Source organism: Rutidosis leptorrhynchoides, chromosome 3 (genome assembly GCF_046630445.1).
Source record: "Rutidosis leptorrhynchoides isolate AG116_Rl617_1_P2 chromosome 3, CSIRO_AGI_Rlap_v1, whole genome shotgun sequence".
NCBI classification, from domain to species: domain Eukaryota; kingdom Viridiplantae; phylum Streptophyta; class Magnoliopsida; order Asterales; family Asteraceae; genus Rutidosis; species Rutidosis leptorrhynchoides.
In genome coordinates, this window is record NC_092335.1 from 614,918,595 (window position 1) to 614,990,683 (window position 72,089).

At 34.2% G+C, this 72,089-nt stretch overlaps 4 protein-coding genes and 1 non-coding gene across 5 annotated transcripts; 1 reads left to right on the plus strand and 4 right to left on the minus strand.

Annotated features, from left to right (window-relative positions):
- Window positions 1-10,323: 10,323 nt before the first annotated feature.
- Window positions 10,324-11,115, minus strand: LOC139902265 (uncharacterized). The gene has a single exon (XM_071884906.1). The coding sequence runs from the start codon at window positions 11,113-11,115 to the stop codon at window positions 10,324-10,326; it is 792 nt and encodes a 263-aa protein (XP_071741007.1).
- A 1,811-nt stretch (window positions 11,116-12,926) lies between these two features.
- Window positions 12,927-15,828, minus strand: LOC139902953 (ACT domain-containing protein ACR3-like). Its single transcript, XM_071885676.1, has 7 exons — window positions 15,505-15,828; window positions 15,225-15,270; window positions 14,940-15,054; window positions 14,744-14,811; window positions 13,926-14,543; window positions 13,691-13,795; window positions 12,927-13,439 (listed from the first exon to the last, which is right to left on the minus strand). The coding sequence occupies exons 1-7, from the start codon at window positions 15,573-15,575 to the stop codon at window positions 13,125-13,127; spliced, it is 1,338 nt and encodes a 445-aa protein (XP_071741777.1). The 5' UTR covers window positions 15,576-15,828; the 3' UTR covers window positions 12,927-13,124.
- Window positions 15,829-16,715: 887 nt separating this feature from the next.
- Window positions 16,716-27,483, minus strand: LOC139902954 (2-oxoisovalerate dehydrogenase subunit alpha 1, mitochondrial-like). The gene is made up of 6 exons (XM_071885677.1): window positions 27,137-27,483; window positions 18,000-18,137; window positions 17,623-17,805; window positions 17,381-17,538; window positions 17,153-17,252; window positions 16,716-17,031 (listed from the first exon to the last, which is right to left on the minus strand). Exons 1-6 carry the CDS (start codon window positions 27,332-27,334, stop codon window positions 16,807-16,809), a joined length of 1,002 nt encoding a protein of 333 aa, XP_071741778.1. The 5' UTR covers window positions 27,335-27,483; the 3' UTR covers window positions 16,716-16,806.
- A 4,450-nt stretch (window positions 27,484-31,933) lies between these two features.
- Window positions 31,934-33,134, plus strand: LOC139902266 (uncharacterized). Its single transcript, XM_071884907.1, has 3 exons — window positions 31,934-31,969; window positions 32,061-32,313; window positions 32,389-33,134. Exons 1-3 carry the CDS (start codon window positions 31,934-31,936, stop codon window positions 33,132-33,134), a joined length of 1,035 nt encoding a protein of 344 aa, XP_071741008.1.
- Window positions 33,135-39,407: 6,273 nt separating this feature from the next.
- Window positions 39,408-39,514, minus strand: LOC139903493 (small nucleolar RNA R71). Its single transcript, XR_011778309.1, has one exon. It is a non-coding gene; the product is annotated as a small nucleolar RNA R71 (small nucleolar RNA).
- Window positions 39,515-72,089: the final 32,575 nt, after the last annotated feature.

Here is a 72,089-nt window from a genome sequence, read left to right on the forward strand (position 1 = left end):
AGCCATTGTTAAACCGGCATCACAATCTTTTCCTAAATGAAGACTACCACAGTATTCACAACCTACTTTCATGCTATGAATTTCCTTGGTGATTTTATCCATGGTTCGAGCAACACCGTCTATTTTAACACTTAGGGAACTAAGGTCATCATAGGCGCCGGCGCTTTGGACTTGAGCATTACGAGTAATTGGGCGTTCTTGATGCCACTCATGAGAATAATCGGCTAGCTTCTCGATTATTTCATAAGCCTCTTGCTCGGTTTTGTCCATAAGAGAACCACCGGCCGCTTGGTCAATTGAAATTCGGGTTGCTACATCACAACCTTTGTAAAAGATTTGGACCTTTTGAAAGGTATCCAAACCATGGTTTGGACAACCTCTTAGCATTTTGGAAAATCGATTCCATGCTTCGTACAGGGTTTCCATCGGCTTTTGACAGAATTGGGTAATTTCGTGTTGGAGTCTCGCGGACTTGGATGCTGGAAAATATTTCTTAAGAAATTTTTCCAACATACCATCCCACGTTTCTATCTTAGCCTCGGCCAATGAATCTAACCAACTTCGTGCTTCCCCTTGGAGTGTCCAAGGGAAAAGTCTTAATAATATGGCCTGGTCAGTTTCTGGTTTAAGTTTAAAAAGAAGACATATCTCTTGAAAGAGACGAATATGTTCGTTTGCATCTTCATTCGGACCACCACCAAATTGACACCTGTTATTAATCATTTGAAGAATAGGTCCTTTTATTTCAAAAGTTACCTCACCAGTAGGTGGAGTAATAGCACTACCTTGTCCGGTCCGGGTTGCTTTCATCTTTGCTGCCATTGATTGTCGTGGTACCAACGGTCTTTCTCCTTCCATTTCAAAATTTGGGGGTTGAACGGGTTTACCAAAGTCTGAATATCGAGGCTTGGTCGTACTTGATTCTGAATCAAAGGTTTCTTGCTTTGATGAAGATTCAAAAATTTCAAGTACTTCTTTTGAAATCCTACCAAGCTTTCTATCAGGTTCTGTAAACGGTGTAAGTAATGGAGATTCTGAACTTCGGGTATGTGGCATATGCGACCTATAAACTGTCAATCACACAACTAACAAAAATTATTAAACATACCGATTCTATAAGTTTAAAAATCAAAGACTATTAAAAATTTAAAATAATTAAGAAACTACTTAATCACAAATCAGTTAATAATTCTATTTTGACACAAAACTGTCCCCGGCAGCGGCGCCAAAAACTTGATGTGCGAAAAGTGGTATATGAATTGTTGTATGGAAAATACCGGTTTTAAAGATTACACACACTAACGGGCAGTGTACCCGATCGTGTAGTAGTATAGATAATGGTAAAATTCGTGTATCGTTCCAAGGACAGTTGTATTAGTCAAACTAGAATTATAAACTATATTATGATTAACTAAGTAAATGAAGCTTAAAGGTACAAGTTTTATGTTTTGTGGCTTATTTAACGATTAGCCAAATCAGGGAAGAGTAAAAGTAAAAACAATATTTTTGGTCTTTTAAATTTATAAGTGCAAGGAAAGCAATTAAGATAGTTTTGATATCAAAGAGATGAAATATGCTCATCTAGACTTTTTACCCTTGATGTGAATGTTTATTTAGGATTAAGATCGGATTGATTGGTTATGCACGAGAACTAATTGATCGGTTTACCAAGAGTAGTCTTGAATAAACGCTCAAACGGGATTACACGACGCAAGTGATGTTCTTGTCATCTAAGACCTCCTATTTGTAATCAACTAATTCAACTAGTCTAAAGACTTGAAGAATGATCAAGTCAATGGTGTGTTGATCATGATCCACTCCTATGTCAACTAATGGTTTAGCTTAGTTCATTCCCTTGATCTGGTTAAATGTTCAATTCACCCAACCCAAGTAAACAATTAAGTGTGGTAATAAGATCCCTATAAACGTCACTAGATAAGGCAATTTACTAACACCTATTAGTTATATGGAATTGAGTAGTGAAAATATGTATAACAGATTCTAGGGAATTGATCATTCACCTAGACAACTACACATATCAATTAAGCTATCTGAGAGTATCTACAAGAGTCGTTCTTACATTCCTATATAGATTAACCGTTTGAACGCAACTTACCCCTTTTGGTAAAAGATGGGCAAACACTTGTCACTAGGTGTAAATCAATATACTAAATCAGCAAGATGGTGTTTCTTAGTTGAACAAGTATACTAACTAGTTGAATCGAAAAGATTAAACTTAACAAGAATGGTTCTTGTATTCAAACATCAAACTATCGTACATGGTAACTATCAATCAAAAGTAAACATTCAACATCTCGGTTATTTATCTAGATGAACATAAAAGAAACTAGCCAACAATCATGGTAACAGACAACATAACAATCAGATTAACAACTGAAATCATTGTTTTAGAACAAGGAATAACCTACAAGAACAAGGAGTTCTTGGATGATGAAGGTTTTGATCTTTGATGTCTTGATGTTGAGCCTCTTCCAAGAGCTTGGAGTTCTCCAATTTTGCTCCTCAAAATCGTCTATGTACTCTCTGGTTCGTAAGTTATGAAACAGTCCCTCAAAACAGTAGTTTTAAAGTGGAGAAAGTAGATAAAAAGCACAAAAGTCGGCTGAAACCTACTACGGGACGGCGTCCAATAAAGCTGGACGGCGTCCCGTCCTTAAGAGCTAGACGGCGTCCTGTAAAACCAGGACGGCGTCCTGTTTCAAGAAGCTGGACGGCGTCCTATAATCCTGGACGGCGTCCAGATATGCTGAAATCCACTGTTTCGCTTTCTTTTCAATCCTCTTTTATTTGGACGAAGCCTAACACCTTGGAAGCTTTGTTTTACCATTTTAGAGCACTAAATAGACCTTAAGTCGTATCGGGATCAACCAATGTCATAAATCATCAAAACTCTTTGTAAATCACTCTTCCGATACAAATTTGCGCATCTTGGATTATCACTTGTAGAAACGCCTTCATTATCCTCGATACTAGAGCATTTTACACGATATTGCGATAGATATATATGATGTTATTGAGCAATATCAGTTATCGTGCCAAACTTTGGTCTTTTCCTTATATATGAGTGAGTTTTCATAGGCGTTATGTCTCAACTCATCCAACTCATTAAGTTGGTTTAAACGAAGGTTTCCTGCTTCTTCAAGATTGAGATTACATGTTTTAAGAGCCCAATGTGATTTGTACTCTATCTCCAAAGAGAGATGACATGCCTTCCCATAGACAAGGCGGTAAGGTGTGGTTCCAATAGGAGTTTTGTAGGCGGTTCTAAATGCCCACAAAGCATCGTCAAACTTCATTGACCACACCTTAGGATTGGATCCAACCATTTTCTCAAGGATCCTTTTAAGTGCCAGATTCGTATTTTCAACTTGCCCACTTATTTGAGGGTGATAAGATGTAGAAATTTTATGGGTTATCCCATAGCGTTTCAACACCTTTTCTAATTGGGTGTTGCAAAAATGGGTACCACAATCACTAATTAAAGCCTTCGGGGTACCGAACTGGGCAAAAAGCTCTTTAAGAAAAGTTACAACAACTCATGCATCGTTTGTGGGGAGAGCCTTTGCCTCAGCCCATTTTGACACGTAGTCAACGGCAACAAGTATGTATTGGTTGGAATGAGACTTTGAGAATGGTCCCATGAAATCAATGCCCCAAATATCGAAAACCTCACAAACTTGGATTATGTTTTGAGGCATTTTGTCTCTTTGACTAATCTTTCCTGCCCTTTGGCAAGAATCGCATGATTTACATATTTGGTGGGCATCCTTGAAGATGGTAGGCCACTAAAAATCGGCCTCATAGACTTTTCTCCCCGTGATTTGGGGTCCAAAATGTCCACCAGTGGGACCAAGATGACATTGGAGAAGAATTTGATTGCATTCTTCCCCGGAGACACATCGACGGATTATCCCATTGGGACACCGTTTAAAGAGATACGGGTTTTCCCAAAAATAGTATGTCAAGTCACTGAAAAATTTCTTCCGTTTTTGATGTGACATACCGGTTTCTAGGAATCCGCCCGCAAGATAGTTGGCTATGTCTACAAACCAAGGATCATCAATTTTGTCAATTCTCATGAGATTTTCATCAGAAAAATTATCTTGAATAACGGTCTCATGGAGAACCTCAAGATTTGGGTTCTCCAGGCGAGAGAGGTGATCGACTGCTAGGTTTTCGGCCCCCTTTTTGTCTTTAATATCAATGTCAAATTCCTGCAAAAGCAAGACCCAACGTATTAATCGGGGTTTAGCATCTTGCTTAGTAAGCAAGTACTTTAACGCCGAGTGGTCCGTGTAGACAACGTCTTTGCTAGTACCAAGTAAGATCGGAATTTGTCAAATGAAAAGACAATTGCCAGGAGTTCCTTCTCGGTGGTAGTGTAATTAAGTTGGGCTCCTTGCAATGTTTTACTAGCATAATAAATGGGCTGGAAATGTTTTTCAATTCTTTGCCCCAAGACGGCACCAATAGCAAAGTCACTCGCCATCACACATAAGTTCGAATGGAAGTGACCAATTCGGTGATATGAGAATGGGTGATTGTGTGAGCTTTGCTTTAAGAAGATTAAAGGCGTTTAGACACTCATCCGTAAAGACAAATGGAGCGTCTTTCTATAGAAGTTTGTTCATAGGGGTTGCAATTTTAGAAAAATCTTTAATGAATCGACGGTAAAAACCGGCGTGCCCCAGAAAACTTCTTACACCTTTCACATTTGACGGTGGTGGTAATTTGGCTATAACTTCCACTTTAGCTCTATCCACCTCCAATCCCGCACAAGAAATTTTATGACCTAATACAATGCCCTCTCTTACCATAAAGTGGCATTTTTCCCAGTTAAGTACAAGATTAGATTCTTCACACCTAATCAACATACACTCAAGATTATTAAGACATGAGTCAAAAGAATCACCGAAGACTGAAAATTCATCCATGAATACTTCCATAAAGTCTTCACTCATATCATGAAAAATAGCTACCATACACCTTTGAAAGGTAGCAGGAGCATTGCATAAGCCAAAGGGCATATGTCGATAGGAGAAAGTACCATAAGGGCATGTAAAGGTGGTTTTCTCTTGGTCCTCGGGTGCTATAGGAATTTGGAAATATCCCGAGAAACCGTCAAGAAAACAATAAAAGTTCTTTCCTGCTAACCTTTCCAACATTTTATCAATGTAAGGAAGGGAAAAATGGTCTTTTCGGGTAGCATCATTTAATTTTCTATAATCAATACATACCCTCCAACCCGTGACAGTCCTAGTGGAAATTAATTGATAATTTTCGTTGGTGATAACGGTCATGCCACCCTTTTTGGGTACACATTGGACCGGACTCACCCAAGGACTATCCGAAATTGGGTAAATAAGACATGCATCAAGGAGTTTGACAATCTCCTTTTTAACGACTTTTTGCATATTAGGGTTCAGTCGCCTTTGTCTTTGTACACATGGCTTATAGTTATCTTCCATTAATATCTTATGTGTACAATAAGAGGGACTTATACCCTTGATGTCATGAATTTTCCATGCTAGAGCCGGTTTATGGGCTTTTAACATGGAAACAAGTTTAGACTTCTCACTTACAGAGAGTTCGGATGAAATGATAACCGGGAGAGTAGAATCCTCTTGAAGGTAAGCATATTCCAAGTGACTTGGAAGTGGCTTTAGTTCCAAAACTTGAGGTTCTTCAATCGATGTTTTACATCGGTACTCATTTTCTAAATCCAACTTTCTGTATTCTTCATCATTTGGCTCATAACCGTTAGCCATCAAGGTGGTCAACATCGCCACTTCTTCCACCATGTTCTCTTCATCACCTTCTGCCAAAATGCATTCTCCCGAACCTTGCAATTCTGGAAATTCCTGCAACAACTCTGAATATGTGTCTACGGTTTGCAAATAATAACATTTATCATCAGTAGACTCGGGGTATTGCAAAGCATGGTCAACGGAAAAGGTAACCTTAATGTCCTCAATGCTAAGGGTCAATTTCTGCCCATGAACATCTATCATAGCTCTAGCGGTATTAAGGAAAGGTCGACCCAATATAAGAGGCACATGTGTGTCCTCCTCCATATCCAAAATTACAAAATCGGCCGAAAATACTAGGGTACCCACTTTTACTAACATATTCTCTAAAATTCCACGAGGGAATTTAACAGAGCGGTCTGCTAGATGAATTGCCATTCGGGTTGGTTTTAGTACCCCGGGGTCTAGCTTAACATATAATGAATAAGGCATTAAATTTATGCTAGCCCCGAAATCCGCTAATGCTTTAATGCATTCCAAATCTCCTAGGAGACATGGTATGGTAAAACTCCCAGGATCTGCTAACTTCTTTGGTATTTTGTTCATCAAAATTGCAGAACAATTAGCATTCATGGTGACGGATGAAAGTTCCTCCATTTTCTTCCGATTAGTAAGTAAGTCTTTTAAGAACTTAGCATACTTGGGCATACCTGAAATCACATCAATGAAAGGCATATTTATGTTAATATGTTTAAACATATCTAGAAATTTTGACCTTTCGGCTTCGAGCCTTTATTGTTGTTGTTTCCTTGGGTATGGGAGCGGTGGTTAATATGGCTTCACTACGGGTTTCTCACGTTCTTCCTTCTCAACCACTTGTCCCGGCTCCTTAACCGGTTCATCATTTTTGTTCAACGAAACACTGAAATCAGAATCTTTGGGCATTATTGGAACTTCATATGTTAGACCACTCCGTGTGGTGATAACATTGGAGTGCTCATTTCGGGGGTTCTTATTGGTATCGCCCGGTAAACTCCCTGGTTTTCTCTCACTAAGTAAACTAGCTAAACCATTCATTTGTTTCTCCAAATTCTGAATTGAGGCTTGTTGGTTTCTAAACTGGTGTTCGTTTTTCTCGTTCGTTTGGTTTATGTTTGTAACAAGCTGAGTTTGTGATGCAATCAACTTTTCCAACATACTCTCCAAATTTGACTTTTTCTCCTCCTGTTGGGGTTTTTGATAAAAACCCGGAGTTTGTTGTTGGAACCCACTACTTGACCCTTGTTGGTAATTAGAATTTTGACCTTGAGGGTTGTATGGGTTGTTGAAGTTTCGGTTAAACTGGGCTCTTCCTTGAAATTGATTATTATTTCTTTGGCTTATGAAAGCCACTTCTTCTTTCTGAGCCATTGTTAAACCGGCATCACAATCTTTTCCTAAATGGAGACCACCACAATATTCACAACCTACCTTCATACTATGAATTTCCTTGGTGATCTTGTCCATATTTCGAACAACACCGTCTATTTTCACACTTAGGGAACTAAGGTCATCATAAGCACCGGCGCTTTGGACTTGAGCATTACGAGTAATTGGCCGTTCTTGATGCCACTCATGAGAATAATCGGCTTGCTTCTCGATTATCTCATAAGCTTCTTGCTCGGTTTTGTCCATGAGTGAACCTCCGGCCGCTTGATCAATGGAAATTCGGGTTGCAACATCACAACCCTTGTAAAAAAGATTTGAACTTGTTGGAAGGTATCCAGACCATGGTTTGGACAACCTCTTAGCATTTTGGAAAATCGATTCCATGCTTCATACAAGGTTTCCATCGGATTTTGACAGAATTGGGTAATTTCTTGTTGGAGTCTCGCGGACTTAGAAGCTGGAAAATATTTCTTAAGAAATTTTTCCAACATACCATCCCAAGTTTCTATCGTAGCCTCGGCCAATGAATCTGACCAACTTCGTACTTCCCCGTGGAGTGTCCATGGGAAAAGTTTTAAAAATATGGCCTGATCAGTGTCCGGTTTAAGTTTGAATAGAAGACATATCTCTTGAAAATGACGAATATGTTCGTTTGCATCTTCACTCGGACCACCACCAAATTGACATCTGTTGTTAATCATTTGGAGAATAGGTCCTTTTATTTCAAATTTTTCTTCACCTGTGGGCGGAGTAATTGCACTTCCTTGTCCGGTTCGGGTTGCCTTCATCTTGGCCGCCATTGATTGTCTTGGTACCACCTGTCTTGCCCCTCCTTCCATTTCAAAATTTGGAGGATGAACGGTTTCACCAAATTCAGAGTATCTTGGCTTAGTTGTACTTGATTCTGAATCAAAAGTTTCTTGCTTTGATGAAGATTCAAAAAGTTCAAGTACTTCTTTTGGGATCCTACCAAGCTTTCTATCAGGTTCCGTAAGCGGTGTAAGTAATGGAGAATCTGAACTTGGGGTATGTGGCATATGCAACCTAAAATCTATCAATCACACAACTAACAAAACTATTAAACGCACCGATTCTATAAGTCTAATAATCAAAGACTATTAATAATTTAAAAAGAATTAAGAAACTACTTAATCACAAATTAGTTAATAATTCTATTTTGACACAAAACTGTCCCCGGCAGCGGCGCCAAAAACTTGATGTACAAAACGTGGTATATGAATTATTGTATGAAATAGTATGGAAAAATACCGATTAAAGATTGCTACACACTAACGGGCAGTGTACCCGATCGTGTAGTAGTATAGTAAATGGTAAAATCCGTGTATCATTCTAAAGACAATATCTAAGTCAAATTAGGATTATAAACTAAATTGTGATTAACTAATAAAATTACAATTACAAGATATTTTGGTTTGCCCTTTTACGATGGGCGAATCAAGTGATGAATAAGATTAAAAGACAATATTTTTGGTATTTTAAGTTTATGAAAGTAAAAGATAGTTTTGATATCAAATTAAGGAAATATGCTCATCTAGACTTTTTACCCTTAATGTTGAATGTTATTTAGGATTAAGATCGGATTGATTGGTTATGCACGAGAACTAATTAATTGGTTCACCAAGAGTAGTCTTGCGCAAACACTCAAACGGGATTACACGACGCAAGTGATGTTCTTGCCATCTAAGACCTCCTATTTGTAATCAACTAATTCAACTAGTTTGAAGACTTGAATGATGATCAAGTCAATGGAATGTTGTACATGATCCACTCCTATATCAACTAAAGGTTTAACTTAGTTCATTCCCTTGGTCCGGTTAAATGCTCAATTCACCCAACCCAAATAATTAACTAAGTGTTATAATAAGATCCCTATAAACGTCACTAGATAAGGCAAATCACTAACACATGTTAATTAATGGAACTAGGTAGTTGAAAGTGTGTATAACAGATTCTAAGGAATTGGTCATTCTCCTAGACAATTACACATACTAATTAAGCTATTCCAAAGTATCTACAAGAGTCGTTCTTACATTCTTATGTAAATTAACCATTTGAACTCAACTTATCCCTTTTGGTAAAAGAATGATAAACACATGTCACTAGGTGTAAATCAATACATTAACTTAACAAGATGATGTTTCTTAATCAAATGAACATATCAACTAGTTGAATCGAAAGGATTAAACTTAACAAGAATGGTTCTTGTATTCAAACATCAAACTATCGTGAATAATAACAATCAATCAATAGTAAACATTCAACATTTCGGTTATTTATCTAGATGAACATAAAATGGACTAGCCAACAATCATGCTTGAAAACTTAAACAAAACAGTAACAAAGATAGAATTCATTGTAAATACAAGATTGACCTTTTAGGAGTAATCTTGGATGAAGCTCTTGAATGATCCTTGATTCTTCAATGATTTGAGTGCTTAGATGCACTTTGATAAGCCCAAGAATTACTATGATTCGTATGTTTTAGTCTCTGAACAGAAAGGAAACTGGTGCTCTTGAAATGAAGCTGGAAATGGAATTAAATTAGCTGAAAAGTGGTTGAAAAGTACTGTGCGCGGCGCGCACAGTAAGGGTGCGCTGAGCGCACTCTTCACCTACTCCACTTTTTCTTTACAGCTTGACATCGCACGTTCAAATCTGCTTTTCTGGTAAAAGTGCGCGTAGGGGTGCGCTGAGCGCACTACTGTGCGCGGCGCGCACTAGGCTTGGCGCACTTCGGTTTTGGCCAAGAATTCTTCTGATCAAAATTATGCATTGTGCGCTGAGCGCACCCTTCTGTCTTTGGATTTCTGGTCTTGGTTTCGATCTCTGAGCTGTATCATACATAATCTTCCATATTTCTTCAAGTTTACAATGATTCTAGACTATATTACAATAATATGAAATACAAACAGAATTACTATGTTTACATACGAAATAAACAACAATAGGATGTGATATTACGACTAAAGATATGACTAATTTGAGTAATATCAATGCAGAACATTCTTTAAGAGTATAAGTGTTTTAGAAAAAGGTAGTAAAGTGTTGCCAATTCCTCGTATGGGAAGTGTATTGCCATTACCAATGATAATTTGTTTCGGAGTGCTCAAATTAAAATAGGGAGAGAGAGAATACCTCGATTACTCGTCATGTGAGATGAAGCTCCACTATCCATGTACCAATTATCATCGGGCGGGTTAAGCGACATGGTGTATAGTGCCTGGTCAATGTCAGTAGGCGAATATGATGATGTTGAGCTGTTGGAGGAGTACTGGGCTTGTGGGCGTGGGCCTAATAGTCCAGCAGAAGGAGCAGGCAGATTGGGCCTAGTCCAAGGGGTAGTTGGATATAGGCATGGTGAGTTGGGATTGGCCCAAGGCGGATTAAAATAATTCTGAGCCCAAGGTGCTTGTGTGGCCCAATGTTGATTTTGGGAAGACCAGTTATTGGACGGGTACCAATTAGGGTTGTAGGACCGAGAGTGATTCTGGTTGCGACCCCGTCCTCGATTACCACCTCGGCCACCACGATTACCATTTCGACCACCACGACCCCGGTAGCTAGACGAAGACCCACTGTTGTTGCTGTTATAATCTCGCTCGGTCTGGTTCGGATTCTCTTGATTTTTAGCAGTGGAAATTAGGGCAGTGGTGTGAGTACCGTTGGCGTTGGTTATGGAAAGTTGGCGATTTCGAAGTGATTCTTCAAGAATAAGCTTGGACCTAGCATCGTAAAAGGTTGGTAATTTCTCCATTTGATTGATGTGAGTGCGAATTTGAGCATAGTTGTCGTTGAGCCCTGCAACTAATTGAAGAACCAATCGGTGAGGTTCGACATTGGAGTCGACATCGGCAAGTTGATCGGCATTCATCTTAAGTTCTTGACAATAGGCAGCCATGTTTGGAAAATCGTCCAATTTGGTGTTAACGAATTTGTTTTCCAATGCTAATGCTCGAGAGTGCTTGTTATCATGAAAGATATTCTTTATTCGTTCCTAAGTCTTCTTTGCGGAGGTGTCAGGTTCCATGACCATATTCATGAGATCAAGAGAAAGAGTGGCATACATCCATTGTAACACAATGGCATCATGTCGTTGCCATAATTCAGGGGTAATAACATCTGTGTCTTTGCCTTTGGAAGACGATGGAGGTGGTGTTTCAGAGGTAAGGTGATCCAACACATTATGTGCTTTGCAATGGATCTTAAACAATTCTGACCATGAGTTATATTTGCTAGTGTCAAGGTCAAGTTTAATGGGAACTGAATGTTGGATTTGGTGAATCGGTTGAGCAGCAAGCTTAATTGGATCGGTTGACATCACAATTGTGTAAAAGGGGGACAAGAAAAGAGGAGTAGTTGCAGAGTAGAAGAAGGGACAGAGATGGTTTTTGTCGAAAAAAAAAGGAGGAGAAAAGGTATGTTAGGCTGCTGATACCATATAAGGTTTATAATTCTGTGTATCTCTATTGAATTGATCGACCCCGTATATATACACGAGTTTGTACGTGATATGCCTAACTAGCTCCCTGATATTCAGGGATTACAAATCTCTTATAATTCTATCTAATATGTTGACATATTCTAAATATGGATAATATATCTCGCCTACTAATGTACAGCTAATATTGCCCGCCTTTTTCTTACGAATAATCGAAAATGTTTCTACATCACAAACACCCTTAAAAAAACAAAATATTAACCATCCTCGCTACAAGTAACCCGTTAACAACAAACCTTTGATACAGTTAAACAATTGCTCCTCGCTCGTCTTGAAACCAGAATCTCTAACATAAAATTAATCGCCGAAACAGATTTGAAAGAGATAACTTGGGATAATCTGATTAATTGAAATCCAGCCCTGAACTACAAGTAACCTAAATAACCTTAGTCACCTCCCCCACCAAATACTTGCACACAATAAAGGTTGAACACCCAGTGCATAAGACCTTGAGTCGACAGTCAATCAATACTTAAATAAGTGCGACAAAATAGAACCTGCAACGGGTTAGTCAACTTCGCACGAGATCTCAAAAGGATACGTGCTACTCCTACAGCTTCCCTTCCCCATGGTTTAAAGAGCTTGCCTTAGGCTAACACCCCAAAGAAAAAAGATCAGGGGATGTATTGATCCCCTGATAAAGAACACGAATCCAGCAGGTAAACTTTAGCATGCTAAAAGACCGCGTTCCGAGGAAACACCGAGTAAAGACCGCGTGCTAAGGAAACACCGAGGAAACTTTTGCATGAATTGGGTGGCGCTTCAGCTAGATATAGGACGGAAATCGTGAAGGAATTAGAGTAAAAGGCATATCACCAAGACGAGGCCAAACGCAGTTTTCAATTAAAACACCAATATCACCAAACACCACTCAAATTATCGACCAAACACCACGTAAACCCATAAATTTACCACACAAAAGCAAAAAAGTCACCATAGCCAACATACCACCTAAAAACAAATTAATTTACCCCGAAATTTCAAAAAACCGACAAACAACAATAGGAAATCAGGCCATCGGAAACAAAGTACCAACAACAATATCTTACTAGATAACAGGATGTTACACTAAGAGTGTAAGGGAGGAGGTGAGAGTAGATATAGCAAGTATTTACAATGCTACTGTATTACATGACTTGTGACTCGCTCTCTCGAACAGACCTATGGTAGAACAAAACATACAGATACAGATCACTATTAAAACAACCTTCGTAACATAAGCACAACTCAGTATTATTTACTAATTACTAACAAGTGGCTTATCAAGCATCAAACCGTTTACAAAGGGAAAAGGAGACACGATTACATGTGAAAGTAAACTGGCCTGCTCATAAGCTATCGTACACCAATAATTATTCTATTTATTTTCTGTACAATATATATATCAAACACATAATCCACACGAAGTTTCAAGGCAAAAACCTTTCGAATAAGCTTCCAAATGAAAAGCTGGTTTTAGTTCTTGCTTTGGGTGCCTTTAAGCTCAAAGGGGCTTTTTTGACACTTAGCATCATCGACTGTCCAATTTCCTTTCTAAGTCTTTCGATAGTTTTCATGTCTACTGGATTTCCAGAAGCATCTCTTACGTAAAAAATGTTGACGGCTTGTTCCCCGACTGTTGTCACGCCTGCTCTTGACACAGAAAGCCCGTTTTCACGTAGCACTCGGGTCACTTCTGAAAGTAGTCCTACACGGTCTTTTGCACACAATTCTAGGCTAAGACCCTTTGATCACAAAATAATAAAGAAACTTAGACATATAGTAATTGGTAGTAATCCGTTGTGTGTTTTCAAAATGGGTTAAAAAAATTTAGATACAAATTAAAATCCCAAATAGGTCAAAACTTGAAAGTTGCCCAAAATGTATTTTTTGATGCATATAACCCAAATCGACCTAATAGTAAAAGAATCAAATTTACCACCTCTACAAACAGGTTGCTGTCAACTAAAATACTGAATATGTTGTTATTACTTACCTCGCTTACTCTATGCAGTATTGCAGCCTCAATACACTTGGTGACCCTTTCTTCCTCACCGTCAGTATTAACAGGGGAACCATCAATATGACGTATATAATACTCCTGCACGTAAAAAAAAAAAAAAAAACCATCAACCCATTTCACTTAATATTTTGTTTCATTAATTAATACATTTTTATATCTTATCCAAATCCAAATGGTAACATATCATTGTAGTTCATATTAAGCATACCTGTGTTGCATATGGTCTATCAGATGATATCGTAGCATGAAAAACAACATATTTCATGTCTGTAAGTGTGCAGACAATATCAAACATAAGTTTTGGCCTATCTCTGCACCTCACAGTAACCACCGAATAACCCTTCTCTAAACACCGATCGATTGAAATTTTAAGCTCTAGAAATGCAACACAATCAGCCTCATTAGTCAACCCTTTGACATCGTAATCCATTTCAGCAAACAACATCTGGTGCAATCGACGATCAATGTGAGTCAACCCCATTGAGAAATTAGTATGACCCATTTTATCATCATCTCCACACACACGAAGGATATTCTTGAGTTGTTCTTCCATAACAGATAATCTGGTTGGATCGTTCATTGCATGAGAAGCAGAATCGTCATTTAAATAAACTACACATGCGATTTTCATGTTGTGGGTCCACACTTCGGCGGCAGAAAAGTTAAATTTGAGGTTTGCAATTACAGCAGAGATTTCTGATAATAGACCAGGGCGGTCCCTACCAACAAGCTCTATGGCTGTGTAGTCCCCCATTGAGTGGATTCCGACCCGTTTTGCAGGCCATGTTTTACTTTCATCCGCCGTGCGGCCTTTTGGACCCAGAGCCTAATAAGACAAATCACATTAGTTACATATACATTATGGATGACTTTCAACCCATTTGACTCGTTTAATTCTACATGGGTCAGTTTTGGTTGCCTTTTATCTCAAACGGGTCAAATATGTTTTTAAAGCATAGAATCTAATATATCATTTCATTTCAAAGATTTGTAAATGTTACTGAAATAACATAAGCAAAAACTTACCTTTTCTATGTATTCGATTGTAAGGTTGTCTGTTATTTTATTTCCTTGTTGGTCCGTTACATGAAACACTGCAGAAGAATATAAGGAAACAATAACTAGCCATATTATAGGATATATATATAGCATTTATATACATAGAAAAACATCTATCAATAAAAAAACACAGTTGGACAAGAAAAACATGGCAGAAACATACCGTCCATGAACCATCCACCATCAGAGGAAATATATGCTTTAGTAATAATGAGATCGAGGTCTGCTAGAATTTGGACGACTTCGAGCAGTATTCCAGGCTTATTTACACTGTCAACCTAACAAAAATTAAAAAAAAAAATTGATAAACAAAAATTAGAAGGTATTCTATTGACACACAATTGTGACTAAAGATTGGTGTTCTTTTAATATGACTACTTATTAGAAAATATGGTATCCGCGTTATAATATATACTCCGTAATAGATGTAGATATGTCACGTGATTACCTTAACTAAAGTACACTCACCACAACTATCGTTATCCACGTTAACCCTGCAAATGTAGAGCAAGTATAGGCGGTATTAGAAGAAACACAATTCTTTGAAATGTTTTAGAATTATCGAATTCATAATTCATAATATCAAATATAATATGTTAATACATGCAGAACAATACTAATTGAATAATATTATGATCACAGCATCACTAATATTGAATGTCCATGGAAATATAAACATATAATCATGGGTTGATATTGAGTTTCAAGGGTATTTTAGTCATTCTTACCTTGGAGGATTTATTCTGATGCTTAAGCTTTCGTACTCAGGGTCAAAGTATGGCAATCCCCCAGGAGCCATGACGATGCAGGTGTAATTTACAGCAATGTAGCCCACTGTATAATTACATAGTTTTCAGTTTCTATCCAAGTTAAATTAAGTATGTACCAACGTCAAATCACATATTGCTACTCGATAACTAGTGCACCCTGAGACTAATCAACAACAGCATTAGTTAATCACACAACGATGAAGTAGTTGAACAAACATACACCATACCTAAAATCATGCATATATCAGCGATAACTTTTTATCAAATCTCAAAGTTAAACATAACTACATAAGTAGTATGTTTAGTATCAACAAATATTCATAATTATAACTCAAATCGGTTTGATTTGAGTTATAATTATTGTTGAGTGCAAACCCGCATCCCACTAAAAATAGTAACAAAAATAATGTCCGGATATATGTTACTTCCTGTAGCACCAATTTGTTTTAAAATACTAAGAACTGAGTGGGCTTTTGTGTTGGACTTTATGTTGGGCTAAAGCGGTCCAAACAAATGGTATCAGAGAGCTACAGTTGTAGTCTAGATGTGGATGTGGATGATGCAATATCGACATTACATCGAAGTAACCCTCACTTATTATTCTTTTTGTTAAAATAATATAACAATAATTTTCAGTATAGTTGATAAATTTATGTTCAGAAAACAAAAGTTTAAAACTTGAGTATTGTGTTGTGTTGTGCTATGCAACACCCAACACACATCAATTGAGCTGTATAAAGAAAATACCTCTTTTCTAACGTTGGCTCGAAATTCAGATTCTTCTTCATCACTCCACCAACCTTTTCTCTGGACCCATTTTCTGAACATCGATACAGGATTTCGAGCTGTTTTCCAGTTTTCAATTTCATCAATCGGCCGGTACTTTGTTGAATCATCAGATGTAGAGTGATGTCCTACTCTATATGTAAGCGCCTTATGTCATACATATAAAGATGATTGTGTAAGATTAGATGGAATGTTATTGATGATACGAATAAGATTCTATATGTAAGCGCCTTATGTCATACAGTTCAAATGTCTGTTTAACTAATCTAAACAATATAACACAACAACAAAAACTAAGATTATAAACTGTAGATTATATTTTGAACTTAGTATTTATTCAGTGTGCAGTAATCTAAAATATGTGGTTTGAAGTAAGTTTTAAGCTTTAAAAATAGACTCTTAATGATTTTGAACTCATTCAACACATTGGCCTTATCTTTAAAGCTTTAATTTTCACCCGTCCAATTTAACACATTACAGATTAACAACCTGAATCGACTCATTCATAAGTAAATGGGTCAATTTATCACCACTACTTAAGCTTATCAATACCAAATTCACTAAAAAGGTCGAGTGAAAAGAAGTACTTCGAAATTGTTCAGTAACAGGAGTGCTAATCGCCCATCCGTTGTTGCGACATAAAAAAACAACAGGGGCTTCCATAACTGCTGCAAAATTTAGACTAGCATGGAAGTCTCCCTATTAAAGAATTAAACACACTTTTAGAACATCACCAACATGAAACAATATAATATAAGTATATAAATATGTACTATCCCACATGTGAAAGGTACAAATTAATATGTACAGAATTTTGTACCTCGCTTGTACTGCCGTCCCCGAAATAGGTTACCACACATGCATCTTTATTATCCATTTTTAGTGAGTAAGCAGCACCAACAGCCTGAGGAAGCTGAGTCCTAAGAAAATAATGATTAATAACGTACAAATTAGCTATAGCTATTTTCTGCATATTATACAAAGTAATAAATATATAAAAGCGATTGTTAAAAGGGTAACATGTTAATGTATATCAGCAATAACTCACGCAATAGGTGATGATATAGTGAAGTAATTATGTTTCTTGGATCCATAATGAATCGGCATTTGCCTGCCTTTCCCATAATCATTTCTGTTTCCGAAGCATTGATTAACAAATTCGTGTAACGTAAAACCACGCCACAACAACACTCCTGGTTCTCGATACTGCATTTTCAAATTTAATATAATATTAAAACCTGAATATATAACCTCAAGAATCAAGATTAAATTAAGCTAAAGAAATGGTACCTGTGGCATAATCAAGTCATCACCGCTAAGGGCTGCAGCTGATGCTAAACTGATAGCTTCTTCACCATATGAAGTAAGATAAAAAGATATTCTCCCTTGCCTTTGTGCTTCATACAAAATTGTATCCATAGTTTGCAGTTTAAGCATGCCACTGTACATCTTCACTGCTAGTTCCTTATTCACCTAAATGTCAAGAAACATAATGGTAAATATAGAGGGGTCATGCGGGAAAAAAAAATGGGTGGTGATCTGTACACCATCACGTTTGAGCGATACACCACTTTAAAAAGTGTAATTGATGGTGTAAAGCTAAATTGTGATGGCATACAAATCACCAACATGAAAAGTAACAAGTTTTTATGAGTGTAGATGTGTACATGTTGATATTGGCTAGATGAAAGTGGATAGCCGTTGTCATCAAGGACTCGATAACACTGCACCCTCTTTTTCGATGACTTGTGAAGGAATGACATTTCAGAAGTGAAGCCAACCCGACCACCAGGAAAATCGACACCCTGTTTGAGTCAGAAACAGTTGCAATTAAAGATTTTGATGAGTAAACTAATTGGCATAGCCATTAAAATAAAAATACGTTGTCAAACATTGGGTTAAATTAATAGTTTTGATCATCATATATGTAGTTAAAGCTATGATAAAATGTTACAAAACATGCTCCTAGAAAATTGAGTTAATAAGATCTGTCTATGACTAGAAGTTCAAAGATGGAATTAAACTAATTTAATGAAACTATTGTTAGACATTATGGACCTCAAACAAGAGGTGTGATTAATCGCAATCACAAAGCCACAACAACAACAAGCAGAACAAGCATAAAATTATAAATAATATATGTGACACAAGGATTTAACGTGGTTATATCCTAGCTCCAATCACATGAGTTTAGTCTATGACCACAAATCAAAGTTTTTACATATTAATTATCGTGCACACAGTTACAGGAGGCTAGGTTTACATTACATAAGTAAAATATAAAACCCTTTGGCTTTACCAATTAGTTTCCTAATCAACAACAAAAACATTCCAAAAATCACATTGCCTAAAACTTGGTTATCAAGCAAAACTGGTAGCACAACTTCCCATGGGAGATTATCTCCCTGAAAAAGAGACACATCCTATACGGGTAAACATCTCCCAATACAGGAGAGCCTTATGTTCAACTACTTTTTGTATCTTCGATCAAGCTTCACATCTCAACTATCTCCCACTTGAATATTGAATGAACCCAACTCTCAACCGTCCAACTATGCTCAAACACATACAACAACTCTCGATAAGCTAACTAAAAATCCTTTTGATACCACCAGATAAACAACCCGGGTCACGCCGAACTTCCACACCGCTTCGCCATGGGAGAAGGAAGTCTTTCGACATCAAAAACACAGATGAGCAATAATTCAGTTATTCGCTTGAGCCATCATGGTTTCTGCACCACCATTTTCGTACACCAGAAGATCATCTTCTTACACTAGAAGATACATTGAAGTGTGTGAGACTTCAAGTATATGATACTAACATGAGACTGAACCGCCTCACTCATCCACTGCAAGAAACATGGTCATTTGTGACGATCTTTTAGTGACAACTTATTATTTGACCACTAATAATGCTTTTGTAGTTATCATAAAAAGTCGTTATAAAATTTTGGTCATTAATGATATTAGTGACTAAACAAATGGTCTATAGTGACCAATTTGTTTATTTTGGTATATAATAATGTTTTGTGACAGATCTATGGTAACGAGAAGTGATCAACCTATTTTGGTCATTAACTTGACTTAATGACCAATTTAGTGTTATTAGTGACGAATAACCCTTGTTACTGAAGTCCTTTTTTCTTGTAGTGATCGCTCTAGCCACTCCGATCCTACCATCGACATGTCAAGGATCACACGTAATAGGGTGTGTTTGGATGAAACTAGTTGGAGCTTAAGCTTTTGAGATAGAGCTGGAGCTTATTTTTGAAGCTGGTAGCTGGAGCTTATTATTTTTTATAAGTGTTTGGTAAACTAGCTGGAGCTTATTTTTCAATTCATAAGCTCTACTTTTTTTCATAAGCTACTATAAGTAGCTTATTTTTTAAGAGCTTATGAAATTAATAAGCTCTATTTTTAATGTCAACCAAACAAAGCATATGACTTGTAGCTTATTAAAATCATAAGCTCAAACTCCTATAAGCTCCCATAAGCTCTCATAAGCTCGTCACCCAAACACACCTTATCTCTGATTTTCCTTTTCAGTAATCAGAAAATCCTGACAGAAGACCCCGTAGACTATTCATCAAGAAAACGCAGTCACAACCTTAAAATCTATATCATTCAACTTTTCGCTTTACTCTAGTACAATGACCCATCCAGATAGCGCTATGAAATTCACGTACACAACTTCTCATTTCCATGTACGCTCTCACTATCCGCAATCACAACCTTGAAATCTACATCTTTCAAATTCTCCTTCTTGTCACCCAGTCTGTTTCTATCCACAATTCAAATGCAGTTTTGTTTTACTTAAGTTTGATTTATTTAAAATCAAATCACAAGCTTTCCTACAAAGTTCTCAATTGTTAAGCCAAGAGTTTATTCATCATGTCAAATAGTATAATTGGTACAAACAAGACAACAACAAAACTCAATCTCATATATGTGGAAAATAATTGGTATAAACGTGAACCCTAAGAATTAATATCACAAAAGAATATTTTAAAAATTTAAATTGTAAAATGCAAGTGTGAACCTAAGATATTGCAAAAAAAAAAAGCTAAAAAGGCTGATGCTACAAGCATGAAGAACTTAAAGTAACTACTACTCGTACATTCTGTATTGAATTCCGTTGTTAAATATAGACAAAAAAGATTCACAAAAGGTAAAAAACACATTAATAAATAATTAAATTATATCAAGGAGATTGTTAAACGTTGGAAAAATGTTTAATCATATCGTATATAACTTAACTAGTTTTATGAGCCCGTCCGTTGGACGGAAATTGTAATATTTATTTTTAAAATAATTAGTATTTACGACAATTACAGATGTTTTCGATCAAATGTAGACTATAATTAGGAAATGAAAACGTAACAAAATTAGAATCGTTACATGATATCTTCTATGGAAGCGCCTGTGAAAGAGCCCGTACATTCGGTTTCAAAATTGAAATTCAATTGACGAATCAAAAATCAGTATTTATTAAACTTAAATCATACAACAAACAAAATCATAATAATGTTAATACTTCCGTATGACATATAATTTATAATTATGTATATATATATAAAACATGTGTTCAAATCATACTATAATTGTTATGTATGAACTATAGTTTAAATCAATTTACTATAGAAACTTAAATCTGATCGGATTCTTATTCTATTTCTATTCTAGATATAGGATTCTATTCTATTTCTATTCTAGATATAAATATGAACAAAGAATTCCAAAATAAAAACTTATTTAATTGTAATCTTGTTCCGTTTTCTATAAACATTTGAATATATCATATATAGATAAATTCATTAATGTATTTTTTGATATATAAAAGGTAAAAATTTAAGATCAATAATTTAAATAAAGAAAATATTGACCAAAATTTATTAACAATCATTATATTGAGTTTATAATCGTTCGATTTTTCCCACAAAAAGCTTATGGAAATTTATGTATCGTAAAAATATTTGGGATACTTATGACATGTTTCCTAAAAGCTGCTAAATTTATTTAACATTTCGGAGCATTTGATATCCTAACATAATCCTAATCGCCTCATTAATAGGTAAGTGGGTTATAAATCTATTATAATCATTATAAAATTATAAATAGATAGATACACAATCATATTATTTAATTCAGTTTAATTGAGAAAATGACACGTAGGATTATTTAAATCAGATTAATTGAGAAATTAACACGTAAGACTATTGTCACACGCTTTATAATAATGTATAGATAGATCATGGTTTAAAAAAACGGCCGCCCCGTACGCCTTGAGGCGCGCCTCAATGCTATTTTCGAATATTCCGTTTTGAAACGTCCGCCTCAAAGGCCAATTAAAGCGTACGCCTCAAATGGGAGAGGCGGTTCGATTTTGGTACGCCTCACAGGTAAGTGAAAAACGTAGGCCTCATGTTCACAGCCGGTCAACGGCGGTCAAACAACATTTAACGGTGTCGGAAAACTTAGATGTTGCCGGAATCGAGTAAAGATGAGGAAGGAGAACACGAAAATCAAATAGAAGAGAAGATAGGAAGAAAAAAAAATTGAAACCTGTAAAATTCGGTGACCGGAGTTGGGGCTTTTGTTCTTGGAAGAATATTTCGTTAGGCATGGGTTATTGAAGCATCCCAAAATCAGACATAGTTTAATGAATTCTTTGAGGTACTTGTCTGGTACTCGATCAATGGAAGAGAAAAGAAGGAGAATGATCTTTTTAGATCATCATAATAATGATAATGATGATGATGATATGTATAATAATAAAGAAAGAGAAAAGAAGGAAACAAGTAATCTTTCTAGATTACTGTTGTCTGGTAGATATTTTAAGTACCTTGTATTTATTTATTTTTTTCTTTTATCAAATAACAATAATAGCCCCTCAACTTCTACCAAACTTCAATACCAAGAACAAACTAGATATGAACTCTTAAACCTTTAATTAAATGACATTAACAGCCCCTGTTAATTTTTTATGTATTTTTTAACTCCGCCTCGAACGTACGCCTCGGTTCGCCTCTAGTCGTACGCCTCGCCTCACAGAAGAGAAACGCCTCGAGGCACGTTTCCGTTTTTTTAAACCTTGAGATAGATAGATAGATTACTTACGTACAATATCCAATTATAAAGAAAAAAATACTTATATTAAATTTAAATATAGAGTAACTAATAAAAAAATATTTATGAATTAATTCAACCATTTAGTTTATATAATTAAATTTAATAAGTTTAAACGTAATCTATCTTTAAGGGGAGTTTGGATACGAAATTTTACTGCAAAACGAAAGTACAAAATTTGGTACACCTAAAAGTTGGTGGGTATCAACTATCAAGATTAAGATAGAATGTTGAACCTCTATGCAGGTAAGTTCCATTTAAATAAAATACACCTATAAATAAATTCAGGTCCATTTTTTTACATGAAATACAGCTACAACTTCTGGTAACCTGGTATAACATATTACAAAATATTACTCCGTATGTGATTTAGCTTTTATTAGGATTTTCAAAAAAATCTTCGAACAAATATTATATTATTAAAATTATTATTTCCTTTTTCTTTTATCTACATCATCATTAAATAAACTCCTACTCCATTTTTTATTTTTATTTTTTAAAGCAGCAAAACACCTCTATTACTAAAACACAGGAGTACAACTCGGCATATTTACAACAGTCTTACAAGCAGAATAACAGATAGAATAAGCTTACAAGCAGAATAACAGATAGAATAAGCTGTACACAGTGGCGGATCCAGAAAAAATTTTCACCAGGGGCGAATTCTTTTTTAAAACGTAGGGAATTTTTATTTTGCAAAATATAGAGGTTTTGGGGCAAAATATAGAGTTTTTTTGAGCAAAATTTGAAGGTATTTGGGCAAAATACGAAGGTTTTTGGCAAAATATGGAGGTTTTGGGGCAAAATATGAAGGGTTTGGGGCAAAAATTTTTTTCCACCGGGGCAAAATCGAAAAATCGAAAAATCAAAAAAATTTGCACTAAAATTTCGAAATCCGCCGGCCCCCCCTCTCTTAACACATTGGATCCGCCAATGGATGTATATATCTATTCCTAACATTTATCTAACAAATGAAATTGCTTGTATTAGACACGCGAAAACCAACACCTGAGCACGAAAGTTACGAACCAGCTCAGCCCACCCCCTGTATGATGGGATGCAAAGCTACATGCCCGAGGATTGGTGAGCCATTGAAGCCAATCGAAGTCTAATACAAGTTTGATTTTAAGGAGTGACTTTTATAAAACTTTTTATACGAATATGATATATCGTTCTTTTTTTTCTTTTTCTTTTTTTGTGAAAAAAGACAACTTTTAACAACTATCAATTATATATATTTTTTTTAAATCATTTTTGGATATGAATCGTATTTTAACTATTTATAAAAAATATTACCCTGTCGCAATACTAGGGTTTCCTACCTCGTGATTGTAAAACTTATACTTTTGATCTTTCTGTTTGGAACGCATTTTATTTTACAATTTTTTTTGGATGTTAAATATCACAAATACAATTTGATGAGTTAATTTTTATTGGCGTATGTGATTTAGCCATTTTGAGAGGATTGTAAACGACATTATCAATCTTCAGTATTAATTATTAATTATGTATTAAGCTTTATTATTATTTTTAATACACAGCAAAATACATACAGTAATATATATATATATATATATATATATATATATATACATAGGGAGAGAATTCAGTGAAATTTTTTTTAGTGTGAGAATTCTAGGAACTCTAAAAACACTCCAAATACACTGAAATTCGAGCAAAAGACGAGCAAAAAAAAAGAAATTCGAGCAAAAATCAAAAATACGGACAAACAAAAAAATTTCATAGTCGAGCAAAAAAAAATTTTTTTTTTTTTTCGAATTTCAAAAAGTAGAACACATTTTTGTTCGAATATCAGCATTTTTGTTCGACTACCCGTGTGTTCTACATTTTTTTGTTCGACTATCAAAAATGTAGAACACAAAATTGTTCGCCCGCCTTTTTTTTTGTTCGAATATCACTTTTTTTGTTCGCCATTGTCCCATTTTTTGCTCGAATTGCTTTTTTTGTTCGCCCGTGTCCCATTTTTGCTCGAATTTCCCTTTTTTTGCTAGAATTCCCCTTTTTTGCTCGAATTTCAGTTATTTTTTAGTTCTCAAGGTTCTCACACAAAAAAAGTTCTCATTTGATCCCTCTAATATATATATATATATATATATATATATATATATATATATATATATATATATATATAAGCGCGTGATGACAATAATCCTACGTGTCAATTTTTCATTAATTCTTGTCACGTGTCAACTCCTCCTTTATTCTTGTCTTGTGTCACTCAATCAATTATTTCCATATATTAATTTAATATATATTTTCTTATATTTAATTAAATTACATTAATATAATATTTGTAGAATATTATTATATAAACGAACGGGCTCATGTTTGTCAACTGAAGTTAAAATAGTTATTTGGTAATCTTTAAAGATATTTAAATGTATGTCTACTCTGATTCGTTTGAGATTTGGACATAATGAAATTAATTGATAGATAAAAAAGAGATGTACATGAGATATTATTCTTAACGGTCGATTTTAAGACAACTTTTTAGGGTCTCGTGTTTGGTGTTTTATCGATGGTTTGTTAATTGAAGTTAAACTGGTTTCAACGGACGGACTCATAATGTATGTGTTAGTATTCAATACTAATGTTTTCGATACAAATGTTATCAGTAATAAGAGTTTTTTTATTGTAATTATATTATACATTTGATAACTATAAATATTAACATTATCGACTACTAATTTATAAAAATGTCGTGCAACGCACGGGCTCATAAAACTAGTATATATATATATATATATATATATATATATATATATATATATATATATATATATATATATATATATATATATATATATTACATGGTATTATATTACATATTACATAATCACATACATTTAGGATTTTATAATGAGATGTGATGCTCACATACCAGTTTTTGATCCATACACATTTTTTACCAAAAAATTTACAATTATGTTCTTAAATTTATCTTGGGACTTGAACCCCTGTTAGTGTAAGTAATGACTTAATAGTCAATTAAGTGTGTATGGATCAATATTGAGTGTGTGAGCATCATCTACCTTTTATAATACGGTACCTTTTATAATACGGAGTATAAGTTTAAAACAAAAATATTAAAAAAATATATATTACTCCGTAGATTACTATTTATTGACGCGAGCTAGGAGATAAGTGAAGGAAATCAAACTTTATCTAGTCTACGATTCCTATTCTATCATCGAGTCAAGCTTACGTGAGTCCCTACTTAATAATATAGCACATGGAAAGTACTTTTTTTATATTACTCCATTAAATATTAAATATATAATATATACGGAGTAACATATATTAAATAAAATAATTTAACATATACTCACATATAATAATATGAAATTTACATGATTAGTATTTTAGAAATTTCAAAGTGTTGTTCAGAATTAAAAAAAAAAAAAAAAAGAAAAAAAGAAAAAACATGATCAATACTATAATACTTTCACTAATAATATGACAATTTTACACTTATTTTTCACACGACGTTTTGTTGCAACCAATGCATCATCATCATCATCTAAGTAAAATCAATCAATTATATTCATCCATTTATCTATTTTATAACGTCTTTATGAATTAATGTAGATCTAAATCTAAATATATAATATATTAAACTAAATATTAGTTCTGCATAATAATTTAACTTCAACTTTAGTGCACACTTCTTGACTTTTTTGTAAAAAAAAAAAAAAAAAAAAAAAAAAAAAAAAAAGGAGAAAAATTAACTTTTGCATTTCTCACATACAAACAGAGAGTATCACATGACATAATACTCAACGTGGCACAATTATCGGACACCATCGTCTACATGTAAATTAATGCTCTTAATAAACATTTATCAGGAAATGTTTTTTGTTCGGTGGTTTTGGCACTTTTTTTTTTTTTTTTTTTTTTTTTTTTTTTTTTGAAAAGCAAAAATATTATTATTATTATATGGAATATTACAATACAAGTTCCTATATGCTTTTATACAATGCTATAAACGAAACGGATCAGCTGAGAAAATATGGAATAATTATCTGAACTTATGATCGGGGGAGACGTAGACTAGATAACACTACGAGGGACGAACTTGCGTAAAAGAACAACAAGCGGGGAAGGAGGGGACAACCGTGCCGATCAAGCGACTACAAAGTTGACACACAACCAACCCATTTAATCTAACCCACATAGGCTATATAGAATAACGAAACCATCCCGATTTGAATTAAGTTATGTTAACCGACGCCTATGCGGTTTGAAGGAGGTGACACGTAAAATGACGGGTTGAGTAGCCATTGATGCCAATCGATAGGTGTTTTCTTCCGTGAGCGATTTGAGATCCAGCTAAAGCTTTGAGATTGGATCTCGGAGATTATCACAGCGGGGTTCCATATTTTTCCGGAAAAAATCTTTAAGTTCCTATGTTTCCAAATAATGTAGCACTTAAATATTTTCGTGTTTGTTTGATTTGATTTGTACCAATGTTGCTAAGATTAGGCTTAATAGATGTTACAATATGAACGTTCAACTAAATCATAAGATATATATCCAACCAGATTAGTTAGAGTAATACATCACTAGTAACTCAACCGATCTTTCGATCATTTCAACTTAATTTATATATTTTTTGAAAGAAAAAAAAAAAATAGGTGATAGAAAATTAGTGTTACCTGGTTTTGTTCTTCGTCATCATCGCTAGAAACGAGATCCAACTGTTGCCCAGCTTTCGACGATTCAAAACGTCGGTATCCAAAAATATTTGCCGGTGACGAGTCGCCGTTAATTAACGGTCGTAAGGATCGGAAAGTAGTAGTAGAAACCGTAAAGTAATTAGCGACTCTTTTACCAACAAACTGCCATATTGCCATGTTGTAGTGAAAAACAATAGCTTAACAGTTGGGTGTACATGAACTATTTTTTTTTATAGTATAAAAGACTAGAAAATATTTTAAGGCTATTAGATAACGGCAGTTAAAATGTTGATTTATTTGTGAGTAATTTCATGAGATGCGTGCACCTATGTGGCATTGCAATCTCTACGAGTGGCCGAGAACTTATGCGTGCACTTATAAGGTACTTCGAATCGAAATAATAATTGTAGAGAAACTACTATTGTCGTACGTGTATCTTATTTTCTCCTTTTAGAAAAAAGACAAAATTGCGCGAATTGCCCATCAACTTTGTAACAAAAAGCATGATAAACCGTTATCTTTTTTTTCCGACCCAGATGACTTTGAACTATCAACATATAGCACCAATGGCCCAACCACTAAACTCTGTTAGATCTGGCCCGTTAATGTTATGTCACGTGATAAGCTTGTGAGGGTAATATAGTCCACACAGTATTGCAGTCCACGTTTCATTGTATATCAAAAAATTGTTTTGCGGTTTACATGTTCTGTTTCATATGTACGTAAACCCTACTTTCTCCTACAATCGACTGTAACTAAAACCTAAAAATAATACGATCAAACACACAAAAGATGCCAATTGATTCATTCTATTCGATCAGATTCGACTATGGGATCGATAAATTGATGGAATTGTATGGTAAGTTTTTTTTTTTCTTCACGTGTTAATCAATTTTTTTCCAGTTCTATAAATGTAATGGTGTATGGTGGTTAATTATCTATTTTTAATCTATAAATGTAACACTGTATGATGTAACAGTTATGATGGTGTAAATGTAACAGTGTTTTTAATCTGCTCCTGTTTTTAATCTATAATGTAACAGTGTTTTTAATATGCTCCTGTTTTTAATCTATAATGTAACAGTTATGATGGTGTTTTAATTTGCTCATGTTTTTTAATCTGCTCGTGTTTTAATCTGCCCATGTGCAAACACCATTATAAACTTGCATAAACATAAACAAGTGTATAATGTAAGTGTCATTATACACTTGATTAAAGACTTGCATAACCATTGTTGCTTAAAAAAAACAAACAGAAAAAAAAAAAAAAAAAACCTAGCTTAACAACAGCCGGTTGATCCATCAAGTGTATATTGAACAAGTGTATTCCCATGTTTACACACCACTCTAATCCATAAATATTCTACTGCAACAGTTTTTAATCCATAATCCTTATTAGTTTTTTATATGAATTTTTTTTGTTACAGCTGAGAGTCCTTCAAAGTTTACATTAAAGTTACATCATGGTGGTGTGTTGAGTAAACCACCAAAAATAGAGTATTTGAATGGTAAGATAAGTTTATATGATGGTGTTGATAGCTTTGAATTTGATGTGAAAAGCCATGAAGAAGAATTAGAGTGGTTAGGATATGATTTGTCTAAGAGGTTGAAATATTATTTTCTGTTGCCTGAATCCGATATGGACAACGGATTACATACTTTTGTCAATGATGAAGATGTGAATGTACTGAGAAGTTATGTTGTTACTCATAAGGAGATAAGCATGTTTTTTGAATATGAGGAAGAAGTACTTGGATCAAGTCAATTTAGTTGTTTGGATGATTTAGCAACTCAGATTCCTAGTGTTGTTGAAGAAACTAAAGGGCAGCTGAAAGAAAAACAGAAAACAATTGATGGTGTTCTTGAATATTATAGTGATGATGAGGATTACTTAGTTGATGAGGATAATGATTTTGAAGATGTTGATATAGACATGTCTGAATTTCACTTTTCTATAGATAAGGATGTTGAGTTCATGGGTAATGCTAGTCAATCAGTTCCAGAAGTTGCCTCAAGTGATAAATCCATTGTCATTGTTGAAGAGTTGAGCAATGATGAGTTTGACAGTGATTATGAGGGTGTATTTGTTGATGAAAAAATAAGAAAGAAAAAGATTAATGAAGCAAGATTGCAACAGAAAGAAGATGAAAATGTTGGTAGTACTTATTTTTATCCTGGGCAAGAGTTTGGTACCAAAGATGAAGTTAAAGAATTAGTGAGAATGCATGCAGTGGAAACAAGAAGGCAGCTTGTATTTAAAAAAAAATGAGAAGGACAGATTACAAGTTGTGTGTCAAGGAGAATGTGACGAAGAAGATGTAACGACCCGTCAAAATCGCTATTGACGCGGCACGTTAATCATTGATTCTACAATGAGGTTTTGACCTCTATATGATACGTTTTGATAAAATATTGCATTCATTAAAATAAGTGACTTTCTAAACATAGAAAGTTATAAACATGTGGGTGAGTGCTTAGGTATAAGCAAAACCCCGAAATACATAAGTCTTTAATTTACAGGTTGACATCACAGTCCAATTATTTATTACACAACGCAGTTTTATTTTGAATGCAATAAACTTTGTACAAAGCATGAGAGACTCCATGCAGGCAACAAGCACATCACAGCGGAAGCATTCTAAGGACCTGAGAATAAAACATGCTAAAAAGTCAACACAAATGTTGGTGAGTTATATGTTTAATTGCTCGAGTCATAAACATATATAAAGATAGACCACAAGATTTCATCAAAAGTTTATCAATAGATTCTACATAACAGAGCACCCTGGTAACTAAACTTAACGCTATAGTGATAATTACCCCATTCGTTTTAATACACGCAAACCAACGTGTCTTAAACTCAAATAACATATGTCCGTTAAAAGGCTAGCGCTCTAGCTCGGACGGGGATGTCAAGCCCTATGGATCCATATACAATTATTCGCGCCCACCAGTCCATATCCTATGTACTGGCAGCTACTAGTTACCAAAGCTAAGGGATTTTCGGTTTAACTCAGTGTAGAATTTAGTATGTACTTGTGTCTTATTGCGTTTAAAATAAATTGCATGTATTCTCAGCCCAAAAATATTTAAAGTATTTAAAAAGGGAGACTATAAACTCACTGTTCAATATTGAGGTTCAATATTGTAGGCAAATTACGTAGACGTAAAGATAGTGGATGACTGTATGGTTGGTCTTGGATTCACGAACAATACTCCGAACAATACCCAATATTTCCTTATTTTAAAACGGTTTGAAACCCGAATTAAAAACACCCTCGTATATACCTTATTATTATTAAACTTAATTTAAATTTATAATTATAAAATAAATATAGAAAGAAAGAGTGATATTGAATTCTGAGTACCTAATTCGGCAGAACAAGGCTGGCTTTTATAGGCACATTTTCTGATTTTGGTCCTCATGCGATCGCATGAGTTTTGAGTGCTTTTGCCATGCGATCGCATGGCTAGGCTGGACAGCTTTGTTTTCTAGTTCGTCGACATCAAATAGTATTTTTACTGTAGCAAATAGTGTTCACTGTAGCAAATAGTATTTTACTGTAGCAAATAGTGTTTACTATAGCAAATCACTGTAGTAAAGTCGTTTTCACTGTAGCACTGTAGCAAAATATGGTTTCACTGTAGCAAATAGTGTTTTACTGTAGCAAAGTAATTTTTACTGTAGCAAATAGTGTTTTACTGTAGGAAAGTCGTTTTTACTTGTATATATATATATATATATATATATATATATATATATATATATATATATATATATATATATATATATATACATACATATAATTGTTCATGAATCGTCGAGAGTAATCAAAGGTAATTGTATATATGAAACAGTTCTAAAATTTTGAGACTCAATCTAACAGACTTTGTTTAATGTGTTAAAATAATAAATCGTATAGAGAATTGGTTTAAATAAGTCAAAAATTTTCGGGTCATCACAGAAAAGGTTCTAGAGAAAGGATATGGTGATGAAGAAGAGGTTCTAAAGAAAGGAGAGTGTTCAAAAAAAGTGGATGTTAATAAGGGTAAAAAAGTTATTGATGAGGGTAAAAAGGTTATTGATAAGGTTGATCAAAGTATTAATGTTAAAAAGAAAACATGGAGGAAGTTGAATGTTGAGTGTGAATGGAATCTATATGTTTCAAAACCTGTTAACTCTGAGACTTGGAAAGTTAAAACCTATAAACCAGTACATAAGTGCCATCAATCAAGGAATGTCAACAGTGCACTTATGAATTCCTTGCAACTAAATTAGTTAACCAGATTTCAACAAATTCAAAAATTCCAACAGCGGCAATCAAAGCACAGTATGAGCAAGAATATGAGATGGATATTTCAAAATTTAAGGCTTACAGGGCTCTAAAAGCTGTTAAGAAAGCTGTACAAGGTGATTATGCAAAACAATATGCTGACTTGAGGGATCATTTAGAAGAACTTAGAAGAAGCAATCCTGGTAGTACTGTGAAGGTGTTAAATGAACCATGTGCTGAAGATGCACCCACAAGGATTTTTATGAGATGTTATGTGTGTTTAGGGCCATTAAAAGAAGGATTTAGAACATTATCTAGAGATTTACTAGGTTTAGATGGGGCATTCATGAAAGAACCAACAACTGGACAAATTTTAGGTGCTGTTGGAGTGGATTCTAACAATGGTATTTACCCTTTGGTATATGCTATAGTAGAGGGTGAAAGCTATAACTCGTGGAGTTAGTTTTTAGAATGTTTGCGTGATGATTTGAATTTAACCGCCATGTCCAACTTCACTTTCGTTAGTGACAGACAGAAGGTATTATTTATTTATTTATTTTTTGTTATTTTTTGTTTTAATATAATAAAGTTATTAAATTAAATTAAATGTGTTTCATGTACTTTGTTAGGGACTAATACATGCTGTGGAGAGGATGTTCCCATGTGCAGAACATAGGTATTGTTTGAGACATCTGCATGAAAACATGAAAATTAAGAATTTTAGAGGACTTGCATACAAACAACACCTTTGGAAGTGTGCTACTGCTACAACAGTGCCCCATTTTGAAAAGTATATGCTTGATCTTAAAGGTTTTGATGCTAAAGCTTGGAAGTATTTAGCTGATATTTCACCACACCAATGGTCCAGAAGTCATTTTACAGGTATAACTAACACTCTTAATGTTTATGATCAATTTTCAAAGTATAAATATTACTTAAATCTGAACCATTTTACAGGTAGAGAAGTTTCTGATGTATTGTTGAGCAACATGTGTGAATTTTTTAATAGGTGGATAGTTGATGGGAGGGATAAGTCTATTATAACTTGCTTGGAGTTCATTAGGTCTTACTTAATGAAAAGAATTGATACAGTTAAGAATAAGATAATGAAGTCAGAGGGACTATTAACTCCTAAAGCAACTAAAGTGTTTGAAGTGATCAAAAAAGAAGCAAGCAAGTATACTATGATATATAATGGTAGTAGGATGTTCCAAGTTAATGGCCCACATAATGATCAAATGGTAGTTGACATGGGTCAACGAACATGTGCTTGTAGAAAATGGAAACTAAATGGTATGCCTTGCAAACATGCTATTGCTTGTATTTGGAATATGAGAGAAAATGATCCTAAAGTTCCAAGGCCAGAGGCTTGGGTTCACCAAGTTCATCACCTAAAAAGATGGTTTGAGACTTACCAGTATGCTATTTTTCCTATCAATGGAAGGAGTATGTGGCCTAAGTCAAGTGTTAAGATACCAATACTTCCACCTTTAAAAAGGGCTACTGCTGGGAGACCCAAGAAGAATAGAAGGAAAGGACTGCATGAGAAGGATGAGATAGTTAAGGGGGATAAATTATCAAAAAAAGGTCAGGTTATTCAGTGTGGAATTTGTAAGGGTTTTGGCCATAATAGGAGGGGTTGCCCCAATGGTGGTGTCAAGGCAGATCAAGCTAGTGGATCAAAGAGGAAATCAATGGACTAGTAGTTTGTTTCTTGTTGTTTTTAAAATTATTATGGTACTTTTGAATTTTATTGTTACATGGAACCTGTCATTTGATTCTGTTATGGAGAATCTATCATTTGAACTTGTAATTTGAATTATGTCATTTGAACTTGTAATTTGAATTATGTCATTTGAATTTTCAATTAGTGTTTCTTGTTTATCTGTTGTTGTAATGTTCCATTAGATGATATTATATTAAAATGCTACTATTGTGAATCTGTAGCAACTTGGTAAATTTGGGTCAAAATAGTCACTGTTGGTCAAAACAGTCACCATTAGGGTTTTACCATTCACCATCAGGTCAAAATAGTTATTATTTGGTCACTCTGGGTCAAAACAGTCACTATTAGGTCACATTGGGTCAAAACAGTCACCATTAGGTCAGTTTGGGTCAAAACAGTCACCATTAGGTCACTTTGGTTCAAAACAGTCACTATTAGGTCACTTTAGGTCAAAACAGTCACTATTAGGTCACATTGGGTCAAAACAGTCATCAATAGGTCAGTTTGGGTCAAAACAGTCGCCATTAGGTCACTTTGGGTCAAAACAGTTACAATTAGGTCACTTTGGGTCAAAACAGTCACTATTAGGTCACATTGGGTCAAACAGTCATCAATAGGTCAGTTTGGGTCAAAACAATCACCATTAGGTCACTTTGGGTCAAAACAGTCACAATTAGGTCACTTTGGGTCAAAACAGTCACTATTAGGTCACATTGGGTCAAAACAGTCATCAATAGATCAGTTTGGGTCAAAACAGTCACCATTAGGTCACTTTGGGTCAAAACAGTCACTATTAGGTCACTTTACATTACATGAGTACCAACAACAATCACAAACCAACAGCTAATCACAACTTCATTAGGTCACAATGTGTAAATTGAAAGTACTACCAGGTCATAACATTGTTTTATAAGAATTTTTTTTTTTTTTTTTTTTTTTTTTTTTTTTTTTTGCATACAAGTTATTTTGTATTTTGATTCAGTACCCACTAATTGAGGTCAAAACATTTAAAGTTTGTCATTTGGGTCATAATTGTACTCATATTATCATTTGGGTCGACTGGTGTAAATCTAGTCATTTTGATCAAAACTAGTCATTTAGGTGTAAAATCTAGTCATTTGAATTAGGGAGGTGATCTGTACATCACCTCTATTTTGCCATACACCACTAAATAATTTTTTTGGATATTTTTACCCTTCCTTTTGTTCACCACCAACTCCCCTTAACTTCTCAAAGGAAGGGTAAAACTGTCTAAATAATTGTTTTGGTGGTGTATGGCAAAACAAGGTGGTGTACGGATCAACTCCCTTTGAATTAGTGTCAAAATTGGTCACTGGGTGACAATGTATACATTGAAAGTACTACCAGGTCATATCAGTGTTGTAAAAAAAATAATAAACAAAAATAATAATAATTTGCAACTGAATCTGTTGACCACTTGCTTAACAAAGAATATAAGTAGCTTTTGAATGACTACCAGGCCATTGTAACCTTGATAGTACTACCTCTAACGACCCGTCCTAATCCATCAGGACGAATACATTACATTTCCAATTATTATTTATTATACATATATATTCACACATAACTATTTACAAATAGTGGTTCGTGAATCGTCGGGAATGGTCGAAGGTCAATTGAATATATGAAACAGTTCAAAAATTTTGAGACTTATCATTACAGATTTTGCTTATCGTGTCGAAATCATTTAAAGATCAAGTTTAAATTTGGTCGGAAATTTCCGGGTCGTTACAGTACCTACTCGTTAAAGAAATTTCGTCCCGAAATTTGATCGAGATGGTCATGGTTAACAATAAAAATGTTTTCATGACGAATATGAGTTGATATATTGAGTTTTATCACCATTGAATAATATGGATAAAACGATTTGATTATTCTAAGAATACGAGTGAAGCTATCACAAAATAGTGAAATGAGAAATTAAAGTTTTGTCTTATCTTTTGACGTAGATAGGTTGATTTCCGGAGTTTAAGGGATTTAGAGAAAATCTTCGTAATAAGATTTGGTTCTACGATAATTAAGGAAGTTAGGATCCGCTTTGATTGAATGCGATAATCTGTTTTGATTGTTCTGTCGGATATTCCACTATAAATCCACCCTCTTCATTTCCTTTACTTTTTTGGAGTTCCATACTTTTATTCTTCTCTTTCCGACTTTAAATCAAGCGAATAATGGTTCAAAATTTGTAGTTAATCATGACTAATGTTCTAAGAGAAAAATTGTAACAGTACGATCTTGATTTGTCAAATTACCAGAATATCCAGAAAAATAGAACTATCAATAAGATATGTTCTTGATATATTTGAAGATTAGGTAGAATGTAAGAGTCGTGTACCATGGCACATGATGACGGTATAGTCTGTGAATCATCACGTTCCATTTAGAAACTCAGCATGACTTATGATAATGCTAAAAACGAACATATATTTCATAGCATTATCCCTCAAGAAAGACAAGCTTTTAGTTGCAATTGTTCTATTTACAAGTGATATTCGTTTAAATAATAAAAGGTGAAGACAAAAGACAGATTCGACGAATTAAAGACGCAAATGACCAAAAAGCTCAAAAGAACAAAATACAATCAAAGAGGTTCCAATTATTGATAAGAAACGTCTCGAAATTACAAGAGTACAAGATTCAAAACGCAAAGTACAAGATATTAAATTGTACGCAAGGACGTTCGAAAATCCGGAACTGGGACCAGAGTCAACTCTCAACGCTCGACGCAACGGACTAAAAATTACAAGTCAACTATGCACATGAATATAATATAATATATAATTAATTCTTAAAATTAATATATATATTATATTATATTATAAAACCGTCGGCAGAAGAAAACAACCAAATGTGAGCCTCCCCAGCTGGCCATGCGATCGCATGGCCTTGAAGAGCAAAGCTCATGCGATCGCATGAGCTCCTTTTTCAGTTCACAGGCCTATAAATTCGCAGTTTGGTGAACGTAATATATATATATATATCCATCCTCTCTAAATATATACGTAATATATATATATATATTTATATTTTAATTTTAATTTTAATTTTAATTTCTAATAATAAAGGTATGTTAGCAAATGTTGTAAGGGTGTAAGTCGAAATTCTGTCTGTGTAACGCTACGCTATTTTTAATCATTGTAAGTTATGTTCAACCTTTTTAATTTAATGTCTCGTAGCTAAGTTATTATTATGCTTATTTAATCCGAAGTAATCATGATGTTGGGCTAAAAATATTAAAATTGGGTAAGTGGGCTTTGTACCATAATTGGGGTTTGGACAAAAGAACGACACTTGTGAAAATTAGACTATGGGCTATTAATGGGCTTTATATTTGTTTAACTAAATAATATTTTGTTAATGTTAATATAAAGATTTACAATTGGACGTCCCTATAAATAACCATATACACTCAATCGGACACGATGGGCGGGATATTTATATGTACGAATAATCGTTCATTTAACCGGACACGGGAATGGATTAATAGCCACTAGAATTATTAAAACAGGGGTGAAATTATGTACAAGGACACTTGGCATAATTGATAATAAAGTATTAAAACCTTGAGTTACACTCAGTCGACATCCTGGGGTAATTATTAAACAAAGTATTTAAATCTTGTTACAGTTTAAGTCCCCAATTAGTTGGAATATTTAAACTTCGGGTATAAGGATAATTTGACGAGGACACTCGCACTTTATATTTATGACTGATGGACTGTTATGGACAAAAACCAGACGGACATATTAAATAATCCAGGACAAAGGACAATTAACCCATGGGCATAAAACTAAAATCAACACGTCAAACATCATGATTACGGAAAGTTTAAATAAGCATAATTCTTTTATTTCATATTTAATTTCCTTTATTTTATATTTAATTGCACTTCTAATTATCGCACTTTTATTTATTGTTATTATATTTAATTGAAATTTTAATTATCGTACTTTTTAATTATCGCAAGTTTATTTTATCGCACTTTTATTTATCGCAATTTCATTATCGTTATTTACTTTACGCTTTAAATTAAGTCTTTTATTTATTTAATATTTTACATTTTATTTTAACTGCGACTAAAGTTTTAAAATCGACAAACCGGTCATTAAACGGTAAAAACCCCCCTTTTAAAATAATAATATTACTTATATATATTCGTATTTTTATAAATTAAACTAATATAGCGTTAAGCTTTGATTAAAAGATTTTCCTTGTGGAACGAACCGGACTTACTAAAAACTACACTACTGTACGATTAGGTACACTGCCTATAAGTGTCGTAGCAAGGTTTAAGTATATCCATTCAATAAATAAATAAATATCTTGTGTAAAATTGTATCGTATTTAATAGTATTTCCTAGTAAAATTTAAGCTATTTTATATACACCTCGCATAACATCAAGTATTTTTGGCGCCGCTGCCGGGGATCCGTCTAGCTTAAATGCCGGAAGCGCAACGCTAATATAAAAAAAAAAAATTTACGCTTTTGTAAAAATACATTTTAATATATTCGAAAATATAAAAAGAAAACAAAAATATAAATATTTTTAAGAGTTTGTTAAATATTTAAGTTCTATAAAAGTTTATTTATCTTTATTTTATAAAAATATAAGTTTTATTTAATTTATATAAATATATTACATAAATATATAAAACAGAAAATTCAACAAAAAAAAAAATTAAATAAAAACACTCGAGTCCGGTACTGTAGCAGCCCACTCTGTGGCCCGAAACCCTAGCCCATGCGATCGCATGGCTGGATAACTTAGGACTCATGCGATCGCATGAGCCCGTCTGACACGCCACAGTTGACTGAGTACTGCATTAATTACGTTTTATAATAATAATTATTATATTTAAACCCTAATTAGGTTAGATTAGTTAAATATTTAATTTAGTTATTTATTTAATTTGTATTTTTAAGTTTAATTAGTTTTATAAAATATAAAATTAATAGTTTTATAAAATAAATAATATAAAAATAATATTTTTATAAAAATTGTACTTTTTACAACTTTTAGTATATTTTTATATTTTATCCCTTTTTAATTGTGATAGCGTAACTTTTGTAATTTTTGCTCGTATTTATTTTTAATTCTTAGTTTTTGCCATAGTTATTTTTATTTCTAGATTTTTAGGCTTTGCCGTAAAATCCCTTAAGTGCTTTTTCTTTAGACTAAGATTTAAGTGCTTTAGAATTCTGCGACGTTTTTTTTTAGTTTTAATACCTTTTTGAGATATTGCCATTTGGGATATAGTTTTTCCTGTAAGCTTTAATATTTTTAGACACCTTTTATCTATGTATCAATTATCATTCCAATTAGTAATCTCAATTTGCGATTATAATTTTAAGTTAGTGATAGTAATAAGGTTGGGTTAGTTGAGTTTTTTTTAAGTTTTATAGCCATTTTTTTTTTCTTTTTCTTTCTTATTTTTCGACGCCTTTTATTTTTCGATCTTTTCTTTTTCGACCTTTTTCGACGCGCTCTTTTTCTTTCCTTTTAAAAACTAATAGGATATTCAGTGAATGCACCGAGCAAGACGTTCACCACCTTTTGTACGTTCACCACCTGTAACTAGATCAAGACATCTAGCAAATATTACCGCCATTGATTTTCCTTTAGAATCGTCATCCAGTCGACCAAGTACTCCAATTCAAATTTCCGATAATCCATTTTTTGAACCCGACCTCACAATTGAGAATCCGGATAATATTCAGGGACAATTCATAGATCCTGAACCATTAAATTTTCCTCCGGAACCACCAATCATTCAAATAGAGATTGTTGAGGAACGAACCATTAAATCAGAATCCTCTAGTGATTCGGATTCAACAAATTCAATCATGGAAAATCTGGAACCTTTAAGTATGGAAGACCGAATGAGAGCTAAACGCATTGGCCAAGGTCACGCAATTACTCATCCAGACATTAATGCGCCAGATTATGAAATCAAAGGACAAATTCTACATATGGTGACTAATCAATGCCAATTTAGTGGTGCGCCGAAGGAAGATCCAAATGAACATCTTCGTACCTTTAATAGGATCTGCACACTATTTAAAATAAGAGAAGTTGAGGATGAACAGATATATCTCATGTTATTTCCCTGGACTTTAAAGGGAGAAGCCAAAGATTGGTTGGAATCGTTACCTGAAGGGACGATCGATACATGTGACGTTTTAGTTGAAAAATTTCTTAAACAATTCTTTCCGGCATCTAAAGCCGTAAGACTTCAAGGAGAAATTGTTACGTTCACACAGAAGCCAAATGAAACTCTATATGAGGCGTGGACAAGATTTGAAAAGTTATTAAGAGGATGTCCGCAACATGGTTTAGATACCTGTCAAATAGTACAAATATTATACCAAGGATGCGACATCACTACAAGGAAAGACATAGATATTGCAGCTGGTGGTCCCATTATGAAGAAAACCGAAACTGATGCTTACAAAATTATTGATAACACTGCTTCCTACTCACATGAGTGGCACCAAGAAAAAGATATCGTTAGATCATCTAAAGCAGCTAGAGCCGATTCTAGCCATGACTTAGATTCCATTTCTGCAAAGATAGATGCTGTCGAGAGACGAATGGAAAAGATGACTAAAGATATCCACTCAATACGAATTAGTTGTGAGCAGTGTGGAGGACCACATTTGACAAAAGATTGTCTTAGTATTGAATTAATAATGAAACAAAGAGAGAATATTTCATACATAAACCAAAGGCCTGGAAATAATTATCAGAATAATTATCAACCGCCAAGACCGATCTACAATCAAAACCAGAACTATAACCGAAATATTCCATACAACAACCAACAAGGTCCTAGCAATCAACAAGTATCCAATAATACTTACAACTAACAAAGACCTAATTTTCAAAACAAACCACCACAAACCGATGATAAAAAGCCGAATTTAGAAGATATGATGACGAAGCTAGTTGAAACGCAAACGCAGTTTTTCACATCTCAGAAACAAACTAATGAACAAAATGCTCAAGCATTTAGAAATCAACAAGCTTCTATTCAAAATTTGGAACAAGAAGTAAGTAACCTAGCAAGGTTAATAGGTGAAAGAAAACCGGAAAGTTTACCTAGTGATACAAATGCTAACCCCCGGAATGAAACAGCTAAAGCCATTACCACAAGAAGTGGTACAACACTTAAACCACCTGAAATACCTGTAACTTCTGATGAAGCTATTCCTACTCCACAAGAACCACAACCTAAACAAGATAAGGAAAAAGAACCGGTAGTTGAAAAGGTTAATGAAGATAACACAGCTAAGGATAAACCTTATGTTAAACCATACCAACCACCACTTCCTTACCCAAGTAAAATGAAAAAAGAGAAACTTGAAGCCGAGCAATCCAAATTCTTGGATATGTTTAAACAGATAAATGTAAATCTTCCTTTCATTGATGTGATTTCAAGAATGCCTAGATATGCTAAATTTCTGAAAGATCTAATCTAGAATAGAAAGAAAATGGAAGAACTCTCGGCTGTTACTATGAATGCTAATTGTTCAGCAGTGCTGTTGAATAAGATACCAGAAAAACTATCTGATCCAGGAAGTTTCACAATTCCATGTTTTCTGGGTAGTCTTAGTTCAATAGAAGCATTGGCAGACTTAGGTGCTAGTATAAATTTAATGCCGTTTTCACTATACACTAAACTAGACCTTGGAGAATTGAAACCAACAAGAATAAGCATACAACTAGCCGATCGATCAATAAAATATCCTAGAGGGATAATGGAGAACATGCTAGTTAAAGTTGGTACTTTAGTATTTCCAGTAGATTTTGTTGTTCTGGACATGGAAGAAGATTCTCAAGTTCCTCTCATATTAGGAAGACCATTCTTAAATACGGCTAAAGCAATGATAGACGTGTTCGGTAAGAAACTGACCCTAAGTATAGAGGATGAGAGTGTTACCTTTTCAGTTGATAGAGCAATGCAACAACCGCAATCTGCAGATGATACATGTTATTATATTCAAACTATAGATTCACATGCAGAATTATTAGAAGAATTTCTAGAATTACAAGGAACAGGAGAATGTTCTTTAGGAGAAGGTAATGAACCAATTGATGAAGCTGAAATGTTAGCTACACTAATAGCTAATGGATATGAACCAACAACAGAAGAAATTCAAATGCTAAAAGAAGAAGACAGATATCGATATAAATCATCGATAGAAGAACCACCGACATTAGAGTTAAAGCCACTTCCAAACCATTTGGAATACGCTTATTTACATGGTGAATCTAAATTACCTGTAATAATATTGTCTTCTCTTACTAAAAATGAGAAATCTCAACTCATTTCTGTGTTGAAAGCTCATAAACCAGCCATTGCATGGAAGATTCATGATATTAAAGGAATAAGTCCTTCGTATTGCACACATAAAATCCTTATGGAAGAAGGTCATAAAACGTATGTGCAACGCCAACGAAGACTAAGTCCGAATATGCAAGATGTAGTTAAAAAAGAAATTATTAAACTGCTAGATGCAGGTTTAATTTATCCAATCTCTGATAGTCCATGGGTAAGCCCAGTTCAATGCGTGCCTAAGAAGGGTGGCATGACTGTCATTACAAATGAAAAAAATGAGCTTATTCCTACAAGGACTGTAACAGGATGGCGTGTATGTATTGATTATAGAAAATTAAATGACGCCACCAGAAAAGATCACTTTCCCTTACCTTTCATTGATCAAATGTTGGAAAGATTAGCCGGAAATAGTTATTATTGTTTTCTTGAAGGATTTTCCGGATACTTTCAAATTCCAATAGCACCCGAAGATCAAGAGAAAACCACATTCACGTGCCCTTATGGTACTTTTGCTTACAAACGCATGCCATTTGGACTTTGCAACGCCCCTGCAACCTTTCAAAGGTGCATGATGGCGATTTTTCACGACATGATAGAAGAATGCAAGGAAGTTTTCATGGATGACTTTTCAGTCTTCGGTGATACATTTGAATCATGTCTAGTTAATCTGGAACGAATGCTTATTAGATGCGAACAATCAAATCTAGTTCTTAATTGGGAGAAATGCCATTTCATGGTTAAAGAAGGCATCGTTCTTGGACATAAAATTTCAAAAGAAGGAATTGAAGTGGATAGAGCTAAAGTAGATGTAATTGCTAAACTTCCACATCCCACCAATGTTAGAGGAGTTAGGAGTTTTCTAGGGCATGCCGGTTTTTACCGACGTTTCATAAAAGATTTTTCTAAAATTGCCACTCCTATGAATAAACTCCTAGAAAAGGATGCTCCATTCATCTTTTCAGATGAATGTATCAAATCTTTTAATATTCTTAAAGAGAAACTCACTAATGCGCCGATCATGATAACACCAAATTGGAATCTACCGTTTGAACTAATGTGCGATGCAAGTGATTTTGCAATGGGAGCCGTTTTAGGACAAAGGATTGAAAAACGATTTCAACCTATATATTATGCTAGTAAGACATTACAAGGAGCACAAACAAATTATACAACTACTGAAAAAGAACTCCTTGCTATTGTCTTTGCTTTTGACAAATTTCGTTCATATCTCGTTCTAGCAAAAACGGTGGTCTATACCGACCATTCTGCTCTTAGATACCTATTTTCGAAACAAGATGCCAAACCAAGATTAATCCGTTGGATCTTACTCTTACAAGAATTCGATATTGAAATCCGAGATAAAAGAGGAGCAGAAAATCTCGCCGCTGATCATCTTTCTCGCCTTGAAAATCCTGAATTAGAAGTTCTAAATGAATCGGCCATACAAGACAACTTTCCTGATGAATATCTATTGAAGATAGATTATAATGAAATACCATGGTTTTCAAACTATGCAAACTACTTAGTATGTGGATTCCTTGAAAAAAGATTATCGTACCAAAAACGAAAGAAATTCTTCAGTGATATAAAACACTATTTTTGGGAAGATCCACATCTGTTTAAAAGTTGTCCCGATGGAATAATACGCCGATGTGTATTCGGAGATGAAGCTAGTAAAATTTTTAACCATTGTCACACAGGACCAACAGGAGGGCACTATGGGCCTCAACTAACAGCAAGAAAAGTTTATGATGCTGGATTCTATTGGCCTACAATTTACAAAGACGCACACCTTCTTTGGAAATCCTGTGATGCTTGTCAAAGGGCCAGAAAAATAAGTCAACGTGATGAAATGCCACAAAATGTCATTCAAGTATGTGAAGTATTTGACATTTGGAGTATTGACTTTATGGGTCCATTTCCAAAATCTCATAATAATCTCTATATTCTCGTAGCCATTGATTATGTATCTAAATGGGCGGAAGCACAAGCTCTCCCAACTAACGATGCACGAGTTGTAGTCAACTTTTTAAAACGTCTTTTTGCAAGGTTTGGAATACCGAAAGCTTTAATAAGTGATCGGGGTACTCATTTCTGTAATAATTAACTTGAGAAAGTTCTCAAAAGATATGGAGTAACTCATAAAATCTCCACCGAATATCATCCACAAACAAGTGGACAAGTTTAAAATACCAACCGAGCTTTAAAACGTATTCTAGAGAAAACCGTAGGATCAAATCCGAAGGAATGGTCCATTAAATTGGAGGATGCACTCTGGGCGTTTAGAACAGCCTACAAAACTCCAATTGGAACCACACCTTTTAAACTCGTCTACGAAAAAGCATGTCATCTTCCAGTAGAAATTGAACACAAAGCATTTTGGGCTTTGAAGACATGTAATCTTGATTTACATGAAGCTGGACGTCTACGATTAAGTCAACTAAACGAATTAGAAGAATTAAGACATGAAGCATACGAAAATTCGTTAATCTATAAAGAAAGAATGAAGAAATGGCATGATAAAAGAATCAGAAGTTCAAAAGAATTTAAAGAAGGAGACAGAGTTCTTCTTTTCAATTCACGATTCAAGCTATTTCCTGGAAAATTGAAATCAAGATGGTCTGGACCATTCATAGTCAAAAGAGTTTTCCCATACGGAACGATAGAATTAATAAATTCAAATGGGATTGAATTTAAAGTTAATGGTCACAGAGTTAAACACTACATAGATAGTCCGATGGAATTCGACAATGAAGTTAATCACAATTTCGATACCACAGCTAACTAAGTGTGGGGAGAATCAAGTCTTTAAAGAATAATATGTATTTCTGTTAGAGTTAGATTGTCTGTTTTCGTGTAGTTCTCGAAAATGGAACCCGAATGGTCTTTCCCTAGCAGACCCTAAAGAACTAGTCTTCTCCTCCCATTCTGAATTTTTATTTTTTTTAGGTTTTTACGAAATGAAGACTGCCTGTGAACTAAACCATGGTCTAATGCTACACGCTTTGATCACTAAACGTAATAATGACACACTTCCGAGTGAAATAGTATCAGTAATCAGAGAAAGATTGGACGGAGTAAGAAAAGAATCCAGATGCGAAGATAATAAGTTACAATTTGGTAAAGGAAAATCAAAATCCGCAGCGAAAAGAAGAGCACGACACCTAGAAAGATGTCACAAATGCGGAAAATGGTCACATGGAGGTAAATGTTCAAATAATCAAACCTATTCAAATACCGAATTTGTTACTTTATGCAGAGACGGACCGTTCATATGTTTAGAAGAAAAAACACTGAATGCTCGAGGTTACGCCTATGTAGCCATGGAAAACCAATTAAACCGACTATCTTATGAATGTGATAGATCATATAACTAAGAATACTATCTCATAGGTAAGTCTGTACAGTTTTTTTTATTTTTTTATTTTTAACCTTTTGATAATAAACGCTAATTTGTTCGCTATAAAGTATTAAATTGGTATTAAATTGGTATTAATTTGTTCACAGGTAAGTCTGTACATGTTCGCTATCTCACAGGATGTAGTGACCCGAACTTTTCCATGTTTATATATATTAATTGAGATTGATATTTACATGATTAAATGTTTCCAATATGTTAAGCAATCAAACTTGTTAAGACTTGATTAATTGAAATATGTTTCAAATAGACAATTGACCACCCAAGTTGACCGGTGATTCACGAACGTTAAAACTTGTAAAAACTATATGATGACATATATATGGATATATATATATATAGTTAACATGATACTATGATAAGTAAACATATCATTAAGTATATTAACAATGAACTACATATGTAAAAACAAGACTACTAACTTAATGATTTTTAAACGAGACATATATGTAACGATTATCGTTGTAAAGACATTTAATGATATTCATACATGATAATATCATGATAATATAATAATTTAAAATCTCATTTGATATTATAAACATTGGGTTAACAACATTTAACAAGATCGTTAACCTAAAGGTTTCAAAACAACACTTACATGTAACGACTAACGATGACTTAACGACTCAGTTAAAATGTATATACATGTAGTGTTTTAATATGTATTTATACACTTTTGAAAGACTTCAATACACTTATCAAAATACTTCTACTTAACAAAAATGCTTACAATTACATCCTCGTTCAGTTTCATCAACAATTCTACTCGTATGCACCCGTATTCGTACTCGTACAATACACAGCTTTTAGATGTATGTACTATTGGTATATACACTCCAATGATCAGCTCTTAGCAGCCCATGTGAGTCACCTAACACATGTGGGAACCATCATTTGGCAATTAGCATGAAATATCTCATAAAATTACAAAAATATGAGTAATCATTCATGACTTATTTACATGAAAACAAAATTACATATCCTTTATATCTAATCCATACACCAACGACCAAAAACACCTACAAACACTTTTATTCTTCAATTTTATTCATCTAATTGATCTCTCTCAAGTTCTATCTTCAAGTTCTAAGTGTTTTTCATAAATTCCAAAAGTTCTAGTTTCATAAAATCAAGAATACTTCCAAGATTGCAAGTTTACTTCCAAGTTTTCTAAATCCATTCCAAGTAATCATCCAAGATCAAGAAACCTTTGTTACTTACAGTAGGTTATCTTTCTAATACAAGGTAATAATCATATTCAAACTTTAATTCAATTTCTATTACTATAACAATCTTATTTCGAGTGGAAATCTTACTTGAAATTGTTTTCGTGTCATGATTCTGCTTCAAGAACTTTCAAGCCATCCAAGGATCCTTTGAAGCTAGATTTATTTTTCTCATTTCCAGTAGGTTTATCCAAGGAACTTGAGATAGTAATGATGTTCATAACATCATTCGATTCATACATATAAAGCTATCTTATTCGAAGGTTTAAACTTGTAATCACTAGAACATAGTTTAGTTAATTCTAAACTTGTTCGCAAATAAAAGTTAATCCTTCTAACTTGACTTTTAAAATCAACTAAACACATGTTCTATATCTATATGATATGCTAACTTAATGATTTAAAACCTGGAAACACGAAAAACACCGTAAAATCGGATTTACGCCGTCGTAGTAACACCGCGGGCTGTTTTGGGTTAGTTAATTAAAAACTATGATAAAATTTGATTTAAAAGTTGTTATTCTGGGAAAATGATTTTTATTATGAACATGAAACTATATCTAAAAATTATGGTTAAACTCAAAGTGGAAGTATGTTTTCTAAAATGGTCATCTAGACGTCGTTCTTTCGACTGAAATGACTACCTTTACAAAAACGACTTGTAACTTATTTTTCCAACTATAAACCTATAATTTTTCTGTTTAGATTCATAAAATAGAGTTCAATATGAAACCATAGCAATTTGATTCACTCAAAACGCATTTAAAATGAAGAAGTTATGGGTAAAACAAGATTGGATAATTTTTCTCATTTTAGCTACGTGAAAATTGGTAACAAATCTATTCCAACCATAACTTAATCAACTTGTATTGTATATTATGTAATCTTGAGATACCATAGACAAGTATACAATGTTTCGACCTATCATGTCGACACATCTATATATATTTCGGAACAACCATAGACACTCTATATGTGAATGTTGGAGTTAGCTATACAGGGTTGAGGTTGATTCCAAAATATATATAGTTTGAGTTGTGATCAATACTGAGATACGTATACACTAGGTCGTGGATTGATTCAAGATAATATTTATCGATTTATTTCTGTACATCTAACTGTTGACAACTAGTTGTAGGTTACTAACGAGGACAGCTAACTTAATAAACTTAAAACATCAAAATATATTAAAAGTATTGTAAATATATTTTGAACATACTTTGATATATATGTATATATTGTTATAGGTTCGTGAATCAACCAGTGGCCAAGTCTTACTTCCCAACGAAGTAAAAAATCTATGAAAGTGAGTTATAGTCCCACTTTTAAAATCTAATATTTTTGGGATGAGAATACATGCAGGTTTTATAAATGATTTACAAAATAGACACAAGTACGTGAAACTACATTCTATGGTTGAATTATCGAAATCGAATATGCCCCTTTTTATTAAGTCTGGTAATCTAAGAATTAGGGAACAGACACCCTAATTGACGCGAATCCTAAAGATAGATCTATTGGGCCTAACAAACCCCATCCAAAGTACCGGATGCTTTAGTACTTCGAAATTTATATCATATCCGAAGGGTGTCCCGGAATGATGGGGATATTCTTAAATATGCATCTTGTTAATGTCGGTTACCAGGTGTTCACCATATGAATGATTTTTATCTCTATGTATGGGATGTGTATTGAAATATGAAATCTTGTGGTCTATTGTTATGATTTGATATATATAGGTTAGACCTATAACTCACCAACATTTTTGTTGACGTTTAAAGCATGTTTATTCTCAGGTGAATACTAAGAGCTTCTGCTGTTGCATACTAAAATAAAGACAAGATTTGGAGTCCATGTTTGTATGATATTGTGTAAAAACTGCATTCATGAAACTGATTTCGATGTAACATATTTGTATTGTAAACCATTATGTAATGGTCGTGTGTAAACAGGATATTTTAGATTATCATTATTTGATAATCTACGTAAAGCTTTTTAAACCTTTATTTATGAAATAAAGGTTATGGTTTGTTTTAAAAATGAATGCAGTCTTTGAAAAACGTCTCATATAGAGGTCAAAACCTCGCAACGAAATCAATTAATATGGAACGTTTTTAATCAATAAGAACGGGACATTTCAGTTGGTATCCGAGCGTTGGTCTTAGAGAACCAAAATTTTGCATTAGTATGTCTTATCGAGTTTGTTAGGATGCATTAGTGAGTCTGGACTTCGACCGTGTTTACTTGAAAAATGATTGCTTAACAAATTTTGTTGGAAACTATATATTTTTAACATTTGAATATTATGTGATATATTAATCTCTTAACGCGTTTGATATTATGTGATAGATGTCTACCTCTAGAACAAGTCCCATTGACTCACCTAATAATAATGAAGAGTCAAATGTAAATTGGAATGATTCATGGACTGATTCACAAGTTCCCTAAAAGGAACCGGAAGAAGAGTCAGAACCGGAAGAAGAATCGGAACCGGATGAAGAAATAGAACCGGTGGGGGAAATAATAAAATGGTTAAGTAAAAGAAAATCCTCAACCAACCGACCAAGGTTAATTATGGTCAATGGTGTTTCCGCCAAGGAAGCAAAATATTGGGAGGATTACCAATTCTCCGATGAATCGGATTCCGACGAGAATTCCGATGATGTTATAGAAATTACCCCAACTGAATTTAAAAAGGCAAAAGAAAATAATAAGGGAAAGGGCATAAAAATAGAGAAATCTAATTCCAACCCCGATGAACTTTATATGTATCGTCAACCCCCGAAGTCCTTAAGTTGTAACAATGACCCGGGAACCTCTAAACCACCAGGTTTTTCTAAACCAATGTGGAAAACGACGGCTCGTATTAGGGAAACATCATATATCCCTAGAAACTTGGCAAAACGATCCAAAACCGAAGAAGAAGAAGCAAGCGAGTCGGAATAAGATAGTTGTATTCGTGTGGTGTAATATATGTAATATAGTGTGCTTATGCTTTATGATATATGTAAAAATTACTTGTATTAATAAGTTTTTTTTTTTATGAATCTAACTCTTGTCTATTTTACAGTATAAAAACACAAAATGGATAGACAACCCAATATTTTAAGAGACCTACCCGGAGACATGATTGATGAAATCTTGTCTAGAGTCGGTCAGAATTCTTCGGCACAACTGTTTAAGGCGAGATCAGTTTGTAAGACATTCGAAGAACGTTCCAAGAATGCCTTGGTTTATAAAAGGCTTTCGTTCGAAAGATAGGGGATATCACATTGGGAAATCCATAAGTTACGATGTGTTTACTTTGACGCATATATTGCGGGGAACCCAAATGCTATTTTATGCAATGGGTTAAGAAATTATTTTGACTCAATATATCCGAATATTGGAATTTGTGATTTAGAAAAAGCAGCTAACATGCAACATAAAGAAGCATGTTATGCTTACGGATTAGTAATGTTCGCTTCTCACCAAAGTGAGAACAAGAACATCGGGCTACAACTATTAAACAAAACGTTCCCACAAGTGACGGAGTCGGTAATTGGGGTAAGAAATGAGGTTTTTAGATTGTTACGGGACTGTTGGACATTACGTAACCCTCGTCCCTTTGACGACGTTACAACACGATGTCTTATCAACGGCCATAACGGTTATGTTCCACAAGACCAAGGATGGGAAGTAATCCTAGTAAAACCAGAATGCATGACTTGTTTCTGGACGTATGAATTACGTGTCTTTATTGCCTTTGCTGAACGACTTGTGTACTAGCTAGAATTATCTTCACAACCATCTTGTATCAAATTTATTGTGTGCTATATTTCATGCTATATGTAAAATAAGCGGTATTGTAAGTTTGTAAAATATTGTGTAAAAGTTTGAACGCGAAATATTATTATAATCAGTTTTTTCATATAGAATTGTAGTAGTTGAATTGTATATTAGCTACTAAGTATGAACTTAACGGGTAGGTACTACCCGGATTTAAACTTATAAAACGCTAATATGAAGAAAAAGCTTTTATAATTGAGTTCATATTATGCTACGAAATACTATTAACTACTCTTAATATTCTGTATGATTAACTTGTTCCATTTGACTATTTTGAAGGAAATGGCACCGACTACTCGACACACCGTGAATATGAATGAAGAGGAATTCCGTACTTTTCTAGCTTCAAACATAGCCGCAGTACAGGCTGCGCTACATACCAACAATAACCTTGGATCTAGTAGTATAGGAAATCGTGTAGGATGCACCTACAAAGAATTCACTGCCTGCAAACCTTTAGAATTTGATGGAACCGAAGGACCGATCGGATTGAAACGGTGGACCGAGAAGTCCGAATCGGTGTTTGCCATAAGTAAGTGTACTGAAGAGGACAAAGTGAAGTACGCTACGCATACCTTCACAGGTTCTGCGTTAACATGGTGGAATACCTATCTAGAGCAAGTGGGACAAGACGATGCGTACGCACTACCGTGGTCAGCATTCAAGCACTTGATGAACGAGAAGTACTGTCCCAGAACCGAGGTCAATAAGCTCAAGACAGAACTTAGAGGGTTACGAACCCAAGGATTTGATATTACCACGTACGAAAGACGATTCACAGAATTGTGCCTATTGTGTCCGGGAGCATTCGAAGATGAGGAAGAGAAGATCGACGCGTTTGTGAAAGGATTACCGGAAAGAATCCAAGAAGATATAAGTTCACACGAGCCCGCCTCCATACAACAGGCATGTAGAATGGCTCACAAACTCGTGAACCAGATTGAAGAAAGAATTAAAGAACAGACTGCTGAAGAGGCCAATGTGAAGCAAGTCAAAAGAAAGTGGGAGGAAAACGGTGATAAGAATCACCAATACAACAACAACAGCAATTACAACAATAATCACAACAATTATCCCAACAATCGCAACATCAATCGCAACTACAACAAACGGCCCAACAACAACAACAACAACCACAACAACAACAGCAACTACAACAATCATCCCAACAACAATAATAATCGCAACAACAACAACAATCAGAAGCAGCTATGCCAAAGGTGTGAAATGTATCACTCGGGGTTCTGCACCAAATTTTGCAACAAGTGTAAAAGAAATGGTCATAGCGCGATGAAGTGTGAGGTCTAAGGACCAGGGGTTAATAGAACGAAAGGAACAAATGGTGTCGGAACGAGTAATGGCGGAGCAAGTAGTGTCGGAGCAAGTTATGCCAATGTAGTTTGTTATAAATGTGGAAAACCGGGCCACATTATTAGAAATTGCCCGAACCAGGAGAACACGAATGGACAAGGCCGCAGAAGAGTTTTCAATATTAATGCGGCAGAGGCACAAGAAGACCCGGAGCTTATTACGGGTACGTTTCTTATTGACAATAAATCTGCTTACGTTTATTGATTCGGGTGCGGATAGAAGCTATATGAGTAGAGATTTTTGTGCTAAATTAAGTTGTCCATTGACGCCTTTGGATAGTAAATTTTTACTCGAATTAGCAAATGGTAAATTAATTTCAGCAGATAATATATGTCGGAATCGAGAAATTAAACTGGTTAGCGAAACATTTAAGATTGATTTGATACCAGTAGAGTTAGGGAGTTTTGATGTGATAATCGGTATGGACTGGTTGAAAGAAGTGAAAGCAGAGATCGTTTGTTACAAAAATGCAGTTCGCATTATACGAGAAAAAGGAAAACCCTTAATGGAATACGGAGAAAAGGGCAACACGAAGCTACATCTTATTAGTAATTTGAAGGCATAAAAACTAATAAGAAAAGGTTGCTATGCTGTTCTAGCACACGTCGAGAAAGTACAAACTGAAGAAAAGAGCATCAATGATGTTCCCATTGCAAAAGAATTTCCCGATGTATTTCTGAAAGAATTACCGGGATTACCCCCACATCGATCCATTGAATTTCAAATAGATCTTGTACCAGGAGCTACACCAATAGCTTGTGCTCCTTACAGACTCGCACCCAGCGAGATGAACGAACTTCAAAGCCAATTACAAGAACTTTTAGAGCGTGGTTTCATTCGACCAAGCACATCACCGTGGGGAGCTCCTGTTTTGTTTGTCAAGAAGAAAGATGGTACATTCAGGTTGTGTATCGACTACCGAGAGTTGAACAAACTTACCATCAAGAACCGCTACCCACTACCGAGAATTGACGACTTATTTGATCAACTACAAGGCTCGTCTGTTTATTCAAAGATTGACTTACATTCCGGGTATCATCAAATGCGGGTGAAAGAAGCTGATATTCCAAAGACTGCTTTCAGAACACGTTATGGTCATTACGAGTTTATGGTCATGCCGTTTGGTTTAACTAATGCACCAGCTGTGTTCATGGACCTTATGAACTGAGTGTGTGGACCATACCTTGACAAGTTTGTCATTGTTTTCATTGATGACATACTTATTTACTCAAAGAATGACCAAGAACACGGTGAACATTTGAGAAAGGTGTTAGAAGTATTGAGGAAGGAAGAATTGTACGCTAAGTTTTCAAAGTGTGCATTTTGGTTGGAAGAAGTTCAATTTCTCGGTCACATAGTGAACAAAGAAGGTATTAAGGTGGATCCGGCAAAGATAGAAACTGTTGAAAAGTGGGAAACCCCAAAAACTCCGAAACACATACGCCAGTTTTTAGGACTAGCTGGTTACTACAGAAGGTTCATCCAAGACTTTTCCAGAATAGTAAAACCCTTGACTGCATTAACGCATAAAGGGAAGAAATTTGAATGGAATGATGAACAAGAGAAAGCGTTTCAGTTATTGAAGAAAAAGCTAACTACGGCACCTATATTGTCATTGCCTGAAGGGAATGATGATTTTGTGATTTATTGTGACGCATCAAAGCAAGGTCTCGGTTGTGTATTAATGCAACGAACGAAGGTGATTTCTTATGCGTCTAGACAATTGAAGATTCACGAACAAAATTATACGACGCATGATTTGGAATTAGGCGCGGTTGTTTTTACATTAAAGACTTGGAGGCACTACTTATATGGGGTCAAAAGTATTATATATACCGACCACAAAAGTCTTCAACACATATTTAATCAGAAACAACTGAATATGAGGCAGCGTCGGTGGATTGAATTATTGAATGATTACGACTTTGAGATTCGTTACCACCCGGGGAAGGCAAATGTGGTAGCCGATGCCTTGAGCAGGAAGGACAGAGAACCCATTCGAGTAAAATCTATGAATATAATGATTCATAATAACCTTACTACTCAAATAAAGGAGGCGCAACAAGGAGTATTAAAAGAGGGAAATTTAAAGGATGAAATACCCAAAGGATCGGAGAAGCATCTTAATATTCGGGAAGACGGAACCCGGTATAGGGCTGAAAGAATTTGGGTACCAAAATTTGGAGATATGAGAGAAATGGTACTTAGAGAAGCTCATAAAACCAGATACTCATTACATCCTGGAACGGGGAAGATGTACAAGGATCTTAAGAAACATTTTTGGTGGCCAGGTATGAAAGCCGATATTGCTAAATATGTAGGAGAATGTTTGACGTGTTCTAAGGTCAAAGCTGAACATCAGAAACCATCAGGTCTACTACAACAACCTGAAATCCCGGAATGGAAATGGGAAAACATTACCATGGATTTCATTACTAAATTGCCAAGGACTGCAAGTGGTTATGATACTATTTGGGTAATAGTTGATCGTCTCACCAATTCAGCACACTTCCTGCCAATAAGAGAAGATGACAAGATGGAGAAGTTAGCACGACTGTATTTGAAGGAAGTCGTCTCCAGACATGGAATACCAATCTCAATTATCTCTGATAGGGATGGCAGATTTATTTCAAGATTCTGGCAGACATTACAGCAAGCATTGGGAACTCGTCTAGACATGAGTACTGCCTATCATCTACAAACTGATGGGCAGAGCGAAAGGACGATACAAACGCTTGATGACATGCTACGAGCTTGTGTTATTGATTTCAGAAATAGTTGGGATCGACATCTACCGTTAGCAGAATTTTCCTACAACAACAGCTACCATTCAAGCATTGAGATGGCGCCGTTTGAAGCACTTTATGGTAGAAAGTGCAGGTCTCCGATTTGTTGGAGTGAAGTGGGGGATAGACAGATTACGAGTCCGGAGATAATACAAGAAACTACCGAGAAAATCATCCAAATTCAACAAAGATTGAAAACCGCCCAGCGTCGACAAAAGAGCTACGCGGACAATAAAAGAAAAGATATAGAGTTTGAAATTGGAGAAATGGTCATGCTTAAGGTTTCACCTTGGAAAGGCGTTGTTCAATTTGGTAAACGGGGGAAACTAAATCCAAGGTACATTGGACCATTCAAGATTATAGATCGTGTCGGACCAGTAGCTTACCAACTGGAGCTACCTCAATAACTCGCGGCTGTACATAACACTTTCTACGTCTCAAATTTGAAGAAATATTTTGCTAAAGAAGATCTCACTATTCCGTTGGACGAAATCCAAATCAATGAAAAACTTCAATTCATTGAAGAACCCGTCGAAATAATGGATCGTGAGGTTAAGAGACTTAAACAAAACAAGATACCGATTGTTAAGGTTCGATGGAATGCTTGTAGAGGACCCGAGTTCACCTGGGAGCGTGAAGATCAGATGAAGAAGAAATAACCGCATCTATTTCCAGAAGATTCGTCAACACCTTCAACAGCTTAAAATTTCGGGACGAAATTTATTTAACGGGTAGGTACTGTAGTGACCCGAACTTTTCCATGTTTATATATATTAATTGAGATTGATATTTACATGATTAAATGTTTCCAACATGTTAAGCAATCAAACTTGTTAAGACTTGATTAATTGAAATATGTTTCAAATAGACAATTGACCACCCAAGTTGACCGGTGATTCACGAACGTTAAAACTTGTAAAAACTATATGATGACATATATATGGATATATATATAGTTAACATGATACTATGATAAGTAAACATATCATTAAGTATATTAACAATGAACTACATATGTAAAAACAAGACTACTAACTTAATGATTTTTAAACGAGACATATATGTAACGATTATCGTTGTAAAGACATTTAATGATATTCATACATGATAATATCATGATAATATAATAATTTAAAATCTCATTTGATATTATAAACATTGGGTTAACAACATTTAACAAGATCGTTAACCTAAAGGTTTCAAAACAACACTTACATGTAACGACTAACGATGACTTAACGACTCAGTTAAAATGTATATACATGTAGTGTTTTAATATGTATTTATACACTTTTGAAAGACTTCAATACACTTATCAAAATACTTCTACTTAACAAAAATGCTTACAATTACATCCTCGTTCAGTTTCATCAACAATTCTACTCGTATGCACCCGTATTCGTACTCGTACAATACACAGCTTTTAGATGTATGTACTATTGGTATATACACTCCAATGATCAGCTCTTAGCAGCCCATGTGAGTCACCTAACACATGTGGGAACCATCATTTGGCAACTAGCATGAAATATCTCATAAAATTACAAAAATATGAGTAATCATTCATGACTTATTTACATGAAAACAAAATTACATATCCTTTATATCTAATCCATACACCAACGACCAAAAACACCTACAAACACTTTCATTCTTCAATTTTCTTCATCTAATTGATCTCTCTCAAGTTCTATCTTCAAGTTCTAAGTGTTCTTCATAAATTCCAAAAGTTCTAGTTTCATAAAATCAAGAATACTTCCAAGATTGCATGTTTACTTCCAAGTTTTCTAAATCCATTCCAAGTAATCATCCAAGATCAAGAAACCTTTGTTACTTACAGTAGGTTATCTTTCTAATACAAGGTAATAATCATATTCAAACTTTAATTCAATTTCTATTACTATAACAATCTTATTTCGAGTGGAAATCTTACTTGAAATTGTTTTCGTGTCATGATTCTGCTTCAAGAACTTTCAAGCCATCCAAGGATCCTTTGAAGCTAGATCTATTTTTCTCATTTCCAGTAGGTTTATCCAAGGAACTTGAGGTAGTAATAATGTTCATAACATCATTCGATTCATACATATAAAGCTATCTTATTCGAAGGTTTAAACTTGTAATCACTAGAACATAGTTTAGTTAATTCTAAACTTGTTCGCAAATAAAAGTTAATCCTTCTAACTTGACTTTTAAAATCAACTAAACACATGTTTTATATCTATATGATATGCTAACTTAATGATTTAAAACATGGAAACACGAAAAACACCGTAAAATCGGATTTACGCCGTCGTAGTAACACCGCGGGCTGTTTTGGGTTAGTTAATTAAAAAATATGATAAACTTTGATTTAAAAGTTGTTATTCTGGGAAAATGATTTTTATTATGAACATGAAACTATATCTAAAAATTATGGTTAAACTCAAAGTGGAAGTATGTTTTCTAAAATGGTCATCTAGACGTCGTTCTTTCGACTGAAATGACTACCTTTACAAAAACGACTTGTAACTTATTTTTCCGACTATAAACCTATAATTTTTCTGTTGAGATTCATAAAATAGAGTTCAATATGAAACCATAGCAATTTGATTCACTCAAAACGGATTTAAAATGAAGAAGTTATGGGTAAAACAAGATTGGATAATTTTTCTCATTTTAGCTACGTGAAAATTGGTAACAAATCTATTCCAACCATAACTTAATCAACTTGTATTGTATATTATTTAATCTTGAGATACCATAGACACGTATACAATGTTTCGACCTATCATGTCGACACATCTATATATATTTCGGAACAACCATAGACACTCTATATGTGAATGTTGGAGTTAGCTATACAGGATTGAGGTTGATTCCAAAATATATATAGTTTGAGTTGTGATCAATACTGAGATACGTATACACTGGGTCATGGATTGATTGAAGATAATATTTATCGATTTATTTCTGTACATCTAACTGTTGACAACTAGTTGTAGGTTACTAACGAGGACAGCTAACTTAATAAACTTAAAACATCAAAATATATTAAAAGTATTGTAAATATATTTTGAACATACTTTGATATATATGTATATATTGTTATAGGTTCGTGAATCAACCAGTGGCCAAGTCTTACTTCCCGACGAAGTAAAAAATCTATGAAAGTGAGTTATAGTCCCACTTTTAAAATCTAATATTTTTGGGATGAGAATACATGCAGGTTTTATAAATGATTTACAAAATAGACACAAGTACGTGAAACTACATTCTATGGTTGAATTATCGAAATCGAATATGCCCCTTTTTATTAAGTCTGGTAATCTAAGAATTAGGGAACAGACACCCTAATTGACGCGAATCCTAAAGATAGATCTATTGGGCCTAACAAACCCCATCCAAAGTACCGGATGCTTTAGTACTTCGAAATTTATATCATATCCGAAGGGTGTCCCGGAATGATGGGGATATTCTTAAATATGCATCTTGTTAATGTCGGTTACCAGGTGTTCACCATATGAATGATTTTTATCTCTATGTATGGGATGTGTATTGAAATATGACATCTTGTGGTCTATTGTTATGATTTGATATATATAGGTTAAACCTATAACTCACCAACATTTTTGTTGACGTTTAAAGCATGTTTATTCTCAGGTGAATACTAAGAGCTTCCGCTGTTGCATACTAAAATAAGGATAAGATTTGGAGTCCATGTTTGTATGATATTGTGTAAAAACTGCATTCATGAAACTGATTTCGATGTAACATATTTTTATTGTAAACCATTATGTAATGGTCGTGTGTAAACAGGATATTTTAGATTATCATTATTTGATAATCTACGTAAAGCTTTTTAAACCTTTATTTATGAAATAAAGGTTATGGTTTGTTTTAAAAATGAATGCAGTCTTTGAAAAACGTCTCATATAGAGGTCAAAACCTCGCAACGAAATCAATTAATATGGAACATTTTTAATCAATAAGAACGGGACATTTCACAGGAGCATCATCATCTAGACGACCAGCACCAGAACCAGAACCAGAAATGCAACACGAACAAGAACCACAACAGGAACAACAACAACAGCCTGATCAGCACGTACCTTATTATGATCCGGTACAGTTTGTTGATGAATTCATAGTATTCCCAATGAGGCCGCCAGTAGAATTCCCAAAGATTCCTGAGCACACTCTGCATCCTAATCTGAGATTTGATAGGAGATGGAGAGATTACGAGACATATCAAAGGAACAAATTCAAATTGGTAACAAAAAATGTAGAGGTGCCAAGGGTAATCGATTGGGCCCCTTTGGAAACGGTCCATCTAGCTGACCGTGTTAGACAGCTTTTAGTTCAAAGGTATGGCAGTTCTTCTTTTACAGATTGGGAACGTCTTTTCACCATTCGTAGACCTGTATATAAGGAATGGTGTGTTGAGTTGATGAGTACTGTATCACTTGATACAAATATAGTTAGAATAGATGATAGAAGATTTCTTAGGTTTATCCTTGGCGGTAGGATGTACAGAATGTCCATGCTGGACATGGCCAGGGCCTTACAGATATATACTCCTGGTGAGTTTCTATTACCTGATTGTACAAATTTGATTCATTATGGTGAAAGGGTAGATAGTAACTTTGACGCTGACGCCATTTGGAGGCGTATGTCACATTTTGATGTTTTTACACGAGCAGGAGGACACTCCTATACACATATTGACAGAGCCGAGCTTCGTATTATTCATAGATTTTTGGCTAACTCGATTACACAGAGAGGTCATAATAAAGAAAAAATTACCTTACATGATTTATTCTACCTAAAGTGTATTCGGGATCCTAGAAGCTTTGTCAATATCCCTTACTGTGTTGCTTTTTATTTGTCTAAAATGGTAGAGGGAATGCAGGACGGGAGTATAATAGGAGGAGGTATTTTTGTTACTCTCATTGGAGAGTATTTAGGTGTTGATAGGAACCAAGGGGGTCCATTACAGCTTTGTAGAGAACAGGTTGAGCCCTTAGGATTGAAAGTTTATGTGGGTGCTAAGGTATTGAAAAGTAGACGTAACCAGGCAGTACCCTATGAGGGATCTCATCCTCAGGTAGAGAGAGGCTCAGACGAGGAAATGGAGGAGGCGGAAGACATTAGGGATGTCTTTCGAGATGCTATTCTTGACGTCCACGTTCGTATAGATGAGGAAGCAATGATGAACGCGGCCAGACATAGTATGTATGAGCAGTGGAACTCCGAGCGAGTATACGAGGATTATAGGCGACGCCAACACGATAGCTGGTTAGTTCATCAGCACCAAATCATGAGCCAGCTATCATATCAGGTACCAAATAATTACGTACCTACTCGACCTGCTCATTTTCCGCCACACAGCCCCGATATCCGACCACCCTTTAACCGGTATGACTATAATCAAGCCTATCAGAACACCTATAACCAACAATGGAACCCACCTGACGAGATGAACTGGAACCCATATCCAGACTGATTTAGTTCCATTTGATTATTTATATGATTTTTATGTTTTTATCTTTTTACTTATTCATGTTTAAACTTATGTTATTGAATATACTTATGTAATCTTTATCATTTTTATTATTATTGTGTACTAATATTTCACATTTAGGATTTGAAAGTGGGATATTAAGTCCCATTTCAAATTGCCATGCATGTTTATATTTGTATGTATGTATATGGTAAATTGTACAAAACAGGGTAAAACAGCGCATTTTCAAAGACTGGCATTAAGTTCAGCAAAAGCTACTAATTTTGACGACAAGATAAATGTGATGTAACAACAGACGGAATGGACAAATGATATGTACCATTTATCATTCAGCAAACAAACGCCAATATGTTTGGAAACTTTGATAAAATTTAATCATTTCTACGCTAATCACCCTCAATAATTTAAATTGTTACTGATTTCTTGTAAATGAGGGCATTGCAAGATCTTAAGTGTGGGAAGAGGTTAAATTCTTTCGGATTTTTTAAATTTTTTTACTTTAAACACTTGGTTTCCATTAGAAATACTAGTAAAGTAGTAGTTGTATTAGAATCTAGTGCTCTCTGATAATAAAGAACAGCCCTAGTCTTATATACTGACTACCCAATTCTAGTAAAATTTTTCAAAATTTTCAATTAAATGAACTCAAAATCATGTTTATACATATTTATGAACGATAAAACTAGGTGTTAACACCGAAATTATTGTTACCTCGGAAAGGACATAAATTGAGAAACAAACCAAAATGTTAAAATTCATTTAAAATGGAATAGAGGACAATAAAAAGGAAAATAAAAGCCAAGTGTGGGAAATTTTCACCGAGTTATTCAAAATACATATCACATATTTTTGTACAAATAATTGAAAATACTTTTGTTTTGGACGATAATTAACTGTTTTACCCGATGAAAGAAAAGAAGAGATGGATCTACACGATGAATCAATTCCATTGTTAAAAGGAAGTAAAGTCTTTTGAAAAAGACACGCGCTTCTTGATTTAGGTCATGAAGTTGTCGTCCAGACCAGCTGTAGGTTGATGAAAAATCTAGAAAAGTCATCTCTAAAATCAGCAGGAAATCCACGAACCTCAGCATAAAACAGGGACGCCAAGTGGTCAGATTTATCCTAACCATGAGAAGGATTTATCTCGTACAATGGGGGGCACCGTGCAAATTAGCTTGATAAGACTAATAAATCAGATCCCCAGAAAGGATAATCTCCTTAAAAGATCAAAAATCAGCTTTTAAGCCTGATATTACTCAATCCTAGAGATTGACCTTAAAGATTGAGAATTCAAACTCATGGAATTCAATGATATCTAAACTCGAGCTTGAACGAGAAAATATTTTGATCAAATTATAAACCGATTTGTTTTCTGAAAACCCATTTTCAATGCATTCATTACCATTGAACGTAAAATCCTAGGAATTCACCTGGAATTCATTAGGTCATCTGAACCAAATCGGGTGTCAACCGTAAGAACGGTGGTTGCATAGCATGGTCGAAGACAGGACCTTGTGCCAGACCGAAAAATTATAAGGGTGAGCTTTACTATTACTCCTACAAAGGATAGTAATTGCGTCCGACACGTTATAGACCATAATTAAAAGCATTTCAGGGGACATTGCCTTAACAGTTGCTTGTTCAACGCTTTCCTTTATAACCGGACGGTAGTTTACCGAAAGGTAATATACGGAGCAAGTATACTGGATGTGTTGCTTTCCTAATACAAGGTTAGCAAGTGGGTGATACAAAGCCACAAGTTTTGAGCTAAAATTTTCAAATCTGAAACCCACCAAGCCCACAAAAATATTTTGCAAACACCGGTGAAGGGTTATTCCGGAAAACTTATCTAGGGTAAAAACTAGATTGAATTTTCAAAAAGATCAAATATTTTCATAAAGATCCAATTTCCTTAATGGATCTAAAATTTATAGTCATGTGGGACTGTAAACCACATCGTTACTACCATTGTTTATACCGCCGTATTGAAATCACTGATGTACAAAGTGTGAAGAATAAAGAAGTGATTCTAGTATTTCAAGACTATATTGCTTGAGGACAAGCAACGCTCAAGTGTGGGAATATTTGATAATGCTAAAAACGAACATATATTTCATAGCATTATCCATCAAGAAAGACAAGCTTTTAGTTGCAATTGTTCTATTTACAAGTGATATTCGTTTAAACAATAAAAGGTGAAGACAAAAGACAGATTCGACGAATTAAAGACGCAAACGACCAAAAAGCTCAAAAGAACAAAATACAATCAAAGAGGTTCCAATTATTGATAAGAAACGTCTCGAAATTACAAGAGTACAAGATTCAAAACGCAAAGTACAAGATATTAAATTGTACGCAAGGACGTTCGAAAATCCGGAACCGGGACCAGAGTCAACTCTCAACGCTCGACGCAACGGACTAAAAATTACAAGTCAACTATGCACATGAATATAATATAATATATAATTAATTCTTAAAATTAATATATATATATTATATTATATTATAAAACCGTCGGCAGAAGAAAACAACCAAATGTGAGCCTCCCCAGCTGGCCATGCGATCGCATGGCCTTGAAGAGCAAAGCTCATGCGATCGCATGAGCTCCTTTTTCAGTTCACAGGCCTATAAATTCGCAGTTTGGTGAACGTAATATATATATATCCATCCTCTCTAAATATATACGTAATATATATATATTTATATTTTAATTTTAATTTTAATTTTAATTTCTAATAATAAGGGTATGTTAGCAAATGTTGTAAGGGTGTAAGTCGAAATTCTGTCCGTGTAACGCTACTCTATTTTTAATCATTGTAAGTTATGTTCAACCTTTTTAATTTAATGTCTCGTAGCTAAGTTATTATTATGCTTATTTAATCCGAAGTAATCATGATGTTGGGCTAAAAATATTAAAATTGGGTAAGTGGGCTTTGTACCATAATTGGGGTTTGGACAAAAGAACGACACTTGTGAAAATTAGACTATGAGCTATTAATGAGCTTTATATTTGTTTAACTAAATGATAGTTTGTTAATGTTAATATAAAGATTTACAATTGGACGTACCTATAAATAACCATATACACTCAATCGGACACGATGGGCGGGATATTTATATGTACGAATAATCGTTCATTTAACTGGACACGGGAATGGATTAATAGCCACTAGAATTATTAAAACAGGGGTGAAATTATGTACAAGGACACTTGGCATAATTGATAACAAAGTATTAAAACCTTGGGTTACACTCAGTCGACATCCTGGTGTAATTATTAAACAAAGTATTAAAATCTTGTTACAGTTTAAGTCCCCAATTAGTTGGAATATTTAAACTTCGGGTATAAGGATAATTTGACGAGGACACTCGCACTTTATATTTATGACTGATGGAATGTTATGGACAAAAACCAGACGGACATATTAAATAATCCAGGACAAAGGACAATTAACCCATGGGCATAAAACTAAAATCAACACGTCAAACATCATGATTACGGAAAGTTTAAATAAGCATAATTCTTTTATTTCATATTTAATTTCCTTTATTTTATATTTAATTGCACTTCTAATTATCGCACTTTTATTTATTGTTATTATATTTAATTGCAATTTTAATTATCGTACTTTTTAATTATCGCAAGTTTATTTTATCGCACTTTTATTTATCGCAATTTCATTATCGTTATTTACTTTACGCTTTAAGTTAAGTCTTTTATTTATTTAATATTTTACATTTTGTTTTAACTGCGACTAAAGTTTTAAAATCGACAAACCGGTCATTAAATAGTAAAAACCCCCCTTTTAAAATAATAATATTACTTATATATATATTCGTATTTTTATAAATTAAACTAATATAGCGTTAAGCTTTGATTAAAAGATTTTCCCTGTGGAACGAACCGGACTTACTAAAAACTACACTACTGTACGATTAGGTACACTGCCTATAAGTGTTGTAGCAAGGTTTAAGTATATCCATTCAATAAATAAATAAATATCTTGTGTAAAATTGTATCGTATTTAATAGTATTTCCTAGTAAAATTTAAGCTATTTTATATACACCTCGCATAACATCAACTTACTGTAATAAAATCACGTTGATCAAGTGTAATTATATTATACTAACTCATGCTTCAGTTTCCAACACTACTTCAAAAACATTCATATTTTAAATTCGAATTTTTCAGAATTTAGAAACTAAAACAGTTTCTTTTATGATGTAATAAAGATAGCGCGGAGAGATAATTAATATCAGACAAGAATATTTATGAAGATATCTTCAGAAATATTGAGGATATTTATAATGAAAGATACAATAATAACTGATAATTCCACAATCAAAATGTGATGAAGAAATTCATTCACAACGATTTAGAACAATTACGGAACGAGGCATTCGTTAAAGATTTCATCAAAAACAGATTCATCTGGATTCTTTATATACAAGTTTAGTCCTTGTGATTTGTTTAGAGTCTCCTTAATGGTTTGCTCAACTCTTTATTATCAAACTTTTGACTGTTAAAGCAGTCTTCAGTTTTCACTGCTTCCTCAGCTTTTTTCAAAACTCAGAAAACTGATTCATAAGCTAAGGCGCTTTTCAGAAATTCAGAATTGAAGTTCGTAAATCCAAGAGATAGAAGTTATATATATATATATATATATATATATATATATATATATATATATATATATATATATATATATATATATATATATATATATATATATATATATATATATAATTGTTGTCGTAGAATCGCTGAGAAATTTGAGATTATCAACAGATACCTCCCGGTAACTGATGTGGTAATTCTCGTTATATGATGTGGATGAGTATACGATAGGGTTTCGATAATCTAATGATTTTTCGGAAAGTCAAAGATCAATGAAGTTGCTGATAAGTTTACTGCTAATGTGATAGGATATAAACGGTTCCCCGGTAATTTTGACGAAAGGCAAACTTATATATTAAGGTTATATTAAGGCTAATCCGAATGAAAAATTGAAGTTAATTTGCTGGAGCTGTGACAAAATAGTCTATTTTGAAAAGAATTGCAAGGTTACTTTTGATAATAATGTCCAAGGAGCTAGCACAGATACGTGTTAAACATTTTCTCAGGTTCTAAGAGTTTTTCAGGTGCATAACTATATGCATCAATCTTTCCTTCCATAGCTGAAGTGCAGTTGGTTCATCCTCTCGATTGAGGTGTTTTTAAGAATCATGAAAGGTTTGAACGCAGATTGTAATCGTCAAGATACAAATGAGGTTTAAGATGAAATCAAGTGGTAAACTTGAAGAAATGTTTAGTTTCATATGTCATAATCAATATTTTAATTCATTTTAATTGTCCAATGTTGGTAGTCCACAGTTAAAAGTCCACATTTAGCAATTCAATAATTCATATATAATTTAATATATAATATTTGAATTAATTAATACGCATCGTGACCCGTGTACATGTCTCAGACTCGATCACAACTCAAAGTATATATATTATTGTAGAATCAACCTCAACCCTGTATAGCTAACTCTATCATTACTGCATATAGAGTGTCTATGGTTATTCAAAATAATATGTATAGATGCTTCGATATGATATGTCAAAACGTTGTATACGTGTCCCAATATTTAAAATGCGTAAATAACATTATTTAAATGACGATAAATAAAGTGCGTAAAATAAATAACAGAAATTAAATGACAATAAATAAAATTGCGAGAATTGAATTGCGATAAAATAAATTGCGATAAATAAAATGTAATCAGTTAGCTAGGAACAGTTAGCTGGAAACAGTTAGCGTGGATTCTTAACAGAATTTCTCATAGTTAATTTGTTTGTTTCTAACAAATTTTATTTTTGTCCAATGTTTTCTTCATTATGCCACTTGTTGGATTCTGATAGATCAAAATCCAAATATGAAATTGAATGAAAAGGGTTATTTTGCGGTGAATGGATAAGTATATCAGTGAGTGTAAATAGGATAGTAAATGACTGTTGAATCAGCTTCGACGAATGTACAGTGTAACTTATTAAGGTGAAATTTAAATATTCCTCGGGTATTACCTACCCGTTAAAATATTTTCACCATTAACAGTTTGTACAAAAGAATTTTTAATTACAATCTTTATGAAAACATATATACATATATATTTTCTTCAGATGTAATCATGGATTTAATGAGTTAATATGATATTAAACTTATTTAGTTTACGGTTAGAACTAGAGTACATAATCTCTAAAACATTAGAGGTTACATAACCATCATGTCGAACGAAGATAAATGATGTAGAACGTCATGTAGAACGATGATTATTCTCGAGGTACAGAATGAGATGTTGAGGTGTGTGATGTTGAAATTAGGTTTTTGGTGGTACTGGTATTGATGTTGGTGCTGGTGATGTTGCTGAAGCTGGTAAATTTTGCACCATATTCTCCAAATTGATTTACTCGAGCGCGAAGTTTGTTGACTTCTTCTTTTATTCCGGAATGATTGTCGGTCGGAACGAGCGGATGAATAAGGTTTAGAATTTTAGATAAAATATAATCGTGGCGAGATATTCGGAAAATGAGTGTGAAAATGGTGTTTCGAATGGATTCGCCGGTAAGTGCTTCAGGTTCATCGCCAAGAGGTGAAATTGGTTAGTGGAAAGGATCGCTTTCTTCTCGTCTCCATTGATTAAGTAGCCTACGAACCCATCCAATTCATTCAGAATAAATGATGGCTAATTGGTTGATCCATTCTGGTCACACTGCTTCCGGAGCTTATGTGAACATCCATGTCGGAATAACTGTCGGAATAACTATCGAAATCTGAGGGACTCGAACTGGTTGAGGGATTCATCTCGTACGATCAGATAAAGGATTTTCTATAAGAAATAGATTATAGGATGTAGATTAGTACCCTGCAATACATAATTTACATATGCATATAAAATACTAAAATCCCATAAGTTACGGAGGAATCTACGGAAGTTGTCAGGCAAAGGTAACAATAACAGATACGCTAAGATATGAATTTATCTATACACTATTTATGCAATAGAGGTAGTAAGATGTGTCTAGAATTTTAAGGATGATAAGCAAGTACTTTTCGACACGAAATGATAAGCAAAACTTTTGACATGCAGACACGGTCGAAGTCCAGACCCACTAATGCATCTAAACAACTATCTGTTAGACACACTATTGCATGACCTGGTTCGCTAAGACCACCGCTCTGATACCAACTGAAATGACCCGTCCTAATCCATCAGGACGAATACATTACATTTCCAATTATTATTTATTATACATATATATTCACACATAACTATTTACAAATAGTGGTTCGTGAATCGTCGGGAATGGTCGAAGGTCAATTGAATATATGAAACAGTTCAAAATTTTTGAGACTTATCATTACAAATTTTGCTTATCGTGTCGAAATCATTTAAAGATCAAGTTTAAATTTGGTCGGAAATTTTCGGGTCGTCACACTACCAGTAATGTAAGTGCTTTATCATAACAGTATAATACAAGTACTACCAGGTCATAACAGTACATGTGAATGACATTTCTAACTTTCCAAGTGTTGTTGGTCACAACAGTGTTCTATAATTATATACTTGTTTAAACACTTGGTTAACCATTTTTTGCTTGAAAAAAAAACCAAAAAATAAATAAAATAAAAATAGAGTGTCAAAATGGGTACAGTGATCATAAATCATAAACTTTTGCATCCATGGAAAGTGCAACTTCACTGGTCAACAAAACTGTTAGGACCCCGAAGTTGTATAGTGTTAATGTGAAATAAGCTTAATTGATGGTTCTTTATAAGAGGGCTATATAAGGAACCTAAGTAGTCCTAATTAGATAGCCATTACATTGTAACTGAGTTCTAGAAGCTGTGGAATGTAAATCTTGTTAATTCTCTCTCATATCGAATCTCTTTCACACTTATCGAATCTCATTCTAACTTGTCTTTTCTTCTAATCTCAACATGATCTGACCTATCATTTGGTATCAGAGCTTCCAGGGAGTGATATTACATCACTAGATCGATCCAGAGATTGAAGATTACAGAATCTGAACACTCTCGGTATTTTGAATCAGACTCGGTATAATCGAATCTGATAATCTGACGTTCAGATTCCTGTAATAACTTCAGCGAAGGTGTATTAGGTTGATTAGAAAGAGTTTTAATCATCATTACAACTTTTTAACATCAATTATGGAGAATCAAGTTGATTTTTAGGGTTCGTGGCTAAAACTCTCGGTATTCATCAATTACAGCTTGATTCTGTAGTTAAGTAAAGATTTGAGGCTTCAGTTGTGATCGTGAGGTGTTTAATCACATTTCTGACGGTTTAATTTCATCAATTCTTCAAGTTTTGAAGATTTAATACACATTCGGTATCGTAACTGCCATACCGAATCTGCTTCAAAGCTATTAATTCTCATTCAGTGTTGCAGATTGTGGTGTGTTTGTGATTCTATCACATTCGGTTTGATGATACGTAGCTAATTGGTGTGATTTGAGAAAAGATTCGTTTGAATTCTAAGTTTTCATACTTAGACTCGGTATTGTCAACTGCTACAGTTGACATTCGGTATCCTATACATTCGGTATCTTTGATATTTTGTGTGATACTAACTTGTTTCCTTGTGCAGCAAGGCTACAAAATCTAATTCAAAGGAATTGAATTGTGTTTGAATTCAAATTCATACAGAATCTGAATACCGAGTCAGATACCGAATCAGGATCTCGGTATCAATTAATTCATTGGTTTTAAGTGTTCTCAGGTTACAAATCTTGTGGTTACCGAATCTTTACCAAATCTGGGTGTGTTACTTGTATTTCTAATCAGTTTCTGATACAGAATCTGGTTTACCGAATCTGCTACAGTACAGAATCTATACCGAATCTGCTACAGTACCGAATCAGTTATCGAATCTGACATTTGTGTTAGATTGTTGTGATTTTTCATCTTAGATTTGAGTAATACTGAATCTTTACCGAATCTAGCTCATTTTCAAGATGTCTACTCAAGATACTTTGATCATAGGATCAGATTCCCGTCCTCTAGTGTTGTTTGATGGCAAGTACACTCAGTGGCTTCACCGTATCACTCAGTACATAGACTACAAGGGTGAGAAAGCAAAGTACATATGGGCTTCTCTGAGAGATGGTCCAGTTGTAGATTATCATCCGGATACTGGTATGCCAATTCCAGTCTATGAACTTTCTGGTGATAAACGTGAGAGAGCTCAGGGTGACATAGAGGCAAAGAACATTGTTATACAAGCTATCCCGTATGAGTTGTTTGAAAATGTTGATAGCAACACAACAGCAAAAGATATATGGGATGAGATCAAATGACAGCAAGAAGGTTATGACATGTCAAATGTTACTAAACTGAATAAGGCTCTGGGATTTTATGAAGACTTCAAGCAGGAACCTGATGAACCACTCAAGGATACCTACCGTCATTTCAATGTTATTCTCAATGAGTTGAAAAGGTGCAAGATCATAAAAGTAAATGCTGAAGTCAACATGAAATTTCTCAAAAAGCTCAATGTTGATTGGCTTCCTTATGGAACCATTGTTCGATCAACCAAAGAGATTGACAAGTTGACTATTCATGAGCTTGTTGGAGTTCTTATGCATTACTAACCTGAAGTGTCTAAACTTCAAGAAGGAAGGAAATAGTCATCTCCAAGTGATCCTCTTGCTCTCATTTCCAAAAAGAAGAGCAAATCATTTACGACTTCCAAAAGCTTGTCTAAGAAAGTGCTTGTTGAAGATTCAACTGATTCTGAAGAATTGAATCTGTCTGATGTTGATGATTCTCACCTTGAATTAGTCAAGATGGCAGCCATATTCACAAAAGCCTTGAACAAATACAAATTCAAAGGCAAATCAAGCAATCAACGCAAGAATTCATCATCTTCCTCGTACTACAAGAAAGCTGATCAATCAAAACAACAACAACGTGCTGATGATTCCAAGAAGGATGATTCAATATGTTTCAATTGTGGCAAAGCTGGTCATTACTCTCGTGAGTGCAAGATGTCTAAGAAGAAGGATGCAGCTTACTACAAAAAGAAAATGTTGATGGCTAAGATTGTAGAAACTGGGGGAGAGCTGAAACCGGTTGATGATACTTGGTTTAACTGGACTGACGATTCAGATTCAGAGGTTGAACATGCAAATATTTGCAAGGTGACTAAGCTCATCAAAGCTACGGAAGCAATGGAGAATTCTGACTCAGTATCTGATGATGATGAGGTACAATCATCTGAAATTCCACCTGATTTTATCAAAGTGCAAAATGACATGATGAAGAATTTGGTCTCAATGTCAAAAGAAGTCAAAGGTTTAAAATCTGAAAACAAGGTTTTAAAAGATAAAATCAAACTTTTTGAGACCAAACCATCTTCATCCAAATTACAATCGGAACTGCAAAGATTGGCTGTCCAACTCAGCTCCACGGAAACTGAGTTGGAAGATCTTAAAAAATCAGTTCATCCGATTAAGGTCGAAAGGACATATTATCGTCTAAAATCGGAATGACTTGCAGAAAAAGTTCAATTTCTAGAAAAAGATCTTTCTGATTTGAAAACTCAACATGAACCCACACTTTCAAAGCTAAACAAGAAAATTATTCAATTGAAAAACACCATCATTGAAAAGGACTCTGAAATCTCTTCATTGTTAAAAGAGTCTTTTGAAATGAAAGCACAACTTGCTCGATATGAGGAAAAACTCTATCGAACAGATCAATCTAAAGCTATCATGAATATGGAACTTTCAAAACAAACAATTTTCATGAATAGACCAAAAACAATTCATGGTGACAAGTGGGGGTTGGGTTATGAAGATCCTAAGTTCTTAGAAAATTCTTCCAAAAAGATTCCAGGACTATATCATTCTGATTACTTTCAAGCTGGTTTACCATATCATTTTGTGCATGCTTCTGATGCTGATTTTGATGATATTATTGTTAATCGCAAATCTAGAAAATACCATCAAATTAGCTTAATGTATGAGAAAATCAATGCTAAAATGGGTAAATCAAATCTTGATTTCTTGAAGGAACTTATTGAAAATGAAAAGAATATGCAACATGAAAATTATGTGCCTAAGCGTAGACTGGTTTATATCCCAACACTCATGCTAGAGAAATACATTTTAATGCTTGAGAATGAAGTGTTTAACAAACCTAGTTCTAGTATTATTCCCATAGATGAGGTGTTTGATGAACCAACTTTTGATGTGAAACCAATTCTACCAGCTTTGCCTGCTTGTTCTGATAATGTTTTCCGTGAAGACCTAGCACATGAACTAACTGTCTTCTTTGAGACAGAATCACTAGGTCAACCTGATTTAGATGTAAAGGTAAAACCTCAAGATGAGCCAAATGTTGAAAACATGATAGACTTTGACACAACAATTAATGAATTTTATGAAAACTTACCTGTTGTACGAAACTTGAAACGTATATTAGGTATAGTTGAAAAGAAAAATGTTGATTTGCAACTTAATCGTCAATCATTAGAACAAATGCTTGCTTTGTGTGATAAATTGCTTCCACTTCCTAAGAAAAAATGTACTTATGATTTTACGGAAGGTGAAGTGCTTGTTTCTGCAGAGGAATTATGTCTTGAGATTAAGAGCTTAAAACAAAAAATAATTCAACTGAAACAGGCTAACACACTTAAGCAATCATCTACTGTTGAAACCAATATGTCTGAATGTGTTGGTTGGATTTATAAGAAGGGGAAGGGAACAACAACATCTATGGATGCAAAACTCATTAATATTCTTAAAAACCCATTACGTTCTCAATTTGGTAAACGTGTTTCAAAAGTTGCACCTTCAATACAATTTGTTGTCAAGAAAGTTCATTCTCAAAATGGTTCTGTGTTAACTGAAAATATTCCTATGATTCCAATGTCAAATCAGTCAAAGAAAAGTCTTTTACCAAAATCAGTCAAGTCAACACAACACAAGAGTCCACAACCTGATTTGAGTGAGTATAAAGGAACGTAAAAATAAATTGGAAATTTTGCAAAATCAATCATCTCATGTGTCAACTGAAAAGTTTGGACGTCTAACTAACAGAGGTGTTTTTTGTGTCACAGGTTATAATCCAAATTTGACTTACAAGTCTGTATGGGTTCCTAAGTCCACGACTAAGAAAGTAGCAACTAAACCAAAGAAATCTGCTAGTCGACCTAGGAAATCATCTCATGTTTTTCAATTTTCGTCTGTGAACAAAACATCTACTTAGAATAAGTTGTGTGTTAAGACTTCTGATAACGATGTAAAACTTGATATTGCGTATGATGCTTCATGTAATGTGGTGTTAAATGATGCTTTATTGTCTAAATTGCATGATGCTTTACGTGATTATCTCATTGTTGATCCAAAGTTTATTGTTGGTACT

Bases quoted from the DNA above. Each gene is read 5' to 3' on its own strand.
- LOC139902265 (XM_071884906.1), bottom strand. From the start codon at position 11,115: ATGGCTGCCTATTGTCAAGAACTTAAGATGAATGCCGATCAACTTGCC.
- LOC139902953 (XM_071885676.1), bottom strand. From the start codon at position 15,575: ATGGCTCCTGGGGGATTGCCATACTTTGACCCTGAGTACGAAAGCTTA. The intron at 14,812-14,939 runs GTATGTTTCTGC...ATTCTTCTGCAG, and splicing joins TGGTGGATGGTTCATGGACG to TGTTTCATGTAACGGACCAA. The intron at 13,796-13,925 runs GTATGCTTAATA...TTTTACGTGCAG, and splicing joins ATAGACCATATGCAACACAG to GAGTATTATATACGTCATAT.
- LOC139902954 (XM_071885677.1), bottom strand. From the start codon at position 27,334: ATGGCAATATGGCAGTTTGTTGGTAAAAGAGTCGCTAATTACTTTACG. The intron at 18,138-27,136 runs GTAACACTAATT...TGACTCAAACAG, and splicing joins ATGACGAAGAACAAAACCAG to GGTGTCGATTTTCCTGGTGG. The intron at 17,253-17,380 runs GTGAGTTATTGC...TTATTTTCTTAG, and splicing joins ACTATATCATCACCTATTGC to GACTCAGCTTCCTCAGGCTG.
- LOC139902266 (XM_071884907.1), top strand. From the start codon at position 31,934: ATGTCCAACTTCACTTTCGTTAGTGACAGACAGAAG. The intron at 31,970-32,060 runs GTATTATTTATT...GTACTTTGTTAG, and splicing joins TCGTTAGTGACAGACAGAAG to GGACTAATACATGCTGTGGA. The intron at 32,314-32,388 runs GTATAACTAACA...ACCATTTTACAG, and splicing joins GTCCAGAAGTCATTTTACAG to GTAGAGAAGTTTCTGATGTA.